The 61,278-nt window shown below is 50.1% G+C and overlaps 2 protein-coding genes across 3 annotated transcripts; both read left to right on the top strand.

The window, feature by feature from the left end:
* The first annotated feature begins 27,969 nt into the window (after positions 1 to 27,969).
* Positions 27,970 to 32,871, top strand: SLC32A1 (solute carrier family 32 member 1). The gene is made up of 2 exons (XM_027558551.1): positions 27,970 to 28,595; positions 30,943 to 32,871. Exons 1-2 carry the CDS (start codon positions 28,203 to 28,205, stop codon positions 32,128 to 32,130), a joined length of 1,581 nt encoding a protein of 526 aa, XP_027414352.1. The 5' UTR covers positions 27,970 to 28,202; the 3' UTR covers positions 32,131 to 32,871.
* A 5,330-nt stretch (positions 32,872 to 38,201) lies between these two features.
* ACTR5 (ARP5 actin related protein 5 homolog) lies at positions 38,202 to 60,985 on the top strand. Of its 2 annotated transcripts, XM_027558550.1 has the most exons (11): positions 38,202 to 38,636; positions 40,785 to 41,014; positions 44,028 to 44,197; positions 47,077 to 47,294; positions 47,985 to 48,167; positions 53,380 to 53,496; positions 54,216 to 54,355; positions 55,388 to 55,520; positions 57,907 to 59,570; positions 59,822 to 59,869; positions 60,701 to 60,985. In XM_027558550.1, the coding sequence occupies exons 1-9, from the start codon at positions 38,238 to 38,240 to the stop codon at positions 58,162 to 58,164; spliced, it is 1,848 nt and encodes a 615-aa protein (XP_027414351.1). In that variant the 5' UTR covers positions 38,202 to 38,237; the 3' UTR covers positions 58,165 to 59,570; positions 59,822 to 59,869; positions 60,701 to 60,985. The 2 variants fall into 2 exon arrangements, with proteins under 2 accessions (XP_027414351.1, XP_027414350.1); XM_027558549.1 differs by lacking the exon at positions 59,822 to 59,869.
* The last annotated feature ends 293 nt before the right edge of the window (positions 60,986 to 61,278 follow it).

The following is a 61,278-nucleotide window of genomic DNA, read 5'->3' as shown; positions in this document are numbered from 1 at the left end:
GACTCCTTCTCCCCAGGGGCCAGCTCAGCCAGCTGGGGAGGCCTGTCATTAACTCTCTTTATTGTCTGAATTTTTTGCCTCACTGACTCATCTGAGAAGGCAAATGGGACAGGCTTTAAGTCGCTCCTTGCAGAGACATTACTTCATTGGCTTCTGGAACTAGGAGGAGCTGGGATCACTGAGAACAGTGACTGCCAAGGAGACATTCATACATGTGAGATGGGAAACTGAGTGTGCACATAATTTGAGGTTTTGTCACAGGAATTCATCCTGAAGATTATGGTAGTCTCTTCCTAATGACACCTTCTTCCAAGCCCAGAGTTTGCTACCACTGCCTTCTGGAAGGTCAGCCTTGTCCTTTCTGGCAAGACTCATAAACTCATCCCTTGAAATTTTTTAATGAGTTCATGTGGTGTTCCTCCAGAGGCTAGAGGCTGTGTGGCATGGAATTTGTATATAGACATTGATTTGTTGCATACTTGCCACGAAACCTTAGACTCTCTGAGCCTCAGTCTCCTTCTCTGTAAAATGGGGTTGATTATACCTGTTTTGAAGGGCTAGGTAAAGATTAATAGTATTAGTCTCCGTACTGAACATATATCAATCAGATCCTAAGTACTTGAATAGGAGTTATCTCATTCCTACCCTCAGGACAATACAATGAGGGAGGTACTATTATCACCCCCAATTTGAGGATAAGGAAACAGACACAGAGATGTTGAGCAACTTGTTCAAAGTAACACATCTCTCTCCCAACTTCCTGCAGGGAGCTCATTCTCATAGCTTTTAACATCATCCCATGGATGGAGGAGCATGGTAGGCTACAGTCCATGGGGCCCGCAAAGAGTAGGACATGACTGAGCGTCTTCACTTAGACAAGGGCTCCCATGTTAATTTTTCCAGCCCCATCCTTGCTTTGCAGTCCGGTCCTTTATATTCAGTGGTTTACTTGACTTGTCAACTTGGGAGTTAAACAGATCTCTCAATTTTAACTGTCTTCAGATAGATGAAAACACTAAGTGATTTTCCCAGGGTCAAATAACTAGAGAGTCACTGAACCAGAATCTGAACCTGGTTTTTTCTTTTATGAGTTGTGCTTTTTATTGAATGTAAATTATACATTAACTTTCAAAATGTACAAGTAAATTAAAGTTAAAATTTAGTTTCTAAAGACACATGGGTGTGAAAGCTGCCATTTAGTTTGAATAAAACCTTATACTATATAAATACAAGGATGTATTTATGGAATATAGCCAATCCTTAATCCTAACTATGAATACAGTGCATCTGTGCTAAATCGAGTCCAATTCTTTGCAACCCATGGACCGTAGTCCGTCAGACTCCTCTGTCCATGGAATTTTCCAGGCCAGAATACTGAAGTGGGTTATCATTTCCTACTTCAGGGTTTTTTCCTGACCTAGGGGTCGAACATGAGTCTCCTGCGTCTCCTGCATTGGCAGGCAGATTCTTTACCACTGAGCCACCTGGGAAGCCCATATATGAAATATAACCTTTAAAAATTGTGAATCACTATATTGTATGGAGAAGGCAATGGCACCCCACGCCAGTACTCTTGCCTGGAAAATCCCATGGATGGAGGAGCCTGGTGGGCTGCAGTCCGTGGGGTCGCTAAGAGTCGGACACGACTGAGCGACTTGACTTTCACTTTTCACTTTCATACATTGGAGAAGGAAATGGCAACCCACTCCAGTACTCTTGCCTGGAAAATCCCATGGATGGAGGGGCCTGGTGGGCTGCAGTCCATGGGGTCGCTAGGAGTCGGACATGACTGAGCGACTTCACTTTCACTTTTCACTTTCATACATTGGAGAAGGAAATGGCAACCCACTCCAGTGTTCTTGCCTGGAGAATCCCAGGGACGGGGGAGCCTGGTGGGCTGCCGTCTATGGGGTTGCACAGAGTTGGACACGACTGAAGCGACTTAGCAGCAGCATATTGTATACCTGTAACATATAATATTATATATCAACTGTACTTCTATTTGATGCTGTCAAAGGCCTATTTATATCACCCCTCCTTGAGGATCAGCCACAGAGTGACTACAAGTCAGACCCTAGGTCCTTCCCGGGTCAGCAACCTCCCTGCTGCAGAACATAGGGAACCAAACAATGCCCTGCTGATTCCAGCCCAGGAAAATCTAAAGGAGCTTTTTAAGCTAAAAGATGGAGGCCCAGGAGTCTCCTTCTGCAAACATGAGGACACATGAGCCAATAAGTTATAGAGAGACAAGTTCAAAGAGATACAGGACACTCAAAGAAGATGAAGGATGTTGTCAGGAAGGATTGGAATGGAGGGGAAAATAAGCAGGGATGTCATTCTTCCCGAGTCCCAGACATTGGCATATGCTATAGTGTGATTTCAGGCTGGTAATTAAGCTTCACTCATATTCTGTTTCCTCATTTGTTATATGGGGGATATGATAGCACCAACATGACAAGTTTGGTGGGTGGATTACATGAGTTGCAGCACACGAAGACTTAGCCCAGAGCATGACGCAGTCAACTAACTTTGTTGTCATTTCCTTCAAGTTCCTTCTTTGGCTGATATTGATGTGGAATATCTAATTGCCCCAAATCCTTCCTGTCTAAGATCAGAAAAATTTAGCTTCACTCATTCTGCCTTGGCCAAATAGCCAGACTTTTCTTCAACTACTGGGCAAGTTGAAAAGTGCAGACCCCTAAATAACATAGCATTATTTGACCTGCAAAATAATTCTCCTTCCCTCACCAATCTTTCCCCTTCTCTCACCATCCTCTACCTTTTCTATCCCTCTTTTCTTTACTCCCTTTCTCCCTCCCTCCTTCCCTCCCTCCCTCCCTTCCCCCCTTGGAAAGACTCCCAATGCGCTGTCCTTGGTGCTGACTCGTTTTTCTCCCTTGTTCAGCTGGGGAAGGAGGTGGCAAGCAAGTGAAAAGATGTGGAATCCCACACAGCTAGTGAGTGTTGAAGCTGGGGACATTCCCCAAAGTAAATTCTGTGCCTTGGGCATGATCATAACTGTCACAGTGCCCCTCAGAAAGATAAGATACTCAGAGATGTTGACCTGGCCTGGAGATGCCAGTCTGGGTGTTGCCCCCTCCCCACAGTCCTTGACTTCCGAGCTCAGGGCACAGACACCTAGCGCTTATCTGGGTACCCTAGGGAGTGCTATTGGTATGGTGATGGCTCCACTGGGACGGTGAACGTGGAGCCCAAGCAGGATACACAGGCCGGAGATAAGGCCAAGAACAGATTCCCTTTGGCGCTCAGGTGCTGTTCATCAGAAATCAACAGCCCCACAACCCTGGCTGGTGACAGGCACAGGATGATAACAATGCCACATGATCAGTAGCCTTGGAGGACAGGCTGTCACTGGTTCAGAGAGATAAGAGAACAATGAGCAACCCCTCCAACTAGGGAGGGGCCCTCACGGAGCCTACAGGGCAAAGCAGCAGGAGCTGAAGCTTGTCTCTGACCCCCACACCTCAACAGGGCCCACTCGTCTCAGCAGGCCTGGAGTTCTCTTCTGTCACCCAGGGACCCCTTGCCCCCATTACACACCCACTTTCTCGACCCCTGTTCTCTGGAGTTAATCACTGTATGTCTAGAGCACAAGTGTTCAAGGCTGATAACAGATAAGAGGTGAGTGCAGGGAGACAGGGAGAGGGGCCATCCCAGCCCGACATGAGAGGTCCAGGACAGGGCCTGGAGCCCCCGCCCCCTACCAAGGCTAAGTCCAACAGAATCTGCCTGGCAAAGGTTTCCTCTTGATGCCAGAAGGAAACCTCATCCCGGCAAGTGCCAAGTGAGGCCTGAAGACACAAATATTTGCTCGGCTTCTGCCCTTCTTGTTCAAATAGGGCTTTGGCTTTGCAGCTGGAGGCTGTCTGCTATAGCAAGGAAGTGAGAAATCAGTGAGGGTGGAAGAGTGTGTAAGAACAGCAATTGCTCATGGGGCCAGTAATGAATTCCCCCAGGCTCACAGCTACTGGAATCCATTAGCTCATCAAAGCAGCTAAATAACACCTCTGGCCCTTTAGGAGACATCTGTTCAAACAAAGGCAACCTTTCCCCTCACCATCAGTCTCCTCTGCACCCCTGTGTCTGTCCTGCCCTGACTATGGCTGAGTCAGTTGAGCTAGGTCGTGTGTTGCTGCCTCTCTGTTCCCCAGGCTGTTATTTCAACAAGGTGTGTTGTTATAACCGAGACCTTGACTGTGTGCTGCTGTGGGGCTGTGTTCCATACGGGCTTCTTTTTGTTTGTATGTAAGAGTCCATGTTAGCTGCCATGGACTGAGTTGCGTGTGGGTGGGTGTGTGCATGTGTGTGTGTGTGTTTTCGACACCAACTTGCTGTGCAACTGTATTATGTGGTGTGTGGCTATGTCACCACAAGACTTGAAAGTGTTTTTTTTTTTTTCCATGCTGTGACAACTTGTGTGCCATGTGTTATCACAAGACGTTGTGTTGCTATGTCATTTGGTATTGCGCTGTGAGACTTCTGTTCTGTGGATGTGTTTAATGCACATACATTTTAACACCGAGTTTGTACATGGCTAAATTATGCCATCTGGTCATGCACAAAGGGACATGGACTTCGGTTGGACTGTGTGACACTCCAAGAATTAAAGAGTGTGCTGTTTGTGGTGGAGTTAAGTGCCACGGCCAGGCTCAGTGAGTTTTAGCAGGATGCCTTGTTGTGACTGCTGGTGTGAACACCTAAATCTGATTTCTTTCCCTGTGGACCCTAAGATGCACCTGGCCAGATGTTGCAGATGTGACTGGATGGTAGATGGAGCGAGTACTACCTCTTGACTCCTCAGTGAAGGGCCAAGCCCTGAATCCTATGAAGGACCCATCATGGGCAGAGGCAACATGCAAGAGGCAGCCAACCCAAGAACTGGTCAAGAGAGAAGGACCCTGAAGAGAAGGGTTGGGTAATACAGCAACAACCAAACCCAAGGACGCAGGCAGGAGGTCAGGTAGGGGCAAAGGCAGGGCTTGAAGATTTCCAGAACTGACCAGCAATTCCCTGCTGCCCCCTTGCTGTAATGGGGTTAGGTCTAGGTTAGGACTAGCAAGGTCCATGTGCATCAGATCCACCCAGGATATTTGTTTAAACTCAGGTTCCTAGGCCTGTAACCAAAGATACTGATTTAGTAGGACTGGGGTAGGGCCCTGGTGTCTATATTTTTAACAAAAACCCAAGGGGACCACACTTGAAGAAACATTCAATTCCAAGAACCCTAGGAAAGATGCTAAGAACATGAGGCACAGTAAGGATCTCAGGGTAAAAGAAGGAAAGAAGAGAGGAAAAAGGAGAAAGGGGAGGAAAGATGGAGAAGGGTGATGCAGCAGGCATCACATCTTGTGAGCATTCCCCATCTCAGTTTGTGTCCTAAGGGCTCTTCCCCTGAGCCGGTGCCTGGGGCAGTCCTGAGGGCCTGGGATTCCACCCTCAGCACTGAGCTGCCCTCAGCTCATGCTGCTTGGCAGTTGGGGGGTGGGGGGGCAGTAAATGCCATGCTTCCTCATTCCTTGGGCAGCACAGGTGTGTTCTGCACTGTCTCACAGGCTCCCCAGTGGGATTGAACCCCAGCTGCCCTGACCAATACCTGCTCAATAATCCCTCTCCTGTTTGTTTCTTGGCTGGCTTCCCTTCCCTCTCTTGCTTGCTCTCCTACTGGGCTTCCCAGGATCACCTACTATTAAAATCCTTGTCTCAGGACTGGCATCTTGGGGATCCCAGCCTATGATGGGTAAGAGGAAGGACCCCAAGTCTCCTCAGTGTGAAGAGTCAAGAGGTGCTGGGTGGAGCTGACCCATTGGAAGAACAACTGGGGAGAGGAGAGCCAGGCTGCCCCTCCCATTGGCTGTTTGAGACCCTCCCCTGGTTTGGGGGTGGGAGGAGGGGCTACAGCTGTCTGTGCTCACACTGGAGGAATAAGTAGAGGTTATCTCATTGCACCTGTTTCTAATCTGGTGTTTGAGATTCCTGATCAATTTGATGAATCCTTGGAAGTCTCCACATTCAAAATATTCTTGAGAACATGGGGTATGATCCCCTGGGCCTGGCAGTTCCACTCAGAGACAACTTCTAGGGCCACCCTCTTAGCCCCTGGCCTGGGGAGGCAGCAGGAAGCCTGGGCAGGATCTGCTGAAAGCTCCAGCAGCTCCAGTTGTGGAGGCCTTCTTCCAGCTCCATCTGGATGGAATTCCTCTGCTCAGACTGTTTGGAAGCGCGGCCCGCACTATCAGATGCCGCCGGTCTCTGGTAAAGCCAGCCTGTCTCCCTGGGGCAGCCCAGCCATCTGCTTTGGAAATTTCCTACAGGAATGGACTGTATGAAAAAAAAAAAAAGCCTCTCTAGGATGAGACCCAGCTGCCCAAAGATCAGCCCCCGTGAGAAGAGATTTGGGGCTTTGTTCTGGGGTCACTTCAGTGACACTCGCTGACACACATCCAGCCCTTCTCAGTCTACACAGCCGCATTCCAGCCTTTCCCCCAGTGTGGAAAGTGAGGCTCTGGGTCTGATCTGTGAGTCCACGCATCTTCACTAGAACAGTGAATATGTGCATTGCAGATGCTATGCCCTGATGAGCAGATGGCTGCCCAGGGCATCATGGCGAGGATTCTGAAGCTGTATTTGATCTCAGAAGATGGTTACAGAGAGGCTTGGTGATGACTTGGAGCCTGGAGTGAGCAATGTCTCCAGACTGTTATTGCCCTCACTTCACATTCCCTTGGCCACCTCCATGCTCATTCCCAGCCTCGACAGACGTTCCAGAGTCTGCTGGCAACTCCCCATCTCAAGTGCCTGGATGATTTTTGTCCCCATCCTGAAGGCTCTCTGGTGCCATGAGACTTGGCCCAGCCCATTCGCAGGGCAATTTGGAAATGCTGGGGGCCAGGAGAGCTGGGGATCAATAATCCACTTTGTCCTTTAGTGGGTCAATTCTGAGTCATGTTGTATAATTCCTCAGAGTGTCTCTAATGGGATGGAGCCCCAGTGGCCCACCACGGCAGCTCACTCGTCCGCACACCCTCTTTTCCTTGGCTTTCTCCCTTCCCACTCCCTCACTGAGCTCCCTAGGTTCATCTCACAAATAAACTGCTTACACCCAAGTTCTTGCTTTGGGAGGAATCTGAACTAAGACAAGAGTGATGGCAAATGCGTCCACCCACCCCAATGCCACACTTAGTGGCATCAGCTCTCTGGCAGCGCCAGGATGGGAGGTGGCGGGGTAGGTACAAAGGCAAATGGGTCACAGTCACAGTCTTGGAAGGCCCAGGGTGTTGGGGCAGGTGGACATCTAATATTAATCAGTATGTCCTGAGAATGCCTAAGAATCAATGCCTTTGAACTGTGGTGCTGGACAAGACTCCTGAAAGTCCCCTGGACAGCATGAAGATCAAACCAGTCAATCTTAAGGGAGATCAACCCTGAATATTCACTGGAAGGACTGATGCTGAAGCTGAAGCTCCAGTATTTTGGTCATCTGATGCAAACAGATGACTTACTGGAAAATCCCCTGATACTGGGAAAGATCGAGGGCAGAAGGAGAAGAGGGCATCAGGGGATGAGATGGCTGGATGGCATCACAGATTCAGTGAACATGAACTTGGGCAAACTCAGGGAGATGGTGAGGGACAGGAAGGCCTGGCATGCTGCAGTCCAAGGGGTTGCAAAGAAGTGGGCATGACTGGGTGACTGAACAACAACAATGTCCTGAGTAAAGCAAGACAGGGGGAGTGTGGGAAAGAGAGCTTGTCTCTGGAAAAGGTAGTCCAATGGGCTGAACCTTAAAGATGAACACGATTTCTTGTGCTCCACATTAATGATGTGCTGTTAGCTCTTCTTCCGGAAGCACTGTCTTCACCTCCTGCTTCCTGGAGTGAGTCTCATCCTTTCACAATGGCTGTTACAGCTCCAGAAGCTCCCTTTACAGCACTCCACACCTCTGGCTATTGCTTGATTTTTTGACCAAACATCTAACTCCCCCACTAGGTCACGAGTCCTTGTGAGCAGACCTGGCCTGGTTTTGTTGACCCGTCAGTCTCCAGCATGGACAGCATCTCTTTCCCCTCCTTGAGGCCACCGCCTGAGGTTCAACTTCACTGCCTCTCACCTGGATTCTTGTACCTGCCTCCTCACTGGTCTCCCTTCTGCTTCAAAGCCACCCCAAACAACTGCTGGTGACCCATCCGCACTTCCCCACCCCCCAGTGGCTGTAGTCAGATCCCTTCCCTTGGCCAAGGGGCTAATTCTGACCTTGATGAAAAGGGATTGTATCTAGTGCCTGAACTGTTCATGCCTACCCACTGAGCCATAGCCCTGCCCCGAGAATGCCCCTGTGTACAAGTTTGTGAACTGAGGCAGAGCTGTCTCCTTTTAATCTTGCGGAACACCAGGATTTCTCCTCCTCCAGGAAGTCTTCCCAGCCCTCTTCCCTTGGGCCGTGTTAGGTGCCTCCCTCCTCTGTCCTCAGTCTGCTCTGCTTCCCTCTGGCATCTGCTCTCCAGGACTTTATTAGATCTGAGTCCTTGCCCACAAGCCCATCAGCCCAGCCACCTCCAGGTCCCCTCTTTCCCTAGAGACTGCCCTCCTTGGCCCTCCAGCCCTGGCCCAACCCATGCGGTGAGGTCACCACATTGCCCCTCTTCACAGATCCCTGCTGCCACCCTCACCCTGAAGTGGATGCTAGGACCCCCAGCCCCAGCTCATCCGTGCCCTCTGATTGGCAGTGTCTGGCTCTGTGCCAGGTCAGCTCCCAAATCCCAGGGCCTCTTCTTCTTCACCAGCCTAAGCTGCTTGACCCTCCCCCATGGATGGAAAGCCCTGGTCCCTTTCTAGGACTGACCCCTGCTCCAGCCAATGAAATACTTGCAATTTCCCAAATGCACCTATTGCCACCTCTGAACCTTGTTAGTTGCCCTCCCAATACCCTCTTCACCTGGACAACTCCATCGAGGCCCACATGGCTCAACCCAGGTGTCACCTCTTCCTAGAACTCTTCAACCTTAAGCTAGAACATCACTCTCCCCCTATTCTTCTGATCATGACACTCTTTCTTTGGGTGGCAACCTCTCCCCACATTACACTGCACCTAAACGACCTAAGGTGAAACCCCCTCTATGTCCTTGTTCCAGGTCGTGATCAATGGCTTCCTGAAGCCTGATATTTAGAATGCAATGTGACTCGTGTCACCTTGTAGCTCTCATCTTCCCAGTTTGTTTTCTCTGCTCCCTTGCCCCCTCCACATTTGCCATTCCCTGTTCCCAGACCTTGTCTAGAGCTTTCCCAGGTCAGGGGATGAGAAGCAGCCCAGATGCCCCCAAGTGCCATCTCAGCATTTGCCCGCTACAGAGAGGGGCAGCTGGACATTCAGACGCTGGGGGATAAGAACCGAGGTGCATGCATGGGAGTGAGGTGAGGTTGGCACTGCCCCCGAGCTCCTAGAAATGTGGGATTTGACAGCGCTGGGATGGAAACTCAAATTTGCTACGTACTAGCTGTGTGACCTTGGGCAAAGCACTTCAGTTCTCTGAGTCTTGACTTTCTCCTTGGTAAAATGGAGGTATTAATATCAGTACTTGCTCCGCAGGGTTGCTGTGAGAGTCCAGTGAAGTCGTGAGAAGGAAGTGCTTAGCTTACACCTGATGTGTAGTCTGAGCATCACCAAATTGTAAAAATAATTCTCACGAGGCATCAATTAGAAAACCTCCACCACTTTTCCAGCCAGAGCAGTGACCAGGAGTAGACTTTTTGCTCAGACCTGTCTGTGCTTGATTTGTAAAGATTCAGGATCCTTCAAGACGCAGCTTTGGGGGGACTCAGGGACAAGTCCCCCGAGTCAAGCCAGATGCTGTTTGAGAATTTGTGTTGAGGACCTGGGTCATGGAAACCCTGGAGGTGGTGAGGCTGAGGGGGCAGTGCGAATCTTGGCTGCAGGGCTGCAGAAGGGGAGCCTTCAGCTGCAGCCTTTCTTTTGGGCGTCCTCATCAGAGCTGTTCTTAGAGGCAGAATGCTTAAGCCATCAGCCTTGGCCAAAACACAAACTCCCAAATGGAGGATGAGACATCCACCCATCAGCAGTGTCCGGATAGATGGAGTACCACCTAGACCAGAGAGGGTTCAGCTGCAGATCCCCAGACTACATATCTTCCATTGTCTGCCAGTTCTTTTGCCCAGGATCGTACCTGTAATTCTCTTTCATATCCAGGCTGAGCTCCCAACTTTTGGTGCTGAAAGCCCTCCCATAAGCTCTGGCTTCGACCATGTGAACTCACCCCTGTATCCTCTGGGCCCCTTTCTGGTCTCTAGTTTGAGATTTTGCATTTGCTTGTAATACCAGAAAGTGTCGCATAAACTTGAATATTTATTTCCAACACAGGAGAGGTGAATGAAGGATGACCAGCACAAAGGACTGTCCCCTTCTACAGTCAAGGCAGACATCACCAATTGATCAGCTAATTTTTCTCACTGAGGATCCAGTTAACCTAAGACTCCTGCAAGCCCCTGCCAGATGATTAATAAACCTGTTTCATGCATGCAAAGGTCTTTGGGCCCAGGCGTAGCAATGATAATGATAATATTACTGACTATAATGGTGATTATGGTGACAATGGAGATGATAATGATTTTATTTACAAACATACCTTGTGCTCCGAGGCTTGCGAAGTGCTGTCAACTGCATTACTTCCACTGTGTACGCCTACAACCCTCAAAGTTGGACTTCCCGGGTGGCACAGTGGTAAAGAACCTGCCTGCCAATGCAGGAGACCTGGATTCGATTCCTGGGTCAGGAAGATCCCCTGAAGAAGGAAATGACAACCCACTCCAGTATTCTTGCCTGGGAAATCCCACGGACAGAGGAACCTGGAGGGCTACAGTCCATGGGGTCGTAAAAGAGTCGGACATGACTGAGCATGCACGCCAACAGCATTTTTTTCCTCAAACATGCTCGGAAACAAATTCCCCACAGAGGAGCTTCCCTGGTGGTCCAGTGGTTACGAATTCACTTTCCAATGCAGGGGACCTGGGTCTGATCCCTGGTCTGGGAACCAAGATCTCACATGCCACGGGGCAACTAAGCCCACGTGCCTCGACTGAGCCTGCGCATTCTAAAGCCCGTGGGCCAGAACTAGAGAAAAGCCTGCATGCCGCAACGAGGATCCCACATGCTGTTACTAAGACCCGACACAGACACATAAATAAATAGTAACTAAAAATTTTTAAAAAGCCCCACAGAGAACGCTGATGGCTAGGCCTGGGTCAAATTTCTGTCTCTGGAATCTGCAGGGTTGGCACCATACCATAGGAACCGAGAAGGATTATTATGAAATGGGGAGGGGAGCGGATGATTCTCCAAGAGAATGGATTCTGGAGGTAGAAAAACGCACAAGTCGATGGGCGTGTGACTGCCTGCTCCCCTCCCTCTTTTCCTGGATGAGGAAAGTGGCTGCTCAGAGATGGCAAGTGCCATATCCAAAATCACACAGCCAGTGGGTGGGAAAGCCAGGATGAGAACCCAGGGTCCGAAAACTCTGAGTTCTGAATTTTTTTCCCTTCACAATAGCCACTTCTCAGAGGCTAAAGTGACCCTTACTATCTTCGAGAAATCATCCAAGACACGGCACTTAAGGTGGTGCTGACAAGTCAGTAAGTACCACTGACCAGGACCACAAGGCTTTTTTTTTTTCTTTTCTGCTTAAATATTTTTAAAATTTATTTATTTAAATTGGAAGATAATTACAATATTGTGGTTTTGCCTTACATCAGTATGAATTGGCCACAAGTACACATGTCCCCTCCCTCCTGAACCCCCTCCCACCTCCCTCCCCAGCCTATCCCCCCAGGTTGTCACACAGAATGGGCTTTGGATGCCCGGCTTCATGCACCGAACTCGCACTGGTTATCTATTTTACATATGGTAATGTATATGTTTCAATGCTTTTCTCTCAAATCATCCCACCCTCTCCTCCCACTGAGTCCAAAAATCTGTTCTTCATGTCTGTCTCCTTTGCTGCAGGGCTTCCCAAGTGGCGCTAGTGGTAAAGAACCCACCTGTCAATTCAGGAGACACAAGAGATGTGGGTTCGATCCCTGGGTGAAGAAGATCCCCTGGAGGAGGGCTTGGCAATCCACTCCAATATTCTTGCCTGGAGAATCCCATGGACAGAGGAGCCCAGCAGGCTACAGTCCATAGGGTTGCAAAGAGTTGGATATGACTAAAGTGACTTAGCATGCACAGCACACTCCTTTACTGCCCTGTACATAGGAACGTTGGTACCGTCTTTCTAGATTCCATTTATATATGTATCTCAGAGGACAGAAGGCACCTCTCCTCTGCCATGGTTCCTTCCCAAATGGCCTGGGCATGGATTCAGAGGGGACAGCAGAGGCCAGAAGAAGAGGGACACTCGTCTCTCAGCCGTCAACCCGCCCAGGCCCAGGCGGGAACTGCCCTGCATCCTCCATCTAGGTGACAGCAGGAGTGCAAATAGGCAATTAATTACTGCCTGGCGGCCACTGGCTCCTCTCCGCCTCTGCTCAGCCAAGTGTGTAATGGAAATGGGACCAAAACAGACTCTCCTGCCCAGAGGGACCCTGGCCCTGCTCAGCAGAGGATGCACTCCAGGGGAGCCAGGGAAGGGGCTGAGATGCAGAGGGGAGTTTATCAAATCAATGAGCTTCCCCTGGCACCCCATCCCTCACCTTCCCCTGACTTTCAGCTGCAACACAATCTTCCCAGGGCCCCACTCAGAAGAGGGCCCTCCCTAAACCTCCCTGGTGGTCCAGTGGATAAGAATCTGCCTGCCAGGGCAGGGGACATGGGTTCGATCCCTGGTCCAGGAAAATTCCACATGACACAGGAAAACTAAGCCCTAGAACAGTAGCTACTGAGCCCACGTGCCTGTGCTCTGCAACAAGAGAAGCCACTGCAATGAGAAGCCTACTACCTCAACAAAGATTAGCCCCGCGTGTTGCAACTAGAGAAAGCCTGTGCCCAGCAATGAAGACCCAGTCCAGCCAAAAATAAACACATAAATATTAAAAAAAAGAAGAAGTAGGCCCTTCCTAGCAGCCTGAGTATAGGAGTGTCATTGACATTCATCTCAGGTCATATCCATAGCAATGTGTTGGGGAGGGTCCTACATACTTTACAAATATGATCCCTTTAAATCATCAAGTCAGTCTTTTGATGTAATTTTTTAATCCCTATTTTACAGATGAGAAAAGTTGGGACCCAGAGAAGTGAAATGGACTCTCAGGAGGTGGGATAATGTAGTGGATGGAGGAAAGACCCACTCAGATCCCTGACTATTCATTTGGCCCAGGGGAGTTACTGAACTTCTCTGTTCCTCAGTTTTCTCGTCAATGCAGTGATGATGGTCATACTCACCTCACTGTCCTAGGGTTACTAGGACAGTGTTCCATGTGAAGCGTTTAATAAATGGTAGCCATGTGGCTTTGGGAGATAGCTGCTATTATATCCTTGTTCTATCATAACTTTAAAATAGTAAATGCACCAGAGGCATAAAGTGGATCATAATACATACTATTTGCATCCCAGGCAGATGGCAAACACAAAGATGTTCCACTAAGGAACTTTTCATTCACACAAAATCTCAGGCACATTTGTAATCTTAATACCCTGCCTTCTATGTCCCTTACTAGCCAACATCTCAGTTGGTTATTATTTTCTGTGCTTTGTATTAAAAATATAATGGGAATTTCCAGAGGAGCAATGTAAATTCTGATGATGAATTTGCTTTTATAAAACTCAGACACACACACACCCTTGCTAGAGATTCTTAGAAATCTTCCCTCCCAAACTAGTTGAAAAATCGTTGCCCCAGAATAGGGAAAATTGACTCCCCCAGCCCTCCATAAAAGCAGATTGGTGGATGTGTGGGCATGGTGCAGGAAAGGTAAGAAAGGGAAAGACCCAGTCCATATCACTGTCCTACAAAGGACAAGTCAGTAACTAAAGTAAGGGCGTCTCTGGTGGCTCAGACGGTAAAGAGTCTTCCTGCAATGCAAGAAACACTGGTTCAATCCCTGAGTTGGGAAGATCCCTAGAGAAGGGAATGGCTACCCACTCCAGTATTCTTGCCGGGAGAATCCCACGGACAGAGGAGCCTTGTGAGCTACAGTCCATGGGGTCGCAAAGAGTCAGACACAACTGATCAACTAACACAAACTAAAGTGAGCCAGGGACGGCCCCCGACCCCAACTCACAGCTTGCTGGCGGTGACTTGGCTCCCCCAAGCCTCTGAGCCCTGAGGAAGGGAGTCTGGGCTAATTCATTTCTGCTGCCCCGGCATCTTGCATGGGCCCCAGAATAGAGCAGGAGATTGGTGAGCACTGAATAAATGGTGAATGAACATGACATATCTATTTGTGGGAAGCGGTAGAATATAAAGAAAAGAAAGAAGGAAAAATAATTAGAGAATGCTATTTTTAGCTCCTTCAGAATGTTAAGTAGCTTCTCTATTCTGATGTGAAAGATCTCCAAAGATAAATTAGGCAAAAAAATAATAATAAACCCAAAAGGCATAACAGTGCACTACCTCTTGTGTGACTAAAAAAGGAAAAAAGGACAATAAGAAAATATATTTGTACTTGTTTGTATATTTCCACTTGTGGTGTAGGCAAATGGGAAGAAACCAGTAATAGTAGCTGGGGAGAATCAGAAGGCGGGTGGATGGGAAACAGGTGTTAGAGGAGACTTTTCATTGTATACATTTTATATATTTTTTCTCAACCATGTTAACAGAAACTAAACCAAGAAAGGAAAACAAAACAGGAAATATCCACTCCAAGAAAATGCTAAGTGAGAGTGGCCCTCTTGTTTGGAGAAAAAAGAATGCTTAGTTAATACCTATTTACAACTCATATTCTCAGGGACTTAGCTTAATTAAGGACTTAGACATCCCCTAACCTATTGATCTTGGCCCAGAAAGCATTAGGTGAATTCCCTGGAGCCCTGAGCTTTCCAGAATCATTTCCTTAAATTCCACATCTCTCTTGTCGTAGCCTCTGCATCCTCCATGATGGCAGTGGGACAGATGGCAGGAAAGAATTCTTGGCGGGGCGGGGGGGTTGGGAGGGTGGTCAGAGGCCAGCTTAGAGGAGGGGCAGGAAGGGGAAATGGGGAAGGGCCTGATTACAAGAGACCAAGGAACAAAAAGAAGGAAACCTCACTGTCCCTGCCTTCCCCACCTTTCCTCTCCATACCCACCCACCAAGAAACATCGAATGATCCAATTTCTTGGCGAGATTCTTGCGCCAACCAGGCGTGGACTCAGGTAGGCACCCTCTCTGATCTCCAGGGGCAGGGAGCACCCCCCTGGTGTCAGGGTTACTAATAGCCCAGTGTGGAGGTCGCCTCAATGCCTTTACACAGCGTCAAACATGGAAGGCCCAGCTGGGGGAACAGAGCAAGTGTGGGATGTGGAGGTAGCAGGGATGGGAGGGCGGCAGGTGGAATGGGGCATGGCCTGTAGCATCTGCACCTGAGGCAGCATTGATTCAGGAGTCAGACGGAGGAGGCCAAAGGCTGGGGCTGACTGGCCCCACTCGGAGGGCCTTGGGTATTGTTCAGGCATAAGGATCTCTCCCTGTCTACAGAATCTAGACTCAGAGACCCTGCAGAGAGGACCTCCTGCCTCAAACAGGCCTATGAATTTCTAACATGGATGGACATCCTCTACAGGAGGCACTTTGGTGAGCACATTCATTTGACTTTTACACCTCTGCGTGGAGGAGGCTCCTTGCCTTTCAGGGACCTTCTTTTTTTTTTTTTAGCATTTATTTATTTATCTGGCCGCACCAGGTCTTAGTTGAGGCATGAGGGATTTTTCGTTGCAACATGCAGTCTCTTAGTTGTGACTGATGGGATCTAGTTCCCCAACCAGGGATCAAACCTAGACCCCTTGAAATGGGAGCATGGAGCCTTAGCCACTGGAGCACCAGGGAAGTCCCTTAGTGACCTTCATTTAACAGACAAAGTAGCCCAGCCTGTGAGTCCCTAAGAGAACAACCCCTGTCTTGGTCTGCAGCTGCCAAGATCAGGGCCAGAGGGAGGCCTCCAGCAGGCTTGTGGAGAGCCCCATCCTTTGAGTCCTGCCCTAAAGCCCCTGCCGTGATGTCATCCCCCTGGCAGCGGTGACAGGCTGGGTCTGGGCCGTGGTCTCTGGTGTGAACAAATGCCCTTTTCAGAAAAGGTCTTTTCCAAGGATGGATCGCCTATGGGATCCAGCCTCACATCTCCACCTGTGAGTGTCATGTCCTCTTAGGCTGAACATGATCAAAGCTGGTAATAATAACAACATCAATCACAGCCACCATTTACTGAGTATTTACTAGAAGGGATGGGACTTTAATGCACATGATCTTATTTAAACCTTGCAGCAACCCTACAAACCAGGCAGACGCTTGAGCTGCCAGACAGCTGGTCCACCTCTGGTGGTGACAGCTATGACATGAGAGGCTTGGGAGCTGTTGGCAGTTGTGTTCCCTCGACACGGAAGAAAAAAAAAGGTGACATGTTAAGGAAACAGAAGTAAGGAACAGAGGGGACCCTGGTCCCAGCTCCTCTGAGGCCATGCTGCTTCCGGTTCTTCCCGAATTACCTGAGGCCCCAGCATCCTCCCAGGAATGCCCCTTTAGATTAACTAGTGGCTGAGGCTGAGGATTAATGAGAAACTACATTTAATGAGATGTTCTATTTTATGAGATAATTCTTTGCACATTAGATGGGAAAAGGCAGGCCTCAGTTAAGTGGTAGCTGCTACTCTTTTTAATGAATAATTTTCTTTATTCAGAACAATACACAGTTGAAAATTAGTTGCTATCACTTAAGAGAGTAAAGACCCAGCTCAAATACACACCCTAACAGGCCATCTGTCTGTGTGGTACAGAAGGGCAAATTCTATTTTCTTTGTACTGTTTTGAGCAGGGTGGGCTTAGAAAACCCCTTGGACAAGACAGGCTTGCGAGACTAGGAGAGTGGAAAGCATTCCAGCAGGGAGTACAGTCTGGACAATGGTCCAGGGGCTGGGATGAAAAGACAGGTCCCGCTGAAGTATAGATTGGGCAGCCTGAGATACAGCCTCACCTCCTCCTGTATCAGGGCTTGGGTGCCAGGGATGCTGGGCATACTCGCTTGGTAGTGCCTGTCAGGATAGTTTTGAGGCGACATCTAAGCAGTGACCTAAGAAAGCACAGTAAATAATACAAGCTAATATTCATGAAGGGTGTAATACATGTGAGACATTTTAGATGCTTTATCTCCTCTAATGTAATCTCTCTGCCACCCTGGGAGGAGGACCTGGTTATTGATGGTGAGGATGCTGAGGTTCTGTTAGGTTAAGTGAATCTCCTGGCCACACTTTCAAAGTGAAGATTGGATTTGCAGGTGGCCCTGCCTGCCTTCTGGGCTTCCCATGTGGGGCTAATGGTAAAGAACTTGCCTGTCAGTGCAAGAGGCATAAGAGATATGGGTTCAATCCCGGGGTCAGGAAGATCCCTGGGAGGAGAAAATGGCAACCCATCCAGTATTCTTGCTGGAGAATCCCATGGACAGAGGAGCCTGGCAGGCTATGGTCCATAGGGTTGCACAGAGTCAGACATGACTGAAGCGACTTAGCACGCACTACCTGCCTGTCAGTGTGGGTTCTGAACCACAGAAATGAGAGTAACAGTGGGACTCGGGGTGGGAAAGAGGCCACTCCCTGGTCAGAGATCCAGTTTTACTGCTGGACAGGAAAATGCTAAGGCAGGCTGGGGTCAGGACACACAGGGTCTTCTTGGCTGTGAGTGCAAGGGAGGGAGTTTGGACTTCATCGTAAATGTGGTTGGAGGATAGATGGCCAGACTTAGCTTTAGAACTCTTCCGGGTTAGCATCACACAGGTGCAATCTTCAGCTCAGGGGATGCTTGTGCATAGGCTTAGGGGGTGGGGGTAGTCACTGCCTACCTAAAGGACAAGGCTTCCTTCAGGGACCCTCCTGTCTCTCACAGCCCGCCTTGGGGCTGGGTGCTGGAAAGAATTAGCTGAGGGGCTGGTTTCCAGCTGCCTTGCTCAGACCTTCTTCCTCTTGAGTGAGGAGCGAGCTGGGGCTTCTCAGCCAATCACTAAGCCCACCCTAAATAAGCCATAATGACTCTTGATTGCTCCTTTGTCGCTGGCTGGCTCTCAGCCCCACTTCCATCTGAAGCTGTGGGGAGGGGGAGGGGGACCAGGCAGACCGATGTGTGTGCTGGTCTCCTATTTTAGGATAAATGCATGTGCTGGGGGGCTGAGCCCCCAGGCTCTCAGAAATCCAGGTGTCAAGCATAGAGGAGCGGGGGTGGGTATGGAAGTGAATAGAACCAGTTCCTGCAGTGGGCAGGACCTGACAATCTGCAAGGCATCTGGCTAGAGGGCAGGATCACATCCCTCTTTGACTAATGAGTAACTGAGGCTCTGAGAGGGGTTAGTGTCCAATCATAGATTGTATATAATGGGACCAAGTAGGGTTTCATTAATTAATTCAGTCGACCAACATTTATTCAGCACTATGTGTCAGGGGCTTCCCTGATAGCTCAGTTGTTAAAGAATCCGGCTGCAATGCAGGAGACCTGGGTTCGATTCCTGGGTTGGGAAGATCCCCTGGAGAAGGGAACGGCTACCCACTCCAGTATTCTGGCCTGGAGAATTCCATGGTCTGTACAGTCCATGGGGTCGCAAACAGTCGGACACGACTGAGCGCCTTTCACTCTGTGTCAGGCACTGTACGAGGTGTTAAATATAAACCTAGAGCTTTGCTCATTGTGACCACAAGAATAGCTCACTTTCTTTGGATAAGTTTTTAAAATTTTGTTATTGAAATATAGTTGATTTATGAGAATAGCTCGCTTTCATCAAGCACATACTATGCGCCAGGTGCTTCCCTAGCTACTTTTAATGTGCGGTCTTGTTAATCCTTCCACCAACACTGCGAGGTAGGGCAGAACGGGTACTGGGAAGGGCGGAAAGTGTTTCTGTTTCCATCCTAAAGGGGCAGGTGGGGAGAACAGGGACTTTGGCGCTGAGAAGATGAGAAAGGTCCACAGGGGATGAGGGGTGACTTCATGATGGAAGACTGTGTGGGTGACTCCAGGAGATCCGATCAAGAACTCACATCCTGTGGAGAGTAGAGAGCCTGGGTGAACCGATCAGAATACACACGCGTGCACGTGAGAGTGTGCGGGCGTGCGCACGCACACACACACACACACACACACACACACACACACACGGTCTTGTATTGAAGATATTACTTGAACACAAAGCAAACGCCTCTTGCTCATCTTCCTCTGGACTCTGTATGCAGCTCTGAGCGCTGACCAGTTAAACAATGAATGTTCTACTCCTTGCTCCCAATCCTTCTAGGACAATCATTTTTATTCCCATTTAACAGAGGAGTAAACTGAAACTCAGGGACCCTGAGTCGTCTGCCTGGGTCACTCAGCCAGGAGTGGCAGAGGGGACTCTGGAGCTGAGCTCCCCCTTGGGCTGTCTCTGGACCTGTTCGTCGTGGGTTCCCTGGGTACCTGGCAGGCAGTGGGCAGCAGCTCAGCTCAGCCCTTCACAGTAAAACAGCAAGCCCCTTCCCCCCTTCCCTCCGCCTCCCCACAGCCCAGCTCCGCTCAGAGCTATTAACCAGGTCACGCTGGCTTGTCCCAGTCCAATAGTTCCCTTAATTGCCTTTTTATAGCACGTCGTCGTACCACTGTTCATTACGCTGTCATATTTCCCCTCGAAGGCAGCAGTGGGGGAGCCGAGCCGAGGATGGGGACCCGTCCAGGTGACAAGGGTTGTGGTGGGGGGGGGCATCAATGTGTGAAGCTTATTTTCTACTTGGTCAGAATGAATTAAACGCACGCTTCTCACACTTGGCTAATACACGAGCCGCTTTTAAAGGGGGAAAAAAAATCACAGCCCCTCCCCAACAGTTGACAAATTATCTTTATTACGATTTTACTGAAATATGCACAAACATAAAGCTGGGTATAAATCCTTATCCTTTTAGCATTATACAACTGGAAAAGCAAGCACAGTGTAGCCATGTGACACGAACAAAGCTACAAAATCAGAAATTTCAAAATGACACGATTAATTTCACGTGATGGATGATGCCTTGCTGAAATTAAATCGCCACTTGCACAGAGAATATGGTTCTGTATGCTGCAGCATTTGGTCCTCCTCTGTCGTTTTGTCATAAGGCCTATGACAATTAAAGCATTATTTGGTCATCCTGGGGATCTAGAATCTGCTGGTAGATTGTTTAGATGTAAAATAACACAACATAAAATCCGTCAATTCTGGGTGAGAGTCCATACATCCCAGGGTAAGAAGCAATATCCCAGGAGCCCTTATCAGCCGTGCTAGGCTAAGCCATCCTGTGGAGGAAGAAACATGCGCTCTTGGGACTGGAAAGCCCAGGACGCAGGGCCTAGCCCTCAAAGGCCACCCAGACTTTTGTGAAATGTGCAAGTTCTTCTGAGTACCTACTCTATGCCTGCACTGTGCCTCCCCCGACTCCCTGTCCCAGAGAAGATGCCTGGGTGGTTGGGAGGAAGATGAATGTGGCTAGAGAAGACATATACATCTGTCAGTGCAGGGAGCAGGCCCAAGAGCAGACATGGAGATCTGCTTGGCCAGTGGGAGCCACATCTGGACTTCAATCCCTCCCCGGAGTCCAAGGCCTGAGCCCTTCCTGGTAGACTCACCTAGAGAGTAGACATTATAAGATCAGCTCTGGTTCTGGATTTGAATTTTGGATTCACTCCCTAGCTGTGAGATATTGGGCAAGTTACTTAACTTCTCTGTATGCCAGCATCCTCCTCTGTAATGAAACCAACCCAAGCTCATAGAGATGCTATAAGGCAACAGTGAGAAACACAGACAAAGCAACTCATCCTAGAACCTGGCATGGAATAAGCATTGGCTAACTATTAATGTTGATGTCTCACCTGACTCCAGCTCTCAGCAGAACCGGAAAAGAAACTCCTAGAGTGAGCCCTTAGGCTGGAGGTCATAGAGCCATCATGAGTGGGCTATAGAGGATTTGAAACTCCATGCCACATTTTGTGTGTGTCTCTAGAGAGAAGATCTTCAGCCTCATCAGATGTTCAAGGAGGCTGTGACCTAGAAAAATCTTAGGCCACTGAACTAGTGCTAGCCAGGGGCTGGCAGGTTCCTCAGTGTCTTAGCTTGAGCAACATAACAAAATACAACAGACTGGGTGGCTTACACAACAACCATTTATTTTCTCACCATCTGAAGGCTGGAAGTCTCAGATTAAGATGTGGCAGGGTTGGGACTTTCCTGGTGGTGCAGTGGTTAAGAATCTGCCTTCCAATGCAGAGGACGTGGGTTTGATCCCTGGTCGGGGCATTAAGATCCCACATGTCTCATGGCAACTAAGCCTGTGTGCTGCAACTACTGAGCCCATGCACTCTGGAGCCCTCAAGCTGCAACTAGAGAAGCTGGAGTGCTGCAACAAAGACCCGATGCAGCCAAATAAATAAATATTAAAAAAAAAAAAAAAAGATCTGGCAGGGTTGATTTCCGGTGAAGACTCTCTTCCTGGTCTATAGCTGGCCACCTTCTCACAGTACTCATATGGCAGAAAGAGCAACTAAGTTCTGGTACCGCTTCTTATAAGGTCACCAATCCTATTTTATCAGGGCCCTACCCTTAAGACCTCATCTAACCTTACTTACTTCCATAGAGATCTATCTCCAAATAGTCACTTTGGGGGTTAGGGTTTCAACATAATGAATTATGAGAGGACACAGTTTGGTTCATATCACTCAGGGAAATGGGTTATCTGGGTGAGGGAAGGTTTTGACCAGTATTGATCCTTCTAAGCAAGGCTCATCCCCAATTCCCCTGGCTCCCTAAGTCTAACATCTCCCACTCCCACCATCCTTCCAACCTTCCCCCTTTCCCTGCCTGTGCCCAACCAGCACCATCTCCCCATGTCCAACCCTGTGGTTCCTACCTGAAACCTCTGAAGATGACAGCCGCTGAACCTAAGGATTGTGGGCATTTAAGGAGACAATCCCCAGAGTGCTTTCAACAATGCCTGGCAGGCAAAGAGCACTCACTAAAGGTTAGCTCTGCACCAACAGGTCTGAAGGTCCAGGTCAGACCCACAGCACCTTTGCACTCCTGGAGTCCAGGGGCCTAGCAGCAAGGCTCACTGGAGTCACAGCCTCCACCTCAGCCGTCTCTCCCAGTTATAACTGGTGACCCAAGTATGCCCAAGGTTGCTGAGAGGTCTTGCAAAGAGTCCTTGAATATAGGTGTGTACCCCAAACCCTCTCTGTACAAAAATCATTCTCATATGTGTCTACATATGACTGACCTTCAACTATGTAGAGGGTGATGTAAGCATAAAAGAGGAATCCATTTAGCAGAGCTACAGAACTCAGACTTCAGAGCTGGATGTGTTTTCTTAACCAATTATCCTAAAAGTTCAGGGTGGGGGAATGGTTTTGGGATGTGGATGGAATCCAACCCATATGTTTATTGAGCGTCTGCTGTGCACTGGGGACCCAGTGGGGAATGAGGTCACCATTCTTCCTGCTTCCCAATGTGATAGAAAACTGCGTTCTCATAACGGCAGGAACTCTTGGTCTAACCCACCAAGTCCGATCCAGGGCTCCTTCTTCAGTTACAGGCAGCTTCTTCTGGTTTCAAGGCCAGGCCAGGCTGCGTCCCCAGTGTCCCCTGCTCCCTGGTCTCTTCTCAGAACCATCCACACAAAGGCACAAACCTGGAAGGCCAGAGGTCATGGAATCCAGCCTCTCTTGCCCTGAGGCTGGACTCCACTTGCTCTCGAAGAGGACATCCAGCCTCTGCCTGCATGCCTCCAGAGATGAGATGCTTTCTATTTCCACAAGGAAAAATGCCAGCATTTAAAAAATCATTTAATATATTTTAATATGTTTTACCCTGAGCCAGCAGAGATAGCATCTTCACCATCCACAGTGCCCCCGATTTGTCTCACCGAAGGGAGAAGAATTGGGGTCTTTGTTCTGGGTAGGGATTGCCCACTTGGAGCCCTCAGCCTTGAGGCCCCCTCTCAGCCCTGGTGCCCATGGACACAGCATCAGGAAATTTGATACTGGTTTGAGGCAAGACTGGCATGACTTTCTCAAGCCAATGCCCCAGCTTGACGGGGGGGGGGGGGGGGGGGGAAGGGGAGAGGGTGATTTATAGAGTCAGTGGCTGCCCCTTTGGCAGGAAAAGGCTCACGACCGTCTATACTCTGAAAAAGGAAAAGGAGGGGGTCTGTCTGTAATCATTCAGCCCCGAAATGATGCTCATGATGTTGGCTTTCCAGGCCATTAATTCAAGGGCTCCATGCCCCACCCCCATGGTGCTGCCTGCTCCGGGAGATAAGCTTGATTCTGTTTAACCCCATTTATTCCCCCCAAAGTGTCCTCCATCTGTGCTAGCCAGGTGTTTAACCCTTTGGGTACCAAAATCATCAAAAATAGAAAAAAAAATCTCATGATGGGAGAGGGACCCCCGCCCTGGGCTCCAGGTGGTGGGACTGATTCAGAATACAGTTCATAGAACTTGGCGGGGGTCCTGGGAGTCCCTCACTGCACCCTCTCGGGCAGCCTAAGTCCCCCCAGAGGGTGGGACCTTATGTGGCCCTGGGAGGGGAGCCCCCACCCCCACTCCCAGGACAGACAACAGGGACTGTTCCTGCTCCCTCACCCCCCCTCCCCACCCCATTGTCTTAGTCACAGAACTAGGTTCTGACATTGGCCAAGAGGAAGCCTGTGGCATCTCTGTCTCTTTTGTGCCCCACTGGCTGCTGCCACTGCCTGGCGTGTCCTGCTCTGTCTCCCTGCTGCCTCTTCTAGCATTTTCCTTTTTATGTCTCCTCTGCCCCGTTCCTCTCTTTGTTCTCTCCTCTTTTCCCCTTCAGTGATCACATGGGGGTATTCTTGCTTCTGTGGGTGCCTGACAATTCATTGGTCGCTGTGAATCTGTGTGTGTGTGTTCCTGTGTCTGGGTGTCTATCAGCGTGTGGATGTGCTGGCCGGTGTCTGACCTGTGTGTGTTGCTCCGTCAATCTGTGTGAATCTACTGATGTACTTGAGTCTGTGTGTTGGTCCTCATTTCTTAGTGCATCTGTCAACTGGCTTGTCACACTCTGTGTGTGAGCAGATGTGTGTATGTGTGTGCTGTGTTTCAACTCAGGGGGCCAAGTGGCGGCAAATTCCTCTCTTGAAAGTGGCCCTAGAGGAGCTAGTGGAAGAATCTGGAGGCCGACAGCTTCACTAGAGCACAGGCTGGCTCATAACGAGCTAGGTAGGTCGTCCTCGTCCTCGTGGTCTCCTGAGGCTGCCTGCCAGGCCCCCTGCCCTTTGCCCTTCTCCTGTCCTTCATCCCTTTCCCTGAAGGTCAGCCCAGGACCGGAAGGGGTGAGGACAGGGAGGCAAGGCAAAGCCAGAAGGAGTGCATTCAGCTCACTTTGACTCAGCCCCAATCACAAGGCTTTTTCTTGTTGTACACTCACTTTCCTCCCAAACAATGAAAAATGGCCACCAGGTTATAGTAATAACAACAACAATAATAAAATAATCGCTACCACGTATTGTGCCCTTAGCACATGCTGATAATTTTATATACACAATCTCGTTGAATCCCCCTCAAGAACTCTAGGAGTCTGTTGCTATTTTCACATTTTAGTGATGAGCAAATGGAAGCTAGGAGATGTTAAGTGAGTCATCTGATGTCACACGGCTAGCACATGATGGAGCAGGATTCTGCCATAAGGGATGGGCTGTTCAGGAGCTTGCCACACCAGCCTTCAGCCCGCATTTACTGCCAACAGCAGGAGAGGAGGGAAACAGAGGCATTCCTCCCCCAATGGCTGGCATTTGATTGCAGCCGGAAGGACTGGAGTCTAATTTTGAATTGTGTCTCTCTGGACAGTGGGGTGGCCAAACACCAAACAAACAGGGAGAGGGCATGGAAGGACAAGATGAGATCATGTAGGGGAAGCACAGTGGAGCATCAGAGCTCCTATATCTTAGCCCAGCTCTAACCTAGACTCTGTGGGACCTTGATCGGGACACCTTCCTGTTGAGCCTGGGTTGGCTTGTCTGTACAATGAGAATGAAAGTGAGGCTTTGTTTGGGATGTTTCAGGGGTGGTTTAAAACACTACAGAGAGGGTGATTGGCCTGAGTTCTCACTGAGGTTCTCCCCACCCGGACCCAAGAACTAGGGTTAGGAGTAGTGACAGGGCCATGCCTGTATCATCTTCATCTGGAAGAGAATCTCACACACACACAGTAGGGCTTCAAGAAGGTTAGCTGAATCAATGAATAAATGAGTGAATGAATGAGTCCCGCTTCTCACTACTAAGAGAACTTCACCTTGGGTCCTACAACAGTGAACATCACCAGATAAAAGGAAAGAGAGAATAAGCACTCTGGACCCTCATAAAATCCACACACGAATTGGCAATGCCCAACTAATGCATGAGACATGCAACAGAGGATGAGATGGTTGGATGGCATCACTGACTCAATGGACATGAGTTTGAGCAAGCTCTGGGAGTCAGTGATGGACAGAGAAATCTGGTATACTTCAATCCATGGGGTTGCAAGGAGCTGGACACTACTGAGCAACTGAACAGAACTGAACTGATGCATAGATGTTATTGATTCACTTGTCAAAGAAGGCATTAATGACCATCTTCAGGTCTGAGCATGTATGGAGTGGAAGACTGTACTAGGGGACTCAAGTCCCTCCCTGGATCATCTGTGCAACTAAAGAATTTCACCAAGAACAGAAAAGGGAGTGATGAGGATTAGGTGATATAGATTTTTGTCTCTAATAATCTGTAGGTAAAAGATTCTCTCTCTCTCTCTCCAGCATCTGGGGTTGGAAGTGGGGAGGGTCTCTGTATAGGGTGAATTCCTGGGATAGGAGATCAGAATTTTTTTTTTTTTTTTTCTTTAAAGCCTCCTTGGAGGAGTGAATCTCTGTTTAGCGGGAAGGACCTCTGTCCTGTCTTTGTTCTGAGTCCCATCATTGTTTGGAGGATCTGGGTTTGGGAGAGGGCTCTGTGGAAAGGTTTTCTTGTCACAGTGGCTGGAAGGATGCTTCAGGTTAGGACAGACTGACAATTTCTGTCTTGGTTTCTGCCAGGCAGGATCTTGGGGAAGAGGGTATTTAAGAGGGTCCCTAGAAGGGATTACAACATCTCTGCCCAATGTGGTGGAGGTTCCCTATCTGGAGAGGAGAGTCTCAGAGGCTGTGAGGCGCTGAGGGTGGGGGCGAGGAGAGGGAGGGGGGTAGAGGGAAGCCTGTCTTGCCCTGGCAGCTCCAACTGGTCAAAGCCCTCAGGCCGCCCTACTTGTGCGCTGACGTGAGCTAATCTAGAAATACAGCAGGAGAGACGGAGACGGGGGTTCTCAGAGAGCCTGGGTTTTGGGAAGGGGTTCACTAGGAGCCCCTTTCTTTTCGTTTCCTTCGAATTCTCCCCATCCTACCCCCAGTCACAGCCACTAGCTCTCCTCCACCTCGGCTGCCAGGGCCAGGTCGCTGACGCTGCTGTTTACCGCTTGAGTCCTGGGGCAGGAGCCCAGCTAGGAACACATGGAGCCGCGGACCCGCACGGAGACACGACTACAAAAGGACTCCTACAGGCAAAAACGCAAGCAACTCATTCGGGAATGCATCTACACATACAATCCAGCACACAAGCTCTGTGCACACAGGGGCTTAGATGAGGCGCAGGACTACACATTCACAGAATAAACACGGTTACCAAATCTCACCCTCGGAGTCCACTCAGATCCGGCCCGGAGCAATAGCTGATACCGTGTGGTCTTTGTCTCTGGGTCTCCTACTCTCGAGCGCACACACATGCCACCCACTCAACAGAAACAGTCTAGGTTTGCACCGCCCGCTGCGGCCACGGGGCCAGCAAGGTCGGATCGCACCGCGCGCCTCTGCCCCTGGGCCCTCTGCGAGTCCTTCTTTTTTCTGTGCCAGGCACTGGCTGCGCCTTTCCGCGGCGCCAGCACTTGCAGACCCGCCTCGAGGCTGTCGACAGGTGCCTTCCGTTCTGCCTCCTTCCAGACTCCCAAACGAAAAGAATAGCAAACAGTCAACCTTTCGCCTTCATTCTGCACGTTTGGAGAACGGCTGGTGGCGAACAACCCGCAGAATCAGTTCCATCTCGGCATCATTGGACGGGAGGAGACAGCCCCAGGGACCGAGGCCGGGGCTGAGCCTGCTTGAGAGTGGTCCCCCCACTTCTGCCGCACCCTTCTGCCTTCAAGGGGGAGCTTGCAACCAGGTCCAAATGCCAGTGATGGGTGCCAGGGAGACAGAGCAATGCCCTGACGGCCCGCGCTGCCGGAGACAGGTAACTGTCCTGCTGCCTTCCCGGGCATCTGGACCAGTCCTTGGCGAGAGGATCTGGGGCTGAAAGGCTCCCGGACTCTGGAGGGGGTAGCCAGGGACAGGGGACCGAGAGAATCTGCCCGCTCGGGCCCCCTCCCTCCCTGCGGCTGCGAGATGGGAAGGGCCAGGATCGGAGTTTAGCACCTCCCCCAGAAATGCAGCACTCGGGCCCCCACCCCGCCCCCGCACCCCTCCTTCGCGCGCTCCCTCCCGCTCCCTTCCGTGGGCGCCCTTCTCCGGTCCCCATCTCTGTCCTCCGGAGTCCCTTGGTGCCCCCTTTCTCTTCTCCTTGCCCTCTCCTCACGCCTCCTGCCTCCCGGGGTTTCTCCCTCCCCAGCCCCCCTACCCGCATCCCCGCCTGACTCCGAGGGGCGGGAGCGCTTTGGGCTGCGCGCGAGTGGGGGCGCCGCGCCAGCTTCGCGTAGCGGCTCTGACGCCGCCGTCGCCGCCGCCGCCCTCCGCAGCCCAGCCCGCGCCCCGCGGCAGCTCCGCAGTGCATTCGCCGCCGCCGCTCCGCCAGCCCCGCTGCCCGCCCGCCGGGTCGGCCTCGAGCGAGCCTCAGACGCCAGCGGAGGAGGTCATGAGCCAGAGCGCCCCGGGGCGCCGCGGGGAGAGCGAGCGAAGATAGCGCCCTCGCACCCCCCTGGCCCTCGCCGCCTGGCCGCGCGTCCCCCGGGTCCCCGGTCCCTGGTGTCCTCTCCTCGGGCCCCACCGCCGCCATGGCCACCCTGCTCCGCAGCAAGCTGTCCAATGTGGCCACATCCGTGTCCAACAAGTCCCAGGCCAAGGTGAGCGGCATGTTCGCCAGGATGGGTTTTCAGGCGGCCACCGACGAGGAAGCGGTGGGCTTCGCGCACTGCGACGACCTCGACTTTGAGCACCGTCAGGGCTTGCAGATGGACATCCTGAAAAGCGAGGGCGAGCCCTGCGGGGACGAGGGCGCCGAACCACCCGTCGAGGGAGACATCCATTACCAGCGCGGCGGTGGCGCGCCCCTGCCGCCCTCGGGCTCCAAGGACCAGTCCCTAGGAGCTGGTGGCGAGTTCGGAGGCCACGACAAACCTAAGATCACGGCATGGGAGGCAGGCTGGAACGTGACCAACGCTATCCAGGTGAGCGCGGGATTCCCAGCTCTGCCTGTCCCTTCCCCCGACTCCCCCACCCCCAGTTCTGCGCACCAGGCTCTGCCGGAAGCAGAGTCCCTTGGAGATCTCAGCCTCAAGACCCCATCCTGTACCCGGAATCTCGCCTTTTCCCATCCCTCTCAGCCCTGCGCGGGGATCTACGCCCCCAGGCGGTGTGTCCTCCCCCTGGTCCGGCCCGTCTCCCGCGGCCGAGGACGCGGGATGGCTAAGCTGAGGTTCGGTCAGAGATGCTTGCCGGGAGACCCTGCAAAAGCGAGGGAAACAGGAGGAGGGGGAGTGGGGAGGGGTGAGGGGGAAAGAAAATCAGGATAGGAAGGAACAGTGTCGCCTGGGACTCCGGAATGGATTCACAGCTGCATTTTCGGTAGAAAGGAAGAGGGGGAATCGCTGAGCGGGGAGTCTCCTCCCGCGACACGCGCACAGACAGCGCGCATGTACATAGATAGACACACATACCCACAGCCCCCCTCCCCAACGAAGAAACGCAGGTCACAGGTTCACACGACATCCATCTATATATAGACCACAAGATTATCCTCAAATGCACCTTCATACACCCCTACACCTCCCGCACACCGAAACACATACCTCTACATACCAGGGGCACACACACAAACCTATTTAAACATAACACACACACGCAGATTCATGCATACAGGATCCACCCGCTGTCTCAGGTGCAGTCCTGTCGGGGACAAACAGGTATTCACAAACATGCACACACACACACACACATACGTGTGACCACACAAGCACAGCATGGTCTTTGGTGCCCCAGCGCTACCTGCCCACAGACTCACCCCTCTCTGCCGAAATCCCTGTTTCCTGGCGACCACAAAAAGGCGACCAGCTCCTCCGCGTGTGACCCTGGCAGAGCCGCCTCCAGACGCTCTGAACCTCCTCTGGTAGTTACCCTGCCACCCCTACGGTCAACCCTCAGTCCCCACCAGGCGGCGCCGGTCTCCACCCGGAGCGGGTTTGCAATCTGCACAACGATCCCGGGCGCCGACGAAGGCGGGCAGGCCGCAGCTCGCGGGGCACAGGAGGCCTCGGCCCCAGGCGTCCCCGGGCCCTGCGGCTTTGCAGCCCAAGCCCTATCCTCGGCGTCCCCGGAGCTCACGGTTGCTGGGGCGCAGAACGTGGGTTTCCCAGGAGTTGGAGGTCCAGATGGGGTTACTTAGGGACCCGGGCTCCGCGGGACTCTTAGGGGCCCCGCTCAATAAGCGACCCAACCCAAGACGCCTCCCACTCCAGGGCCGGGCAGGACGGCCAAGCGCAATCAGGGACCGGGGACCGCACCAGCTTCAGCCGCTGCTCGCGCCTCCACCTGGGGCATCTTTAAAGGGCTCGTTCGGTTGGCCTGGTGGGAGGCCAGGGTGGGAAGCTGGAGGCCTGCAAGCCTCGGGAGCCCTGGATTTCGTTAGCTTTGCTTCCCCATGTGGATTCTAAACCTTCCTTCCACAGCTCTGCCCGCCCCATCCCGCAGCTTCTGGTTCTCGACTCCCGCTTGATTCCGCCTTCGACCCAGTGCTCGCGCTATCCCCGCAGTCCCCTCATTCTGCCCGCCTCCACCCCTCAGTCCCCTTCCTTAGGGATCCGTCTCTGCGCCCCAATTCCGGCCTGGCCCTAAGACTACACTACCCTGCCTCCCTGCCCCCGCGCCCCCTGGCCTCACCCCACCCGAAACCCTTCGCAGGCAACCTCTCTTTCCCTCCCTTCCCGCCCCGCTGAAGCTGGCCTCACGCTCAGCCCCTCTCCCTCCCTCCCCCGACTCCTTTCCCTCCCGCTGCTGCTTTTACATTTTTCTTCTTTGGTTTGGCCCTTCGGCCCCTGCATTTCCCTCCTTAGCTTCTGTGCACCCCATTCCAGCCCCACCTTAGATTCCTGCCCCCTTTTCCGAGTGGCCCAGGCCCCGCTCTCTACCTTTCTCCTTGCCCTTTTCCGGCCACACCCCCTCCAGCCCCTACTCGCCTTCTAGCGAACTACCCGCAGGTATCTCCTCCTACCCTTCCGTCTTTATAGCTTGACACCCCCCGCCCCAACTCAGCCCGCTCTCCAGTTCCCAGCCACTAAGCATACCTCTTCTCGGTTCCGACCCTCGCCATCTCTGACTCAACGTCCACGTTCCCCCTTCCGGCTGCTCTACACCCTCATTCCAGCCTACCCTTAACCTCTTCTCTCAGAGGCTTAGGCCCCGTTCTCACTTCCTTAGCGCTCCCTTCCGGCGACACCCTTAACCCACTCCCCTAGACCCTCCTCCGCCGAGACCTGCCTCCTCTTAGCGCCCGGGTTTGGTTGCTTCTTCGCTCCGCAGGGTATGTTCGTGCTGGGCCTGCCCTACGCCATCCTGCACGGCGGCTACCTGGGATTGTTCCTTATCATCTTCGCCGCCGTGGTGTGCTGCTACACCGGCAAGATCCTCATCGCCTGCCTGTACGAGGAGAACGAGGATGGCGAGGTGGTGCGCGTGCGGGACTCGTACGTGGCCATTGCCAACGCCTGCTGCGCCCCGCGCTTCCCCACGCTGGGCGGCCGCGTGGTGAACGTGGCGCAGATCATCGAGCTGGTGATGACTTGCATCCTGTACGTGGTGGTGAGCGGCAACCTCATGTACAACAGCTTCCCGGGGCTGCCCGTGTCGCAGAAGTCCTGGTCCATCATCGCCACGGCGGTACTGCTGCCTTGCGCCTTCCTTAAGAACCTCAAGGCCGTGTCCAAGTTCAGCCTGCTGTGCACACTGGCCCACTTCGTCATCAACATTCTGGTCATTGCCTACTGCCTGTCGCGGGCGCGCGATTGGGCCTGGGAGAAGGTCAAGTTTTATATCGACGTCAAGAAGTTTCCCATCTCCATCGGCATCATCGTGTTCAGCTACACGTCGCAGATTTTCCTGCCTTCGCTGGAGGGCAACATGCAGCAGCCAAGCGAGTTCCACTGCATGATGAACTGGACGCACATCGCCGCCTGCGTGCTCAAAGGCCTCTTCGCGCTCGTCGCCTACCTCACCTGGGCCGATGAGACCAAGGAGGTCATCACGGATAACCTGCCCGGGTCCATCCGCGCCGTGGTCAACATCTTCCTGGTGGCCAAGGCGCTGCTGTCCTACCCCTTGCCCTTCTTCGCTGCTGTCGAGGTGCTGGAGAAGTCGCTTTTCCAGGAAGGCAGCCGCGCCTTCTTCCCCGCCTGCTACGGCGGCGATGGGCGCCTCAAGTCGTGGGGGCTGACGCTGCGCTGCGCGCTGGTGGTCTTCACGCTGCTCATGGCCATCTACGTTCCACACTTCGCGCTGCTCATGGGCCTCACCGGCAGCCTCACGGGCGCCGGCCTCTGCTTCCTGCTGCCCAGCCTCTTCCACCTGCGCCTGCTCTGGCGCAAGCTGCTGTGGCACCAGGTCTTCTTCGACGTCGCCATCTTCGTCATCGGCGGCATCTGCAGCGTGTCCGGCTTCGTGCACTCTCTGGAGGGCCTCATTGAGGCCTACCGAACCAACGCCGAGGACTAGGGCGCGCGGGGGCGAGCCGCGGCCGCGCTCCCGCTCTCTCCTCGCTCCCCACCCACCCTACCCCCACCAACCCCGTGAGCCCCGCTGCCGCCGCGCTTGGGAAGCCAAGCCGTCAACATCTCTGGTTCCTAGTTTCTGATTCTGCGGGTTGGGGGTGGGAGGGGCTAGGGATCCACCATCCATCGCGTCTGCGTTTCTGTTGTCCTTTCTTTTCCACAAAACACCCTGGTTTCGGAGGAGGCGGGGGGCGCATCTGCGGGCAAGGTTTTCTGTCCTTCCAGTAGGGGCCCCGACACTTTGGTCCCTGTCACCGAGGGAAGGGGTGGGAAGGGAGGTAGAGGGGGGCGCAGCTCGCTGACGCGGAAACTTGACCTTGGGGGGGACATTTCACAGCCATCAGTGCTCGGAATCTGCAGCGTCCGGCCATTTCCAGCAAGAGCGCTTCCCATTCCGGAGACATTTCAACCCCGCAGCGGGAAAGGCTGGCCGGGAAATCCGTTTCGGGTGGGCGAATTTCCTTCAGCCAAGCGGCGAGGCGAGGAGCCGCGGCGGGGCTGGCTTGCCTGCGGTTTTCAGGAATCCAAACTCATCCTGCGCAATTTATCAGGTTGTGGAACTGTTCTACTGTGCGTGTGGTGTGCTCGTGATGAATAAGGTGAAATGTATATCAGAAAAAAAATCTATCTCTAATTTAGAGTGCGGTGCATAATTATATCCGCAAATAAAGAAGAAACAAAGGCGCTCGTGGCCCTGGCTCAGTTCTGCATTTTCGAACGCGCGGGAATCCGGGCTCTGGCCCTCCCAGGTGAAGCAACTGGGGGCAAAGAGCCAGCTGTAGGGAAAGAGTCCCGGGAGAGGAGGGGGCGGCACTCCAGGTGCTTGGGGGACTCAGGCCGAGGAGCAGGCGGTGCGCCCGCGGTTTCCGTGTGACCTTGGTCCCCAGCCGCCAGGACTAGGCTTTTTTTTTTTTTTTTTAACCCAAATCTCTTCCCGGGAGTTGGGTCCATCTGAGAATTTGGTGGATGTTCTCAACTTCCGATCCTTTTTTTAAAAGTTTTTTTCTGTGTACAAAAGGACTTCCCTGGTGGCCCATTGGTAGAGAATTCACCTGCCAATGTAGGAGAGGCAGGCTGGATGCCTGGGTGGGGAAGATCCCCTGGAGAAGGAAATGGCAACCCACTCCAGTATTCTAGCCTGGGAAATCCCATGGACAGAGGAGCCTGGCGGGCTACAGTCCATGGGGTCACAAAGAGTCAGGCACCACCTAGCAGTTAAACAACAACAGAAGCCCTACAGGGTTTTCAACAAATGTGTATAGACAGCTCACCACAGATGAGGACTGTGCTGGCGTCCTGGAGAAACAAACCCAGCTCTGCCCTCCTGGAGCTTAGTCTAGAAGAGGAGAGAAGGGCAATAGACAAGGACTCTGAAATCCACAGTAGGACTTACAGGTTGTAAAGGAAATCAGCAGGGCTCTTGTGTATTTCCCAGGGTGGGAACCAACCTGGCCTCTCACGCATCTCTCACCCTGCAGAATCCCCCCTCAGTCCCCTCTGTGTGTTTACATAGCCACAGTGAAGAGGTGCGCCTGTTTAGATTCACCAAGCACAGCGCTTTATGTTCCAGCCTCCCCTTTTTATGAGCAGCCTGAGAATGTTTACTTAAAATACCCAGAGGATCCTGTTAGATCCTACTCCAGGCGCAGCCCTTGCGTCCATGGCGTCAGTCTTGGGAAAGATGGGAATGGGTCCTGGTTAGACTCTACAGATGAGTTCTGCGTGCTGAGGACTGCTGGGCCGTACTCACTGAGAGAGAAGCCATGCTGGAGGTTTTAGGTCTTTCCCATCAAGGCAGAGGCCTCGTTTAGAACGATTTCTCCAGGAGCAAAGCAAAGGGCGCACGGGGAAAATGCACGGTGACCATTTCTCCCTGCCCGCTATGACAGGCGTGGGTGAATGTGTGCCGCTGAGCAAGCGAGAGCAGCCTAAGGGATATCCCGGGGAGCGGGGGGCGGGGGTGGGGGGCGGTGGTGGTGAAGAGCCTTGATGAATGTGTGTGTTTACCTCGGTGTGCAGACCATCCATGAGCGCGTGCCTGCGACAGAGGTAACTGCGCACTGCCCTGGTTCCGCAGCCACCCAAAGGGAGTGGGAGCGCAAGGGGGATAAAATTAGGTTCCCTTGGCCGCCCGAGGCTCTGAGGATTTAAACGGGCCATTTGAAATGCCTGCTATCATCCGCCCGATGCCCCTTTGTCACTCTTGTCGCGAGCTGGAACCCGGAGCTGGCCAGAGGATTCTCAGTTTCCGTCCTCCTACACCTTCTGACGTCTCCCAGGCCGGGGAAGCTTGCCCCGCCTTCGCTGCTCCTCGGCGGGTCCACGCACCCTTGGGTGCTCTCTGAATCGGAGCTCGGTCCATAGCCTTCAGAAAAAGCCCGGATTTCTGCAGTGGAAGGGAAGGTGGGAGCGTCACGCTGCACCAGCTCCGTCCTTCCCGTCTTTGAAAGGACAAATGAGACACTAAGCACGCCCTGGACAGCGGGTGCCACCTCCGCGGACCCGCCTGGATCCGCTGCACTGCATCCTAGCTCCGGGCTTTGTGCTCAGCTCCCCGGAGCCCGGGTCACCCCCCTAAATCGTCCCCCGCCGCCCCACCCCCCTCCACCCGCCTGGGCCCTGAAGGACCGAGGCCGAGAGCCAAGCTCCTAGGCGCCCCAAGGGAAACCCTGCCCCGTCGTGGGCAAAACACTCATCCCCAGGCCTGCATTCAGGCCTACGGGAGAAATGAAAGATGAGACCCATCTCTGCCTCCCCCAACCCACAACAGTAAAGTGCATGTGTGGAAGCTGAAGAGAGCTGAGTTTTTTGCAGGGGTCCGCTGTGAGCTCGCAATCCGAATTCGAAGGAGGCAGAAAGGGCCGGCAAGGTTCATTCGGGAGTCGAACTGAGGAGCGAGGGAATCCCCCCCAGGACCCGTCCCCTCCATCCTCTCCCCCCATCAGTTCTTGTCTGTTCTTACGACGAATCCTGGCTCCGGGCGCTTCGGACCGCCATCCAGGTGGGTGGCTTGGGAACCACCAAGATCCTTATCCTCGCGAGGAGGCCGCCACCGTGTCCCGAGCCCGCTCTGCCGCGCCCCCTAGCGCTGAGAGTGCAAAGCTGCCGGCGCTCACAAGGTTCTCCACCTTCAGCATTCTCAATGCTTCTTGCCTCCCGGCCACTCCATACTCTCTCACCTCCCTTCCCAGTGCATAATGATTGCTTTTCTCTAGTGCTATACTTTCAGGGCCTCCCTTCCTCCCAAACAATAGAAGGATGCTAATCAGGGACGTATTTTATTAAATGACAAGCCCTACCCCAGGGACTCATACGTTTTCCACTCTAGGGGCTTTGGAGGGAAGAAAGGAGTCAACTGGGCTCCAAGGACACCAGTCAGGAAGTGAAGAGGGTCACAACTCAACTTTAGGAGGGAGGTTGGCTGAATTAGTTCCAGGCTGCAGTTTGTGTTGGATCTGCTCCATGTGTCTCTCTCATCCTCTTTAGACTCAGAGCATGTTCTTCTCATGACTCATGATGAGAGGGCAGTCTAAGCCACACAGGCACAGGTAAAGCCTCTGCTCAGATCACATTTGGCTAATAGTCCACTGGCTAAAAGTGAATCCCATGGCCAAGTTCAATATCAATGTCTACAGTGAGAGAGGCCCAACAGAGTCACATGGCATTACAGAGAAGTGAAGAACTGGGAGCAATAATCCAGTCTACCTCCTTTATACATAGTGCTCTTTTTTTTTTTTTTTTTTTCCTGGAACGGTAATACTTTTACAAGATTAAAAAATCAAAACTAAGTGAAAAAGTATGCAGTGAAAAAGATCTCCCACGCCTGACCCACTTACCTTGTCCTTTTTCTTTACAGGCAAACTCTTAGTTTCTTGTCTATCTATTCACACATGAAAATACAAGCAAAATACTATATATTTTCTACACTCCACCCCCCTCCTACCTTTCTTAAAGGGAGTTTCTATAAATTGCACTCATTTCTTTTAAAAATGTATCTTGGAGATTTTCCCACATTAGTATACACAGGTGTATAATTCAAGATGTAGTCCTTGAATTTACATTCACTTGAATCTTCTGTGTTCTGCTCTGCTCTGCTTTCTCTGTTTAATGGTGGATTCCTTCAGATGTGAGATCATGACTTATGTTGGAACGCAACACCTTTCATCTGATTTTGCTGCTATACTGGCTCCCTGTTTGGCCTAGAAGTGTTCCTAGACGTTCCTGAGAATGTTTGGGGGTCTCATCTCTCCATAAGGATGTTTATTACAGAACCACTTTTTGGACTGCAAGGAGATCCAACCAGTCAATCCTAAAGCAGATCAGTCCTGAGTGTTCATTGGAAGGACTGATGCTGAAGCTGAAACTCCAATACTTTGGCCATATGATGCGAAGAATCGACTCATTGGAAAAGACCCTGATGCTGGGAAAGATTGAAGGTGGAGGAGAAGCGGGGGGACAGAGGATGAGATGGTTGGATAGCATCACTGACGCGATGGACATGAGTTTGAGTAAGCTCCAGGAGTTGGTGATGGACAGGGAAGCCTGGTGTGCTGCAGCCCATGGGGCCGCAAAGAGTCGGACACAACTGAGCGACTGAACTGAACCTTTTATAATTTACTTGCTTTTATCTCTCAAAATTAAGTGCTCCAGAGCTGGGAGGGTACAGTCAAAGCAGGCGCTCTAATTCTTGTTATCTTGCCTGGTGGAAAGGGAGAAATGGGGCAGGGGAGAGGGAGCCCAAGTCCTTTTACAGCTAAAACTGAGGAGGGGGCAGATGACATCATCTCCATTCCTCCCTGCCCTTCCCCCCTATTGGCCAAAAGGCCAAAACTGAGTCACAAGATCACAACAAGCTAGAGGACCATGTAGGGGAATTATACCACAAAAGAGAAAAAGAGAATATATACATTAACATTAACATTTAGCAGTCTTTTTTTGCAGTGTTTGAGATCTGTGAGAAGGTAAAAGTCCCATAGACTTGTGGGAGTTAATAAATCTATTTTAAAACTTTATGTGCTAAATCACTTCAGTGGTGTCAGACTCTTTGCGACCCAATGGACTGTATCCCGCCAGGCTCCTCTGTCCATGGGATTTTTCAGGCAAAAATACTGGAGTGGGTTGCCATGTCCTCCTTCACCGAGATCTTCCCAAACCAGGGATCCAAACCCTCTTAGGTCTCCTGCACTGGCAGGTGGGTTCTTTACCACTAGCGCCACCTGGGAAACTTTATATTGTATTATAAAATACATGTGCAAAAAAAAAAAAAAAAGAGAGAGAGAAAGAGTCGCTCATTTGTGTATGGCTCTCGTGGACTGTGGCCCGCCAGGCTGCTCTGTCCGTGAGATTCTCCAGACAAGAATACTGGAGTGGGTTGCCAATTCCTTCCCCAGGGGATCTTCCCGACCCAGGGATCAAACCTTGGTCTCCTGCATTGCAGGCAGATTCTCTACCGTCTGAGTCACCATGTTTCCTTCTAACATACCTGCAGAGAAGTGCACAAATCATAAGTGAACGACCTGATGAATGAACAAAATGAACACGCCTGAGTAGCGAACTCCTTGGTCAAGAAGTCGAGCAGTCAGCTAACCCCGAGTTTCTTTCCTTGACCGAAGGCAAAGTTATCACGTGGACGTGGGGAGGAGTCAACGGTGAAAGAAGGTGACAGAAGGCAAATGGGGCGTGGCTAGGCGGAAAGGCGGAGCCCCGCGGAGCTCAGCTTAGTTCGGGAGGCAAGGAACGGACTGGGACCGATGGCTTTACGCATTCGGGGCGGGGTTTGCTGGCCCGAGTCCCGGCTAGCGCGAAGGGTAGTAACAGGTCGAAAGCTGGGAGCAAGGTTAAAGGGTGGGCGTGGCCTAGCGATCCCCGAAGGAGGCCTGGGCTACTGACGGCGAGTTTGGTGAGAACTCGGTTGGGATTAAAGGGCAAGAACACCGGAGACTTCGAGGCAGCCGCGGTTCTTTGCGAAGGCGGAGCGCACGCTGCGTCGGGGGCGGAGTCTCGCGCCGTGGTTGACGCCGCGGCGAGGGGCGGAGCCAGCAGCGCTCCAACATGGCGGCGGCCACTGCTGCAGGCCTGGGTACGAACGTGTTTCTGTTCCGCGATGCTCGCGCCGCGCCAGATCCGGTGCTGGAGGCCGGCCCGGTGGCACACGGGTCACTCCCGGTGCCACTGGTGCTGGACAATGGGTCGTTCCAGGCCCGCGCAGGCTGGGCGTGCCCCGGACCGGACCCGGGCCCCGAGCCCCGGCTGCAGTTCCGCGCTGTGTGCGCCCGCGGGCGGGGTGGGGCTCGGGGCGGGGCGGGCCCGCAGGTGGGAAACGCGCTGGGCAGCCTGGAGCCGCTGCGCTGGATGCTGCGATCGCCCTTCGACCGCAACGTGCCGGTGAACCTGGAGCTTCAAGAGTTGCTGCTTGACTACAGCTTCCAGCATCTGGGTGTCTCCTCAAAGGTGACAGGCGAGGTGGGGTTAGGATTGAGGAGAGGGGTGTGGTCGTGTCCCGTGTCACTCCGCTCTCCGAGAGATGATAGTCGCTCCAGTTGTCATTTAGTCTTTCGGTCAGTCTATCAAATATTAAACGCCTAACGTAGGCAAGTCCTGTGCTAGGCGGTTGGGATATGGCAGTGAACAAAATAACGCCCTTTTCTCTTGGAGCATCTGTTTGGGTTTGTTTGTTAGTGCATTTATTTATTAACAGATATGTGTTGAGCACCCACTCTCAATGGGGACTTTTCTGGGTGTTTGAAATATGTCCGGGAACATAACACGAAATCTCCTGTGCTTATGGAGCTAGTATGGAAAGACGTTCTAGTATGCAAAGGAAGATAATAAACAGTAGAATTAAGTAGTAGATTCTACGGCATGATAGACGGAGGAGAGGAGAGGGTTACAGCTTTTCAGTAAGATGGGTAGGGAGAGGACTCAGGGTTACGGTGGTGTATTGAGCAAGGACTAAAGCAGACGATTGAGGGAGCAAGCCTTGTGAATATCGGAATGAATAATAATCCGGAGAGACAGAACAGCCAGTGAAAAGGCCCTGAGGCAAGAGTTTGCCCTAATCCTAATTGAGGACAGTCAGAGTGAGGGGAGGGTAGTAAGTGGAAGGTCTTACTTATAAGGTCTTCCCTGGTGGCTCAGACAGTAAAGCATCTGCCTGCAATGAGGGAGACCTGGGTTCGATCCCTAGGTCAGGAAGATCCCCTGGAGAAGGCAGTGGCAACCCACTCCAGTACTCTTGCCTGGAAAATTCCATGGATGGAGGAGCCTGGTGTGCTACAGTCCATGGGGTTGCAAAGAGTTGGACACGACTGAGCAACTTCACTTCAATAAGTAGAAGCCAGAGAGGTCACACACTTTGTAGGCTTTTATTATGAGTGGAATAGTGAGTCATTGCAGGGTGTTGAACGAGAGAGGGATGTGACTTTTGTTTCAGAAGGATCACTGTAGCTGCTATATGGAAAATGAACTGGCCTGAGTCATAGGGTAGAAATAGGGAAATCAGTTAGGAGGCTGTTGCAGTTCTGAGGTGAGGGATGATGGTAACTTAGTTGAGGAAGGAATGGCGGATGTGATAAGAAGCAGTTGGATTCTGGAGCTGTTTTGTAGAGCCAGATGATTGGCTCACAATTTGGATGGGGCTTGACTTCAGTTGACAATGCAGCCATGAAATTAAAAGATGCTTGCTCCTTGGAAGAAAAGCTATGACCAACCTAGACAGCATATGAAAAAGCAGAGACATTGCTTTGCCGACAAAGGTCTGTCTAGTCAAAGCTATGGTTTTCCATCAGTCATGTTTGGATGTGAGAGTTGGACTATAAAGAAAGCACTGAAGAATTGATACTTTTGAACTGTGGTGTTGGGGAAGACTCTCGAGAGTCCTTTGGACTGCAAGGAGATCAAACCAGTCAATCTTAAAGGAAATCAGTCCTGAATATTCATTGGAAGGACTGATGTTGAAGCTGAAACTCCAATACTTTGGCCACCTGATGCGAAGAACTCACTCATGGAAAAGACCCTGATGCTGGAAAAAATTGAAGGCAGGAGGAGAAGGGGACAACAGATGAGGAGATGATTGGACAGCATCACTGACTCAATGGACATGAGTTTGAGCAAGCTCTGGGAGTTGGTGATGGACAGGAAAGCCTGGCATGCTGCAGTCCATGTGGTTGCAAAGAGTTGGACACGACTAAGTAACTGGACTGAACTGAACTGACTTAAGTTACTATGAGCATTGGTGGCTCAGATGGTAAAGAATCTGCCTGCAATGCAGGAGACCCGGGTTCGCTCCCTGGGAAGATTCCCTGGAGAAGGAAATGGCAACCCACTCCAGTATTCTTGCCTGGAAAATCCCATGGACAGAGGAGCCTATTGGGCTTCAGTCCGTGGTGTTGCCAAGAGTCCGACACGACTGACCCTACTTCATATTTTCCAAAGAAACTTCCAGGGAAGAGGGGTGTTTCTCAATTGCTTCTGATCAGGTGTTTTGATTGGAGACCAAAAGCCAATTCAGCCCTTGCAATAAGGATTTTTGTTTCTTTTTATGCTTTGAAAAGTGTATCCTCTTAGCACCTAACAATTTGCTCTTTTCTTTCAAAGTAGGGCTGTGTTGATCATCCCATAGTTTTGACAGAAGCCGTGTGCACCCCACTGTATTCACGACAGATGATGTCTGAGCTTCTATTTGAGTGCTACGGGATTCCTAAGGTTGCCTACGGGATAGACAGCCTCTTCAGCTTCTACCACAATAACCCAAAGAACATGATTTCCAGCGGGCTCATCATTTCATCTGGATATCAGTGTACACATATTTTACCCATCTTAGAAGGGAGGTGAGTTGTACTTATGGCATTTGAGTGCTGTTTTGAGAAGCATTCAGGAAACTTTTATTGGGCACCTACTGTAAAGGTGGAGTGGAAAGAGCAAGTACAGGACCATGAACTGACCTCTGGGCTTAACTCTGACCTCCCTCACTGTGTGAGTATAGATATGTCATTTCATCATCTGTCCTTGTGACCTCCTGGCTTGAGTTGGGGTTGATGGTCTCTGAGGTCCAAATCTGTAATTCTGTAATTGTATGATTCTGAAAGTGAAACTCACTAATAGTGAAACTCACTATTCTTAGAGTGAAATAGATAGCTTAACACAAGTATCTGTAGGGAGTAGGCACTCAATAAAAATGTTCTGAGTAAATTATTTAAATAAATTTAATTTATACTGTTGTGTTCTGGAGTCACTTTTTTTTATTAAGTGCTATTTTGCTTTTTTATTTAAAGCTCTTTAATGACAGTTATTTAGACCTTTCTTTTCAAGTATGGTACATAATAGGTATGTAGTAGATTGTTTTTCCAAGTTGTATAAAAGTTGAGGGTAGTTTCTGTCATGTTTAAAATGTGTTCTTATTTTATAGTTGGGCTTTTATTGTCTGATAAAGAGACTGGGCCAGGGGGTTTCCCTGATAGTTCAGTTGGTAAAGAATTCTTCTGCAATGCAGGAGACCCTGGTTCCTTTGCTGGGTTGGGAAGATCTCCTGGAGAAGGGATAGGCTACCCACTCCAGCATTCTTGGGCTTCCCTTGTGGCTCAGCTGGTAAGAATCCGCCTGGCATGTGGGAGACCTGGGTTCAATCCCTGGGTTGGGAAGATCTCCTGGGGAAGGGAAAGGCTACCTACTCCAGTATTCTGGCCTGGGTATACGCCATGGGGTTGCAAAGAGTTGGACCAAACTGAGCAACTTTCACTTTCACTTCAAAGAGACTAGGCCAGGAAGGGAAGGATAAATATGGAATTGGGGATTATCAGAGACACACCAATATACATAAAACAGATAAACTACAGGGACCTATTGTGTAGGACACGAAATTATATTCAGTATCTTATAATAGCCTACAATGGAAAAGAATCTGAAAAAGTATATATACGTGCTGTGCTTAGTCACTCAGTCATGTCTGACTGTGTCCCCATGGACTGTAGCCCACCAGGCTCCTCTGTCCATGGGGGATTCTCTAGCCAAGAATACTGGAGTGGGTTGCCATGCCCTCGTCCAAGGGATCATCCCAGCCCAGGGATCGAACCCAGGTCTCCCACATTTCAGGCAGATTCTTTGCATCTGAGCCACCAGGGAAGCCCAGTGGAAGCACAATGGAAAAAAATCTGAAAAAGTATACATATGTTATATATAACTGAATCACTTTGCTGTATACCTGAAATATTGTAAATCAGTTGTGCTTCAATTAAAAATTAGAGAGACTAGGCCAGCATCATGCTCTCCTGAGAAGGTTTCTCTTTGTATAGAGTGAGTGTGTAAATAAGGAGAGAAGTTGAAAGCCTGGGTTTGCAGCCCTGCTAAGGATGAGGTACTTAACTTCTTCACTTGGTTTCCTAACAATAGACTTGGGAAAAACTGATTTCTCAGGGTTACCCTGAGAATGAAATGAGATAATGTAGGAGATGGCACTTTGTAAAACAATCTGAATATTTAAGTGAAAATAAAGGGTGATGAATTTATTGAGCCCTGTTGTGGGAATTTCTCTTGAAGTTTGTACAAATATTTATGAAGAAAAAACTAATAGTTATGCATTCCAAAACACTTCTGCTTTACAGAATTTTCTATCTTAGGTAACCAGAATATGCAGAAATTAAAAATAATATTGTTATTTTATATTGAGAGAAAATGATTTGACCTGGAAGCTAGGATCAGATTGGAGCATGTCCTGTTCTGTGCTGGCACCTGCTGGTGAGGTGTGATATAGCAGCATCATTTCAGTGCACAGCAAGTTCCTAGAGCCCAGCTCCTCTCCTTTTCTCACACTGAGAATTTAGAAAGTTATTCTGGTTCTCCTCCCCTTCACTTCATGTGAGAGGAACCTGGTACTCTAAGGAGATTCCAGTAAGCCAGTGTGTATGTGGTTACTTAATGTGTTTGCATAAGTAGAAGTGGCGTGTCTAGGGGAGGGGTACACTGGAGCTTGTTAAAATGCATATCCCCAGAACTTCACTGGCTGTCAGTGGTTAAGACTCTAAGCTTCCACTGCAGAGGGTTTAGGTTTGATCCCTGGTTGAGGAACTAAGATCCCACATGCCATGTGGCACTGCCAAAAAAGAAAAATTGCATATCCCTAGGCCCTCCCCGGAGCAGACAGGTCCTGGGGATTGTCACCTTAAACGTTGTCCCCAGTTAATTCCAGGATGTGTGGCCTTGGAACCACAGTTTGAGAAATACATGACAAGTAACATGAGGGTCTGACTTTAGAGAGCATGTTCTTTGCTTTGAACCTGGTTTCCTTCTGAGACTGTTCAGTTCAGTCGCTCAGTCGTGTCTGACTCTTTGCGACCCCATGAATCGCAGCACCCCAGGCCTCCCTGTCCATTACCAACTCCCGGAGTTCACTCAAACTCACGTCCATCGAGTCAGTCATCCCCTTCTCCTCCTGCCCCCAATCCCTCCCAGCATCAGAGTCTTTTCCAGTGAGTCAACTCTTTGCATGAGGTGACCAGAATACTGGAGTTTCAGCTTTAGCATCAGTCCTTCCAAAGAACACCCAGGACTGATCTTTAGAATGGACTGGTTGGATCTCCTTGCAGTCCAAGGGACTCTCAAGAGTCTTGTCCAACACCACACCAGAAGTTAAATGTCCATGTGTCTGTCAGGATGTGGTCTAGGAATGCCTGCATTGGGTCAGAGGTTGCACCAAGGCAACTTAAAGTCCCTTCCAACTGTTTCGTTTTCCCCTACCAGTCAGTTTCTTCCTCATTATTAAATTATCATCCCCCCTTGTCCACCTGCTCCGTATTTTTTCCTCCACATTGCCAAAGTTTCAGTGCTATTTCCACTTCTCGGTTGTAGGTTAGATGCTAGAAACTGCAAGCGCATCAACCTGGGAGGAAGCCAGGCAGCTGGCTACCTCCAGCGTCTCCTGCAGCTGAAGTATCCTGGGCACCTGGCTGCCATCACTCTCAGCCGCATGGAGGAGATCCTACACGAGCACAGCTACATTGCTGAGGATTACGTGGAAGGTACGAAGAGGACGTCTGCCTGCAGCTTCTGAGTGTTGTCTTTGGGGGTGTTTCTTAAATTGTTCCCAGGATGAGTGTCTTGCTCACTCTTGACAGGCTTTTTTTTGGCCACGAGGTGTGGCGTGCAGGATCTTCCCCCAGCCAGGGATGGAACCCATGCCCCCTGCAGTGACAGCGCAGAGTCCTAACCACAGGACTTCCAGGGAGTTCCCTCTTTGCCCACTTTTTTACACTTAATACTTCGTAGTGTCCTCTTCCATTTTTTGGTATTTATTTTCTTCAAAAACTTTTCAGTTGGGTGATAAGTCTCATATGTTCGTTCTTTTTCACAATTCTTGTGGTTATTCTAGTTCCCTTGCCTGTCCATTTAAATGATAGGGTCAGTTTGTCCGTATCTACCAAAAGTTCTGTTGGGATGTGATTGAAAGAACGTTAAATGTGTAGATCAGTTTGTATAAAAAACAGCAACCTTCTAAATATAAATCCAAATGTAATGCTAGATCCAGACGGGGGAGAAGTGACATTTTTTACTATGTTGAGGCTTCTAATCCATGAACATAATGTGTCTTTCCATTTATTTAGGTCTTTGTTCATTTCCTTCATCAGCATTTTATAGTTCTCAGCATATAGATCCTGTACATGTTTTATTAGATTTATGCCTAAATTATTTCTTTCCTTATTTTAAATTTCAGTTTCCAGTTGCTCATTGCTATTGTATAGAAATGCAGTGAATTTTTATGAAATACAGTGAGTTTTTACTCTTTATCAAATCGAAGAATTTCCTGTCTGTTCCACGTTTTGCTGATCATTTTTATCATGATTGGATTTTTGAATTTTGTGAAATGCTTTTTCTGCATCTCATATGATCCTGTGGTGTTTGTGCTTTGGACTATTCATTTAAGAGAGTATAAGGATTGCTTTTCAGATATTGAACTAGCCTTGAACCCTACTTGTTTCTTTGTGTTATTTTTTATATATTGCTGGATTTAATTTGGTAAATTTTATGAAGTATTTGTGTCAGTATTCATAAGGGATATTGATCTGCAGTTTTCTTCTACTGTCCTTGTCTTGTTTTGGGATCATGGCAATGCTGGTCTTATTAAATGAGCTGAAAAGTGTTTTCTTTTGCTTTCTGGAAAAGATTGAGTAAATAGTTGATTTTTTTTTTTTTTTTTAATGTTTGTTAGAATTCTACAGCAGAACTGTTTGAGCCTGGGGGATTTATTTTTCTGAAGGAATTCATTTTCTTTAATAGGTGTAGGTGTAAGTTTCATCAATTTTATTGATGTCTTCTTTTTATTATTTCTTCCTTTCTAGTTGCTTTAGGTTTACTTTGCCCTTTTTCCCTAGTTTCTTGAGGTAGAAGCTTAGATTTTTATCATAACTTCTTTCTAATATAGGCATTTAAAGCTTGAATTTCCCTCTCAGCAGTCCTTTATCTACATTCCATAGATTTTGATATGGTGTATTTTAATTTTTATTGAGTTCAGATATTTTTAAGTTTCCCTTAAGCCTTTTTTATTTGCAACCATTGATTATTTAGAACATAGCCAAGTGTTGGAGACTTTCTAGTTATTTTTCTGTGCTTTATATCTACTTTAATTCTGTCATAGTCAAAGAACTTCTTTTCCCTGGTATCAGTTAGATTTGTGAAGGTTTGGTTTAGGACCCAGGCCTGGTTGGTTTTGGCGAATGTTCCGTGTACAATTGCAAAGAAGGTAGTCCTCCTGTTGTTGGATGAAGTGGTCTGTGATGTCATGGGGGTTCCGCTGGTTGTTGGTTTTGTTCAGTTCTTGTCAACCCAGCTTCATCGTCCATCAAGCTGTACTGATTATTAAGAGTGTTGAAATCTCCAGGGAGAATTGTGAGTTTTCCTGTTTCTCCTTTCAGTTCTGTCCGTTTTTGCTTTCAAGTATCTGAAGCGCTCTTGTGAGGTGCACATTTAGGATTCTTACATCTTCTTGGCAAATCGGTCTTTTATGTAGTCATCCTTTTTTACATCTTCTTGGCAAATTGATCTTGTACCATTATGTAATGTTCCTTTTTATCCCTTTCCATTTTCTTTGCTTTGAAGTCTACTTGGACGTGAGTATAGGCACTTGAGCTTTCTTTTGATTGGTGCTTGTGTGGTGGGTTTTTTCCTGGCCTTTTAATCTACGTAAAACATTATATTCAAAGCAAGTTTTCTAACAGGTCCTTTCCTTAAAAATCCCTTCTTTCAGTCTCTGTCTTTTAGCTGATAAAACCACTTACAGTGAATTCAGTCCCTCTTGTGTCTGGGTTTAGGCCCCCCGGTTTTTTTGGCGTTCCATTTTAATTTGTCTGTTGTGTTTTTCACCGTATCTCTCTTGTGTAGGTTTTTTGTTTTAGTGGTTGCTCAAGAGATGACAGTTAACTGGCTTCTCACAGTCTTAGGGTCTCCTTTTTGCCACTTCAAGTGGACCCTGGAGATGTTAGCGCTCCAGAGGCCCCTGTGTCCTCCCTCCTTTGTGTCGGACTTGTTTTCTGTGTCACGTCTACATACGTGGGAAGCCCATCAGACATTGTCACAGTTTTTACTTTCAGTTGTCAAACATATTGTAAAGGATTCCGGAGGAGGTTAATAGAGTCCATTCACCGTTTCAGTTGTGTTTCCTTAATTTCTGGTGCTCCAGGTGAGATCCTTTCCGTCTGAAAAGCTTTATTTACCAATTTTCTCAGAGCAGGTGTGTTGGCATCGTGTCCAGTCTTCCTGCTGCATTTTGTCCTTCTGGTGGGTTCAGAAACGGGGGGACCATGCTTCCTCCCTCTTCCCCTGCACCTGGGACCCTGGTCCCACCTTTCTAATCTCAGGGCTAATGGTGTTCCCATCTCCTAACTCCGAAACGCTTCCTTTGAAGAGCTGCAGAAATGGCGGTGCCCTGATTACTATGAGAACAACGTCCACAAGATGCAGCTCCCGTTTTCCAGCAAGCTTCTGGGCAGCACCCTGACCTCCGAGGAGAAGCAGGAGCGGCGGCAGCAGCAGCTGCGGCGCCTGCAGGAGCTCAACGCCCGGCGGCGGGAGGAGAAGCTGCAGTTGGATCAGGAGCGGCTGGACCGACTGCTCTATGTGCAGGTGATGCGGACCCCTGGGTGGGTCCCCGAGTGTTCTTCCTGTAGCTTCTGCCCCAGCTGTGCAACGCATCAGCCATCTCAGTCCCCCCCACCCTGAAGTCCAGGAGGAGTCTAGCGGGATCATCCATGTAGAGATGACGTGTGTGGAGGACATTGTAGCAGCAGGAATTGCTGCAAGAGCTTCGGACTTGGCTTTGTTGATGTATTTTATCCTTATAGTCCCCTTTGTTTGATTTTTAACTTCTTGGCTTAAGTGTGGCACACGTGATGCAGAGCACACAAATCTTAAGGGTCCAGCTCAGTGAGCTTTCACCACTGAAATGCACCGCGTAGCCACATCCAGATCAAGAAATAGAGCACCCAGCAGCCCAGGAGGCTCCCTCCGTCTCCTGTTAGCCCCTGTCCTGCCTTTGGCCCGCCCAGAAGCTCACAGTCTTACATCTGTCCACATAGATGAGTGTTGCCTGCTCAGGTGGTACTGAGATGGTGATGTGTGGGAGCCCAGAGATAGTTAGAGAGGAGGGCTGTGGTGTGAAGCTTCAGGGGGCAGGCTGTGTGGAGGGGCAGGCGCAGGGAGCCCTCTCCCGCCGTTCTTCCTGTCCATCCAGCTTCTGAGCTCCTTCTCTCCATCCTGGGCGTGGTCACCCAGATTTGCATTTCTGAGGGCAGATTATGACTGCTCTGCTTGCAGGAGCTCCTGGAGGACGGCCAGATGGATCAGTTTCACAAGGCCCTGATAGAGCTGAACATGGACTCCCCGGAGGAGCTGCAGTCCTACATCCAGAAGCTCAGTGCTGCAGTGGAGCAGGCGAAGCAGAAGATCCTTCAAGCAGAAGTCAGTCTCGAGGTGGACGTGGTGGACAGCAAGCCAGAGGTACTGGGGCCTCAGAAGGGAGGTCTCGAGGGGTTGTGTAGGATTGCCCTTTCTGAGGACAGAGGAGTGTCCAGGAAAGGCTGATGACAAAGGGGTTGTGACCAGACTTGAGCAGCAAGCAGAACAGAGTGGTGTTTGATGTCTCTGGGGGCACGGATGGGGGCAGGGATGGGACTGACCTTATACCAACTGGAGTGCTGACCCGAGGGGTTTTACCTGGTAGCGCCCTGGCCCCCTGGGAGGGGAAAGTGTGCAAGTAGAAAAGGAAGAACATAACACAGGCTAATTGAGTGGCCCATCTTGAGCGTGAGCCTGCCCCACTGATGGTTCTTGGATCATCATAAATGCCTCAACTTTCTTCTGATCTCGTATTAAATATATTGTGACTACTCTTTGATTCGCCACCTTTCCATCTCGTGTTCCCTAAGGACAGGGATCACACTTCACACATAGTCTGGGAGTTTTTTTATAGGTGCTAATAGACATGCTCAGTAGGAAATATACAAATGAGACCCAGAAGGACACATCAGAGGGTAAATGGCTTGTGATTGTGAATGACACTGTTTTTTGCTTCTTGTGTTTTTCGGTTTCCTATCATGCACATGTTAACTTTTAAGAAATGTTATTTTAAAAACCTTGAAAAGATATTTGCTGGTTGATTTAAAACCAGCCTTTTGTTAGTTACTAAAACTAATTCTTTAATCTTCTCAGTCTCTCCTTTTTGTTTCCCTGCCTGTGGACTGTGAATAAGTATTCATGTGGCTGAAAGGGTGGGCGGGTGGGTGGAGCTGAGACAGGGCCCTGGGTAAATCAAACCCTAGCACTGGGCCTCGTGTGGAAGGGGCTGCCTGCAGGTCACACCTCGGTCCCAGGTCTCTGGTTGGCTCTCCTTCTCTAGATCTGGAAAAAAGTGATAGTAGGTGGATGCATTGTTGCTGGATCTGTCATCTCTAGAGTTCTAAAATAAAGGTACTTGTTCACTGCCTGTGACACTACCAGAGCAGGGTTAGCCAGTTCAGCTATTGACCTTTGTTTTTAAGTCTACTTTAAATTCTAAAGCCTTTACTTTTCGAAAGAAACAGTCCGGTGGAAAATTGCGGTTTGCCGCTGGGTGTGTGTAGTGCGCTGCTCATCGGGGGCCTCAGAGCTGTCCTTGGCTCAGCAGGCAGCCTGCTTTTGCAGGGACTGTCTCCGCTGGAGGCCGGCTCTCACGGTTTCCGCTCTCAGCCTCTCCACCCACCTCTCTGACAGGCTGTAGATCACATGAGGACGGTGACTGGCCGTGAGCATGCATGCTTGACAGAGCAGGTCCTGAGTCAGACTTCCTAGACACAGCATACTGGACCCCTGAGATCCGGGGTTGAAGGGGCCTTGACCTCCATCTTTGTCTTGCTCAGCATCCTGGATTGGCTCTAGGAGGACCAGCGTGCCTTTTCTGGCTTGCTCCTCCCACTCTCCAGATGTGTGTTTCAGATTTGAGTTGGTTACTGGGATCTGGATCCACACTGTTGTTGTTCAGTTGCTCAGTTGTGACCCACCCTTTGCAGCCCCATGGACGGCAGCACTCCCTGTCCTTTACTCTCTCCCGGCGTTTGCTCACACTCGTGTCCGTTGAGTTGATGGTGCCATCCAACCATCGAATCTGTTCACATTGCCTTTGTTGTTTGTTTATCTGAACTTAGTTTTATCATGCTTATCAACGTGTCCACAGGGTGTCAGCATCTTTATATCAGAGGTGAACCACTAAGCTACATGCACATGGAGGATTTCAGATTTAAAAAGGAAAGAGATCAAATAACTGTGAAGATGTGATTCCCAAGCAGTTGGGGAGCTGGCTTTTCCTTTTCTTTGTTCATTTTCCTGTGTCTGTTATATGCCCTGATTCAGTCACACTGTTCATTCATTCAGCAGGTACTTACTAAGTCCCTACTTGGTCCTGTAACCTGAGGGTACATATTCAAATCTCTCTGGGCTTGGGGAGATTTTGAATTGTTGGACTTTAAAAGGTTTCCCTACATAGTACAACAGATCTGATGAATCAGTCTGTCCCAAAGCCTTAACGGTCAGTCAGAGAGATTGTTAAAAATTAGATCAAATACAGTAACATTCATGGGCTAAGTTTGGCCACAACACTGGCCAACCAGTTCTACCTTTCAAAAAAGATTTATTGTATTTTCCAACTGTACAGTTCCTTTAGAAGGGAGAGAGCAAATATATGTGGACCACAGTTCATATTGAAATGCCATCTAAATGGTGAAAGTTGCATTGGATTCATACAGCTGAATTTTTAAACTTCCAGTGTATTCTAAAAATCCATTTTTTCTTACAGACCAATCCATTGCATCCCTCACTGCAGGTATTCAGTGAGGATGTTGTAAAGGAGTAGGTTTTGTTAGCATTCTTGTTTTTAATGTTTATTTATTTATTTATTTGGCGGCCCTGGGTCTTAGTTGCAGCACTTAGGGTCTTCACTGCATCACGCAGACTCTCTGGTTGTGGCACACAGCCCCGTGGCATGTAGAGTCTTTTGGGACCAGGGGTCAAACTGTGTCCCCTGCATTGGGAGGTGGATTCTTCACCACTGAACCACCAAGGAAGTCCTGCTAGCATTCTTCACGGAGTACTTAAAAGATGCTCACTTTCCATCGCTGCAGATGGTTGGGAGTGCAGCTCACTAGCACCCTCCTTTGTTGGAAAGCACAGTGGGCCAAAGATAGAAAGATCTCTTACCTGAGGAATCAAGATTGAACTGGTCTGTTTGTTTTTCTGCTGCTCAAGGCTGTTCTGGGTAACCACACTGCATCTTCTCTGATGGGGAACCACACTGCATCTTCTCTGATGGGGAACCACTCTGCATCTTCTCTGACGGGGAACCACACTGCATCTTCTCTGATGGGGAACCACACTGCATCTTCTCTGACGGGCCTTGGAAAACTGTTGTTCTGCTTGGTTCCCAAAGAGCAGTCCATGTATATGTTCCCAGTTGTCACCCAGTACACCTGGGGACCCTGCAAACCCTAAGAGGGAGAGAAGCCAGCCAACTGGTGGAGAAATCAGTTCTCTCTGGGATGCCTGTTGCTGCATTGAAATTACCAGCTTTGTTCTTCTCTATGAATCATGAATCAGGATAAGGAAAATGTGTGTGTGTGTGTGTGTGTTTTACAATTTTGGTGAAGCTAAGAAATCTTGTTTTTAAGGTGACTGCTTTTGAATATAATTAGATATGAAAGTGAGTAGTTATACTGAAAAAGCCTTTAAAATCCAGACATTTTACAGTCCTCTTTATTCTAGAGAAATCTAAGGGCGTATCCCGGGACTTACCGCTCAGTGCTAGGCATGCTTGCCAGGGACCAGGGCACAGAGGTGACTAAGAGACAACCCTTTCCCTCCTCAGTACTCAGAACCTAGGGCTCTAGAACATACTCAGGACTGTAATATGCTGTGCATGGGGTTCTCCCGTCAGGAATACTGGAGTGGGGTGCCATGCCTGCCTCTAGGGCATCTTCCCGACCCAGGGATCAAATACCTCAGAACCTAGGGCTCTGGAAACATACTCAGGACTGTAATATGCTGTGCATGGGGGTTCTCCCGTCAGGAATACTGGAGTGGGGTGCCATGCCTGCCTCTAGGGCATCTTCCCGACCCAGGGATCAAATACCTCAGAACCTAGGGTTCTGGAAACATACTCAGGACTGTAATATGCTGTGCATGGGGGTTCTCCCGTCAGGAATACTGGAGTGGGGTGCCATGCCTGCCTCTAGGGCATCTTCCCGACCCAGGGATCAAACCCAGGTCTCCCAAATTGTAGGCAGATTCTTTACCGTCTGAGCCACCAGGGAAGCCCAGACTGTGATAACCTTTATCAAATGTGATGCTATTAATAGATGTCTGTGGGAATGTAGATGGAGGTTTGTTTTTTTGTTTGTTTTTAAAAATATTTTATTTATTTCTTTGGCTGTATTGGGTTTTAGTTGCTAGCATACAGGATCTCTAGTTGTGGTTGCAGGGGCTTTGTTGCCCTGCAGCGAATGGGATCTTAGTTCTCTGACCAAGGATGGAAGCCGCATCCCCTGAGTTGCAAGGCAGATGCTTAACCACTGGACCACCAGGGAAGTCCTCAGATGGAGTTATGAGAAAGGATTGGGATGTTTGAGCTGGGCCCTGAAAGATTATTTGATTTCAGTAGATATCCGATGAGGAGAGAAGGACATTTTATATGGAAAGAAATATACATGCAGGGAGCAGGGCCCATCCTGCATGGAGAATGTGGGAGACCAAGCCGGAAGGGAAGCTGAGGCCACCTGAAACAGTCTTCATCTGTCAGCCTGGATAGTATCCTTCAGACAGAGCCTTCAGAGTGTGCTGAGCAAGGCATAATCTGACGAGATTTTATTTTAGGAAAATAACTGGTGGCAGTTAGGATGATGGATTTAGGGAGAGGCGAGGCTGGAGGTGGGAAGACAGGATGAAAATGGGATGGCTTCATTCAGGAGGAGCCAGTGTGACCTGAAGCTTGTCAGAGGCTGCAGGGATGGAGGAGGACACACCTCCAAGGTCGGAGCCAGAGAACTGGCGCCGTTCAGGAGCGACGGGACTGATGACAGAACAGGGGCCTGTGCCAGACCCCTGCCGCACAAGGATCGTCCTGATTAGTTTTCACCATTCCGCAAGCACTGTCTTCATTCCCGTTTTATGAATAAGGAGACTGAGAGTGAGGCGAGGGAAGAAATCTGCCCAAGGTCAACAGCTAGAAGCAGCGCGGCTGAGAGTCAGATCCGAGCAGTTAGAGTCCAGATTCTCTCCAGTCACTGCGGCTGGGGTGAGAGGCAGCGTGGACCGAGCTTAGGGAGGTGACCAGCTGGATTCTGAGCCCCTCATCTCTGGAGTCTCTCTGGGACAGTCCTCTCTGGAGTGGCAGACTTGAGCTGCCCCCTCCAAAGGCTTCAAAGAAGGTGGGAGTTGATGAGACTGGTCTCAGTGGGGAAGTTAGGGGGTAAGAACAAAGCCCATCTCTGGCTTTTTAGTCTTTTAACCTTGTGTTCATGTGTGTTTGGGTTTTTTTTTTAATAGTTTAGAAACTTTTCATCGTTTTTATGTGTGGACATACGTTCAGGACACTGGGTGAGATCCCAGTTCTTTTTGGTGACCATGAGCTCACAGAGCTAAGGCTCGCTGAGTCACAGGTTCTGTCTTATGTTTCTTCTCTTCTCAGACTCCTGACCTGGAGCAGCTCGAGCCATCTCTGGAAGATGTGGAAAACATCAACGATTTCGAGCCCCTGTTTTCGGAGGAGACGCCGGAAGTGGAGAAGCCAGTGGCCACAGTCCAGGTTGGCCTCCTGTAGTCTTGACCTTGCTTATGCTTTGAAGCTTGGCGTGAATGACCAGTCAGGTCTAGTCTGCTTCTTTAGGAATATTTCCCCCTCCAGCTGCAAATCTCAGTTGTATTTTTCTAGAAGGGCGAGTACCAGCACTCAAAACTTGCAGAGTCAGGGACTTTTTCCCCTGTGGTGATTGATTGGGGTTCCAGCACTAACTGTGGAACTGTGAGAAACGGTCTGCTCATTGGGAGAGTCCCAGTAACCAGGGACTTTGAGACCCAAAGAGTAGCTTTTAATGCTTTTATTTAAATTGAAGTGAGTCATCCTCATCTGGGTTCATGTTTCTGCCATCACCGTGGCAACCAGATAGACGGACGTGAGGCTGAGACACCCGGGAGAAGGCTTTCTTGGCCGTGCAGGGACTGGGTGCTGGGCCAGTTGCTGGCGGAGACTTGGTCTTCCAGTGCCAGCCTTGCTGCTACTGCTCTTCACCAAGTCTCTTTGCTACATCTCAAGGATCATTTCATAGTGGAGATGCATAGCAGTTTATAATCCAGAGGTTAAAGAAGGTAGAAAAATTGAATCATCACATCAAGAGAGTGTGGGGAGAGGTTATTCTGGCACGAACAAAGCTATGATGGAATGAGAAATGCAATTTGAGGAAGCTGGCAATTGGGATGTTTGTTCTTATGGCCTAAAAATATCTTCTAAACCTTGGGTTTTTAAAGCCCGTGTTTAACTTGGCAGCGTACCATCAGCTGTTTGTTGGGACAGAAAGAATTCGAGCTCCAGAAATTATCTTCCAGCCATCTCTCATCGGAGAGGAGCAGGCCGGCATAGCAGAGACCCTGCAGTACATCCTGGACAGGTGAGCCTGGACCTTCTTTCCCTTCTGTTTTCTTGAACCATTCCCTTGAATTTTGCGTTGAACAATGGAGCTGATGGCCGGGCATCTCTTTCATTGACTTGCTGCGCTCAGAGGGTGTTCTTTTTCTCTCACCAGGCCTGGCACAGAGTTAGGGCTGTCTGTTCTTTTCTCAGTGTGTAGGTAGATGCTCAACGTGTATATACTTGAGCTTTAAGAATGTCTTTGAAAAATTTGGGCAATATGTTAATATATGTGCACTGGCTTTTCTAAAAGTCTTCACATCACTGCAGACTGCTGGTTCTAAATCACCCTAAAAACAAGCAGAACTTAGTGTTTTTCCCACCTTGCATTTTATTTTTTAAGAGTTTGCATTTCTATAACAGCATGCCTTTCCCCAGCCGTTTATACAGATATGATTCTGCAGTGTGAGTTTTCCTGATTCACGGGGAACAAGTAGGGAACACGGTCTTGTGGTCCTCTAGTTGCTGTTGGTTCAAACAGAACGGCAACTTAACAACTAGCAAGGAAGAAAAGTGACTGCAGCTACTTTGTCTGAATAACTTAGAGTTTTGTCTCTCAGTGGGTAGAAGAGTGATCAAACGTGTAAGATAAAACTAGTAATAAAAAGCACAGGTGGAGAGGGAGGTCCTCTAAAGGAGAGGCAGGACTTTGGGGGGTGATGGAAATGTTCTGTATCTTGGTTCTGGTGTTGGTTGCTGGGGTTTATAAATTTGTCAGACTTCATCTAAATGGATTTAAAGCAATCCTTAGTAAAGTCAATTTTTTAAAAACATGTATTAGAAAGGCATAATGTTAAGGAAATGGATTGACCATTCAATAAGGTTTTAGCTAGCTGTTTGACATTCATTCTGTAAAGGCAAATGAAAAATGGAAAGTGTTTTTTTTGTTTGTTTTTTAACTTTTTGTGTGGATGTTTTCTGATTTGTACTGAGAGCTCACATTTCCACATCCACATTCTCTTCTAATATTCAAGTAGGAGAGGCTATAGCAGCAGAATCGTTTCATCCCCAGGTACCCAAAGGATGTTCAAGAGCTGCTGGTTCAGAACGTTTTTCTCACTGGCGGGAACATGATGTATCCTGGGATGAAGGTCAGAATCGAGAAGGAGCTGCTGGAGATGAGACCCTTTCAGTCTTCTTTTCAGGTACTGATTGTCCATGGAACCAGCTGTTTCGAAAATAGCCTTATTGTTTGTTTTTGTTTTCTAGGTTGCAAAAGTAGTACAGTGTAAGTGAGAAAAATAGTCATTCCATCATCCAGAAACAGCCACTGTTAACACATTCATGGCTTTCCTTCTATTCTTCAGATTTTTAAAGCAAGATGGAAATCATAATTTATGTACTTCTTTGTTTTGTTTTCATTGACAAAGGAAGACCTGCAGGCAGTAAACATTCAGAGAGTACACAAGAGTGTACCTTGAGGGACTTGGCCCGGTGGCTAAGACGCCACGCTGCTAGTTCAGGGGGCCCGAGTTTGATCCCCGGTCAGGGAGCTAGATCCCACATGCCACAACCAAGGATCCCACGTGCTGGAACTAAGATCCAGGGCAGCTAAATTAATTAACTTTTTAAAAATTATCACCAAAATTATTTATTTGCTTTTGGCAGCACTGGGTCTGCGTTGCTGCACACAGGCTTTCTCTAGTTACGGCGAGTGGGAGCTACTTCCGAGTTGTGGTGCACGGACTTCTCCTCAGAGTGGCTTCTCTTGTTGCAGAGCACGGGCTTTAGACTCACAGGCTTCCGTACTTGTGGCGCATAGCCCCACTTGCTCTGTGGCATGTGGGATTCATTATTACCCAAAATTATTTTCTTTAAAAAGAGTGTACATTGAGATTAAGGCCTTCTCTTCACCCAGGCCCTGGGCCACAGGCAGAGGGGACTGGCTGAGGAGGTTTTTTCTTTCTTCCACATATTTTCTACACATGGCTTTTGTAACTTGAACTTCTTAACCTGCCAGGAACATTTTCCCATGTCATTATTCATCAGAAATACTTTTAAAAGCAACTGTCTGGTGGGGGTACCCCACAATTTCTTTACCAGATTCCCGATCACCAAGAGAAGTGGTTTGAGTTCCCCTCGTGGCCCAGTCATCTCAGCATGCTGAGATGTCCTGGGCACCTAGGGGTCTTGGAGTTCAGAGACAGCTTCTTGGAAGTGAGTCTTCTGAGGGCGAGGAGGTGTTTGTCATGTAGAGTGTGTGGAGCGGGGTGGGATGGAGAGAATGTTCCAGACTGAGGACAAGAGGATGAGCAGGAGCAAAGGCTTGGGGGCCAAAATCTTGCTGAGGGGTGTGCAGCTGAGAGTGGCTGTGAAGGGTCGGGGCTGGAGAGGCCGGCAGGGCGCATGGGGTATGGAGCCTGTGTGTCCTGCTGAGGGGCTTGGCTTGGCCTGCCCCGTGCTCTGTGATGTGTTATACATTCAAGGGGTGGTCTCTGGGCCTGAGTTCTGACTCCAGCACCACCATCACTGAGTTTTGCCACACCCCAGTTTTCTCAGCAGTGAGAAGGGGGTCATCTTGGCACCCGTTACCAGCTTTCAGTGTTCAGGGTGAGCCAGGTGCTCAGCCCAGGGCCTGCATGTGATGGACAGACATCAACTGTTGTGTTGAGGGCCCCTGAGAACACACTAGATTCCATGAGTCACTAGAAGGACCCACTGAGATTCCACATATGATCCTGCTTGATATTCCTCACAGTGGGCACTTGCCCGGTGTGAGGAGTGGAGCGAGCGCCTCCCTCGTTCCTTCACTGACACTTCTATACCGGAGCGGCCGGGGCTCTCGTGACCCTGATTTTGTTGATGGTCCTTTCTTGCAGGTCCCTTGCCTCCTCCTCCTCCATCTGTGCTGATTCCTCCTGCCCTTTATTTCAGAAAGTTCCCAAACCTCCATTCCAGCCTGGGACTTCTATGGGAGATGGAGGGAAGAAGGGAGGGTTAGCTGGGTGACTCCAGGAAAAAGGAGCCCGATCTGAGTTGGACAGCGGTCTGCTCTGTGATCAGCTTAAACCTCACCGGGGCACTCCCGGGACTGCTGACCGCAGTCTTGCTCTTGGAATAAGCAGCGGAATCCGAGCCCAGGGCAGCCTCTGTGCTCTCACGTCCTCCAAGGCTCATTTGCCACCATGGCCAGAGCCGCCTCGCATCAGCCTCTGCTTCCCTCACTGGCAGAGGGGCTCAGGTCCAGGTCTTCCAGGTCTCCACCTGACACCTGTGGCCGACAGGACGGGGGCAGGAGGTGGGGCAGCTGGTCCCTTGCCCCCTGCCCAGGGTGGTGTGGATAAAGTAACTGATGACTTCTTACTCGGTGAGGTTGGTCCTGGTGCACTCTGCATGTTCGTGTCCTTCCTTGGAATGTCTGGGGCATTTCAGCTCAGCTCCCTTAGAGGGGTGCAGAGATAGTCCTGCCGCATTTTGGAATCAAAGGGGGCCCTCCTGTGTGTGCATCTCTGTAGCCAGCCTTGCTAAACATTCAGTCCTTAGAAACCGATGGGGGATGCCCTTCCGGTGACTGCTCTGCTCGTCTTCCAGGTTCAGCTGGCCTCAAATCCCGTGCTGGACGCCTGGTACGGAGCTCGCGACTGGGCTTTGGACCACCTGGACAACGAGGACGTCTGGATCACCAGGAAGGACTATGAGGAGAAGGGGGGAGGCTACCTCAGGGAGCACTGTGCCTCCAACGTGTACGTCCCCATCCACCTGCCCAGGCAGGCTGCGCGCTCTGCAGAGGCCCAGGCATCCGGCAAGGGCTCGGGGGCCGGCGGAGGCGGGGCCAGCGAGCAGGCATAGCAGAGGGGCCCCTCCAGGGACCTGGGGCCACATCGGGACAGTGACTCTGCCAGCTGTGTGCGGCCCGAGTCTGCTGGGAACATTTGGCTTCGAGATGGGTTTCTCCAGGGGAGAACAGTTAAGGGCCACTAGGAGTTACCCTTCGGAACTGTGCTCTTTGGGGCGTCTGCAGTGAAGGGACGAGCGGACTTTCGGGGACCTGCCGTGGGTGAGCCACAGGCTTCGCTTCTGCAGCAGTGAATGAGCATGATGGTGGCAGAGCTGTATAGACTGTGTACACAGGCTTCCTTCTTACTACACTTTAAAGCCTTTTTCGTTCTTGTTTTTATTTTTTTTTAATCCTTTTAATTTTATATTGTCCGCGTAGCTAGTTTTCTAAATTGATTCCAAAACCGTGTGAAGGCCCAGCAGGTGGCGCTCTTTCCTCTCCACCTAAGAAGATGACACTTAAGGGAACCATCACTCACGAACTCTCCAGGACTGGAAATATTTTCCTCCTCCTGTTATTTCTGCTGAGAAATAAGGAAAAGGGGCCCAAGAGGGACACGAGATTGTCCAAAGTCAGCTTCCTGAGGACCTGCCCAGTGCCGGCTTCTGAATGGGCAGGTGTGGGGCTAGTGGCCAAGCATCGTTCATACTTCCTTTGCTGGAAACTTTTCTACTGTATGAGGCCTTCGTACAGTTTTAGAAGTTTCTGTCCCTGTGAACTTGCTGGCTGCTTAACTTTGCAGGCCTTCCTGAAGAAAGAAACAGACTGGAAGAGGTTTGTTGTGTTACCTTTTCAGTTTTGTCACAACCTCATCTTTCCTGGGCCTTTGCAGCTTCTTCTTAAGTGGATGGATAACCCCTCTCTTCTCCAGAGATGCTTGGGGAGAATTTTAACTCTCAGACACAACCAGTATTTAAGCCCAGGAGGCCCCTGAGTTTCCTTGCCCCAGAATCCATATGTTTAAATCCTGTGGAGCGTCTGGGCCACCCTTCTGAGGAGGCCTCCTCAGAACCAGTCCGCCCGTGCAGTTCACCAGGCTTGGTCACCTGCAGCTCCAGCTCTCCAGGGTTTTGACACTGAAGACCAGGAAGGGGCAGCGGTGGTGGAGGAGGAGGCAGGAGACTCAGGCCAACTCAGGATGCCCCACGGCCTTGCAGGGAGCCACTGGCCGTCCACAGCTGGGCCTGAGGGTGGATGAGAGGGTGAGCGTGAGCTGACAAGGAAGGACAGATGTGAAGGAGGCAGGACTGGCCTCCCTGGAGAGGTTTTCATAATGGCGTTTCCAGGAAGAGGGGTTGGGTGAGCTGCTGGGGTCTTTCTCCACAGTCAGCATTTTAAACAGCCTGAAGAGCAATGGTGAAGTGCAAAGATTGCCCTGGACATCCAGCCTTGCTGAGGAAGGACCCTGACTGGGCAGGTAAGCTGGGACATATCGTAGTCCAAGAACAAGTGTGAAGCCAGCTCTGTTCGGGGTGCTTGTAGCCCAGAACTGAGGAGGGTTGGGGCTGTGCTGAGGCTGGGCCTTGCGCTCTCCTGCTTTAACTTCATGCTGAGCTTGCCGTGACCTCTTCTCACACCTCTCAGCCCCTCGCACAGACCACCATCAGGGCGCACAGACCACCATCAGGGCGCTCAGCACAATACCTTGAGCTTTTTCTCTGCCCCCAGGTGGCCTCTGAGAGACTGTAACTCAGAAAGTGTTTGCAAGAGCAGGAGGTGGGTTTCATTCAGCTTGAAATATGCACATCCCAGGGCTGGGCCTGGAGGGTGTCGAGGGCTCACAGGGTTTCTAATGAGTGACCAGCTGGTTGGATGACTGACCAAATATGTGAACAAAGACATTTTGAGGATAGCTTGTCTGCTGCATTGGGAGGAACAAATCAGGAGTCTATTCTTCCCCTAAGCCAGGGAGCCCACTACTGAGACATCTTAAGTCTTTCCTCTGATCATACCAGGACTGTTCCTGGAGATAAAGTGGGTATGACTCCAGCTGAATGATCTGAGAGCAGCCTTGAAGAAATAGATTCCCGTAGCCCAGCCTCGGGCTTCTGTCTGCGTTGTGGCGCGGGAAGAGAGCCCGGGGTCGGGAGAGTCCGCCCAAGGTCAGCCTGGCTCTGGGTTTGAGTCAGGGCAGCTCCAAAGGTTGAGTGGCCACCCAGGGTGATCAGGGCCTCTCTCCCTGATAGGGGTGTCCCCCCTTTTTGCCCCCTCTTCCTTCCATGGACATCTTTGGCAATAAACAGTTTTACCAAAGCAACAAAGAAGGTGAAAAGGTAAGGAAATAGAAGTTAAGAGTAAAATAAATGTTTTAAGTATGAGCAGAGAACACCTGACCAAGAAATGAAGATGCTGAACTCATACAATACGCAAAGATTATTTTATGCCTACCTAAGGAATTAAATGGATGAGATGAAATTTATCGTTACAGATCCTTGTGATTAAATCATTTCCAGATATTTAGAAAATGGTAGAACAGAGAATTAAAAAATATAGGCAGGGAGACTGGCGGTTTACTAAATTCGTTTTCCTTTCCTCCTGGGCACACAGCTGCACCACGTTTCCCAGCCTCCCTCACAGTTCTACCTGTAGCCATTTGATTTCTGGCCAGTGGGACACGGACGGAAGAGATGTACAACATCCAGGGCTGCTTCCATAAACCTCCCACGAGAAGCTCTCTTTCCCCGTCATCTGGCTGAACAGGGAGCTGTCCAAGGCCCAGGAGGAGCGTGGAACCAGAAGTGGAAGAAGCTGAGTCCTTAAACAACTGGTTGGAGCAGAGACCCTGCAAATCCTTCAGTGTGTAAGAAATAAACTTACTGTTTAAGCCACTGAGAGCTTTTCTGTCTGTTACAGAAGCTAGCCTTGTTCTAACTAAAAGTGTAGGTTAAAAATAAAAACCATTACCTTCGTGTTCGTCGGGGATTTAAGGAGGAAAAATTTTTGAAATAATATGAAACAAGGAGAACAGTGTGACAGATAGTTATCCCCTCATCTAGGAAATGAGTGAAAATCACTCAGTCATGTCCAACTCTTTGTGGCCCCATGGACTGTATAATCCATGGAATTCTCCAGGCCAGAATACTGGAGTGGGTAGCCGTGCCCTTCTCCAGGGGTTCTTCCCAACC

This window comes from Bos indicus x Bos taurus, chromosome 13 (assembly GCF_003369695.1).
Source record: "Bos indicus x Bos taurus breed Angus x Brahman F1 hybrid chromosome 13, Bos_hybrid_MaternalHap_v2.0, whole genome shotgun sequence".
In the NCBI taxonomy this organism is placed as follows: Eukaryota; Metazoa; Chordata; class Mammalia; order Artiodactyla; family Bovidae; genus Bos; species Bos indicus x Bos taurus.
Note: the sequence above shows the minus strand (reverse complement) of the source record. Positions and strands in the feature narration are given on the sequence as shown.

Coding starts and splice junctions, on each gene's coding strand:
- SLC32A1 (XM_027558551.1), top strand. CDS start 28,203: ATGGCCACCCTGCTCCGCAGCAAGCTGTCCAATGTGGCCACATCCGTG. Junction 28,596..30,942: donor ACGTGACCAACGCTATCCAG/GTGAGCGCGGGA, acceptor TTCGCTCCGCAG/GGTATGTTCGTGCTGGGCCT.
- ACTR5 (XM_027558549.1), top strand. CDS start 38,238: ATGGCGGCGGCCACTGCTGCAGGCCTGGGTACGAACGTGTTTCTGTTC. Junction 38,637..40,784: donor ATCTGGGTGTCTCCTCAAAG/GTGACAGGCGAG, acceptor CTTTCAAAGTAG/GGCTGTGTTGATCATCCCAT. Junction 54,356..55,387: donor CTGCAGTACATCCTGGACAG/GTGAGCCTGGAC, acceptor TTTCATCCCCAG/GTACCCAAAGGATGTTCAAG.